The following is a 72,089-nucleotide window of genomic DNA, read 5'->3' on the forward strand; positions in this document are numbered from 1 at the left end:
CAATGACACCTTCACAATGCGCCTGGTCAGGCTAATGCAGGGAGGATTACACATAAGGCTCTCGGAGCAAGCTACTATTCTAGTGCAAAGATACGGAGCCTGGTTCATCCAGTTCCCAAGGTTCTCCTATATCCGAATAGCGGGCTTTGATGGTGCCCCTCTCCGACTTCCACGGTACCCAACCAACAAGATAGTTCTTATGGAGGTCGCAAGGCAATCGCGTTCGACCGGCAAGCAGGCTGGATTCGCGTTCCCCATGATTATAGCCAACCAGGATGTCCATCTGAAGACCCCCACCCTAGCAGAGGAATCCTTCGCAAAGCTGGCTTCCTATGGCCTACAAGAGCATTTTCCAAGGAAATGCTTTGATCACGACAATCTAGCAAAGAGAGCCTATGGCAGGCGATACAGAGCAAAGGAATCAGTTGAAGATTATCGGAAAAACTGCTCTGATGACTATGAGGTCCGAAGGCGTGAATATTCTAGGCTGAGTGTGCAACAGATGCGACTCTTTGAATACCGCTAGGTCCCAGATCAACTCGCAGATTCAGGGAATTGTCTGCAGGACCGGGAATTTGAGGCGGTGTTGTGACGTATTCACACATCGCCCCATTACAAATGGGGACCCTTGCTTTTTGCTTTCTAGTGTTTGTTTTCTAGGTCTTTTAGGGTTTTGTCTGTTAGCCTTTGCAAGATGAGTGCTGTCGAGGGGATCGTTGGATTGCAAGCTTTGCTTGAGCCAAGGTGAGTCCACAGGGCCCCAGAATTAGGGTTTCTTTGAGTCTTCCTTAGGGCCTGGTTTTGCTCTTGTTACTAATTGTGTCTTGCTTGGTAAGTGAGTATCATTCTTGAAGGTCCGAGCTAGGTCAAGTTAGTGAGTGATAAAGTCTGGAATGTCATCCTGATCTTTAAATGTCCTGAAATTTGGTTGTCTGGAATGCCCTAATCCTAAAATTTGACTGTCTGGAAAACTGAAGAATCCTCCAAAAACTAGATTTTGCAATATAACTCCTGGAGGTCCGAAACCACTCTCAAACATCCTGGAAGTATATATGGAATTCCTTATATCTTTCTTCTTTCTTATACTTAAATGTTATATTCCATAAAATAATCCTGACGAAGAGGCTAAACTGTCAAAATTTGCTCCTGACCCTTCCAAAGGGTCTAGAGCGAAAATCCTCCTAAGGCTCATCTCCTCCCTAGTTTGACCAAATTTTGAGTTGCAAGGCATCTTGAAGGGAAGTGTGGACATGTTTGGACTTTGGAAATGTTTGAAAGCCTTGAAAAAATGAAGGATTCTAGCCAAGAAGGTGAATTTCGCTCTTGACCCTTCCAAAGGGTCCAGAGCGAAATTCCTTACAAGCATATTTTTGACCTTTCTCAGGCTTAAAACCTTGTTCCTAGGGCAAAGGGAGATGATATTTTACCTTGCAATGAAGTTTCAAGTTGAAAGAATGATGATTTTAGCTCAAAACAAGATTTTCGCTCCTGACCCTTCCAAAGGGTCCAGAGCGAAATTCTTGGAAACTCATATTTTCTTCTTGGAGATGGTCAAATTCTTAAGTTTTATGGCATGGTTAGGTGGACTTTGATGTGTTCTTGCCTTTGAATATTGGATTGAGGTAATGGAGTAGCCAAAACAAGCTCAAAATAGGAAATTCGCTCCTGACCCTTCCAAAGGGTCCAGAGCAAAAATCTTAAAAACCATCTTTTCTTCCAAAATTTGAGCAAAGTCAAACCTAGACAAGGGTGAGAGAAGTCATTTGGATTGCCTTAGAGTGGATTTTAGTCACCAAGAATGCAAATTTTGAAGCCAAAATGAGAATTTCGCTCCTGACCCTTCCAAAGGGTCCAGAGCGAAATTCCTAGGATCACCCTTTTTTTCCTTGCAAATCAAGTCAATTTTTTGGTTTTTATGGCCTAGACAAGAGTGAGGCGATGTGTCCTTGGTCTTGAAGGTGGATTGGATTTGAAAAGATGAGGAAATAAGCCTAAAATAAGATTTTCGCTCCTGACCCTTCCAAAGGGTCCAGAGTGAAAATCCTAAAATTTACATATTCCTTTCAAATTTATGCTAAACCATGCCTAGGCCAAGGTGAAAGATGCCCTTGAGATTGCCCTTGACTTGATTGTTGTCTCTAGAAATGATGATTTTGGCCTAAAGAAAGAAATTCGCTCCTGACCCTCCCAAAGGGTCCAAGGCGAAAATTCTTCAATCACCTTTTTCTCCTTGCAAAATTAAGTCAAACTGAAGTTGGATGAGAGAAGAGAAGTATTTCCTTGCCTTGTGAAGTGATTTGAAGTTGAAATGATGGAGAAGTGAGCTACAAGCAAAAAATTCGCTCCTGACCCTTCCAAAGGGTCCAGAGCGAAAAACCCTAAAACCATCTTATCCTCCAAATTTTGTGCTAAGTCAGGCCTAGACTAGGGTGAGAAAAGCTATTTGGAATGCCTTGGAAAGATGTTTGACCTTCAAAAGTGTGAATTTTGAGCTAAAAGGTGAATTTCGCTCCTGACCCTTCCAAAGGGTCCAGAGCGAAATTCTTCATCTGCCTATTTCCTCCTTGTGTCAAGACTAGGAGTCCTAAGGCGTAGTTGAGGTTGAAATGATGTTACTTTGCCCTGCAAGATGAATTGAAGTGAAGGAGATGAGGAATTGAGACCTAAAGCTTGGATTTCGCTCTTGACCCTTCCAAAGGGTCCAGAGCGAAATTCCCAATATCACCTAAATTGCTCACAATGACGATCAAGAAATGGATTCCCAGGCCTTGGTGGAGAAAAGACTAGTGTATTCTTGCCTTGGAAGGTATTTTGGAATAAAGACATGATGGAATTTGTCCAAAAGTGCAAAATTTGCTCCAGACCCTTCCAAAGGGTCCAAGGTGAAATTCTTATAGGGCCTGTCCCTGGAAAGACTCTTGAACAAACTTAATTTTGATGTCTTCTTGTTGATGATTTAAGGTATAAAATGCTATGTTGAAATGAATTTATTATGTATCCTTAATCATCTTTTTGTTTGTCTGGCAGTTAAAAGGCGACCTTCTCCAGCCCAGCATCATCAAGGACGGCCTTCTCCGGTCCAGCATCATCAGGGACGACCTCTTCCAGTCCAGCATTTGAAGGAAAGGTACACCATCCATCCTGCACATCGAAGACAAAGGGAGTTAAAGCAAGGGTTCGTTGAAGAAGCAAATAGTTTCAAAAGAGTTAATTAAAGCTAGCTTCTCAGCAACATCAAATTGAATATCTACCAAGTTACAAGTGTCAGACAAGGTGGCATCCCAGTCATCACTCCTCCAGTCGGATTGGTCCACCTCAACGTGTCCAGATTCAATGTACCTGACTCATGAGAGATGGCACAAACTTCGATGTACCTACCCCGGTTCTCCATTGGTCGAATATTCCAAAGAAGACATGTCCAAATAATGCAATTATTTCATTGGCCAGAATTGAGTTTGTTGTAACAAACCCTAATTAGGGTTTTCATTGTAAAATCTCGACCATTGATCTCAAATTGATCCGAGCCATTGAATTGTATTGAGGGCGCTATATAAGCCCTGGCTCCTCATTTGTAAAGGCTAATAGTTAGTCAATAGTTGATAGTAGGTGAATAGTTAGCTAATAGTGAATAGTCAGTTGATAGAATAGCAATTAGAGTAGAATAGCAAGAGAAGGTAAAGATTGTTGCCAATATGTTGTTGTAAAAGACTTGTAAAACTTCATTGAAGAAATAGTGAAATCTATGGGTCGATTCAACAATTTGCATGGTCTTTATACTTCTCAGATTTGATTTCATGTTATTAGATGAGTGGAAGAAATGTGTTTGATTGATGGTGAAATTTGTATATCCATACTACTAGCAGTTTGTTGATTGCAGACTTGCCTTGTGTAGTCAACTGGAATCATTCAGCTTAAGTTTAACTTCAATTGTCGCTTCTTCATTGATATGCATCAGCCTGATGGTGTCTATGCCTGTAGCGATGATTTGAACATCATAAAGCTTTCCTCCAAAGATCGCACTAACCTTGTGGAGATGGTCCTGGGATGTCAAGACAAGACTTAGTTAGAATTTCATCAAAGGTCATTCATTGTTCCTACATTCTTAGTGTCAGAATTAGATCCTTCCCTCGCCCTCATCCTTTTTTCCCTTTTTTTAAAAAAATCTAGGCTAGTGAAATCCTGTGATTCCAGCAAATCAGACGTTTAGGTCATCAAGTGTAAGTCCCCTTGTGATTCCAGCAAAATCACATCATACCACAAAGAGCTTATCCACGAGTAGAGATCCTACATAATAGGAACCTTGAAGCTTCTCCCATTGATCCTTCTGCGATATCTTCAACATTCGGGAGCTTTATTCAAGAGAGGATAAGGTACCTTTAGGTATTTTATTTTGTGTTTGGTCATGTACAAAATACACATCAACAGGCGGTAAGGCATTTTTTGCCAGGCGTTGATTGGTCATAGGACCCGATCACTGATTTTGAGGCAGTCATGGCAGCTCCAGTAAGATATACAGACCAATGGTTGCATCAGCAGATTGAGCGACTAATTCATGAAGGAGTCCAATTCACCTACCACCTAATGGGTAGCCTCAATTCTCAGTCTTCCGAAGATGAGAGAACTTTCAATGCACCCAGAGAAGAAATTGAGAAACCTGAGAAGAGGAAGAAGGCTAAGGCTTGCAGAGGGACTCGGACGTCCAAGAGAACAAGAAGGGAAAAGATTCCCATTAGTAGGCCAGAGGTCACTTCATCGTCAAAGGACCCCAGTTCATCTGACGATGTAGTAGAATCAGATTATATACCTGCTCCTCCTTCCCAAAGTGACATCAATGCATTTGGAGTTGATGATCCTCCCGCACCCGACACGTTAGACACCGAGCTGAGAGCTATTGAATCAACCGAGCCGAGTAACCAAGTTGAGGAAGGAGAAATTCCATCCATTCAGGGGATCGAAGTGCATGAACCCACCCAACAGAGTCGCCATGAACTGCCGCTCCATAACACTGCCAAAGATGACTCTACCGTTGAAGGAGAGCAAAAGACAAAGGAGACCCGCGAGCTTGAAAAGACTGAAGAGCTACCATCACACGAAGGCATCAGACAATTGTTCAGCGAAGTAGGAGAAAACTCTGCTGCAAGCAAAGAGCTTCACACCTCCTCCACTCCTTCGGTAACGGAACAGCAGCAAATTTGTGGTGAGACGGCTGAAAACATCAAAGAACAGAGTGAAAATTTAACCATAGCATCAGCCTAGACAGTACCTCAAGAATGGTTAATTGCCAGAGCCCAACGCAAGGCCACCACCAAACCACCTATTGATTTGGAGGACATCTTCTCACGCATGGACCAAGCTAAAGCTAAGGGGAAGAAAAAGCCCAAGGTATATTCTAGAGTGACTAAAGATGATCAAAGGAACCGCACTCTTCACATTGCCACCCCGCCTGTAGACAAGCCAGCAGATCAGATTACACTGGCAGATTATAGCATCACGACCGTCCCCATCGGACGAGCCACTAAGGAACAGGAAAAGGAGGAATTCAAGGATTCAGTACAAAACATGCTCAGGCAACTTGAAGAGATAACAGCTGAAAAGGACATGTATCGAGCTCGTGCTGAGGAGGCCGAGGGATACATCGATCAACTCCTGAGACCATTACACAATGCTTCTGAATCCCACATTCCCCGACAGCATTGGCACAGAGGACCACAATAGAATTTGAAGGAGTACGGGACACTACAAGGGCCGTCAAGGAATGTATACAAAGCATCAAAGGGAGGGGAGAGCGAATCCTTGAAGAAGTAGAAAAGATGGCTCACCATCGAGAGACCACCCTGGTCCGGCTATTAGAGGTAAAAAGGGAATCCCTTAGAATGCATGAAGTGGCTGCCACTACCCTTCCCCTCATGAGAGCTCTCTTTTGGACCCATGCCCAAATTCCTACATTACCCACCATCCTAAATCCTCATAACATCAGCACTCTTAAGGAATGGTACTGGACTATCACCATGAAGAATGACACAAGATAAATTATTGATAAAGAACACGATGCGTGCGAGACAATTCTGAACACCATGCAAGAACTCGGCAAAATGATCCTCCGATCAATGGTCTCGGGATGGCAAAATGCCCTGTCTGATAAAGTGATGCGGCCAAACTAGGAAGAAAGACTAGGGACGGATAGGATCACCTATTCCGTTAAGGACCTAAGTTTTGCTGGTCAATTCCAGTCAAACATGTGCTTCAAGTGTAATCGTTCCAGCTGGAAGGATGGTTTGAAGCACGTGGACCAATATCTGGAGGGCATGCAATATAAAATTCGTCATCCTCCTATGCCTCCATTCAGTCTACTATTCCAATTATGCATCAGATTCTAGGAGTATGTTCGTGAGGAGCATGCGGCAGGTCGTGATCTTTGGCAGGAATATTTGCATAGTGAAGATGAGTTCTTGGAAAAGGAATCTACAAATAGAAAAGAGAAAGTGCTTTCCTAGAAAGTGTTTTTTCCTTTTAAATCTTGAAAATGCACTTTTTGGCCAAAAGGTCATGTTCGACTTCCAAGTCAACTAAAATGTAAAACTTTATGTATGCACCTTTTTGGATTATTTCTGGATATGTTCTAATTACCTTTTTGGGTAGCTATTACTCCCTTTGGGGTGGTTGTTGATATTTGCCTCCCATTTATGGGTATGGGCAGCCATGTTTTATGGATGAATTTGGGCCTTTAGTTTAGATTAGATCTTGGCCATTCATCCATTTTTGAAGCCTATTTAAGGGACTAGTTTTCCCTCATTTTGTAAGAAGTTCTTGGATTGTTGCAGAAGCTCTGGCGAAATTTACAATATTTAATGCAAAGTTAAGACTGTTTCAAATTTCCTTGTGAGTGCATGGTCTCCTTCATTAATTTAGAATTTTCCAGTTATGCTTCTTTTCTTTATATAGCATTTTTAAGTAAACATCTGATAGAATCCTTGCTGTTCATACCATTAGGGAATGGCTGACTGTCTTTCCTTCTGCATGGTTAATCTGAACCTTTCACGTGCTTAGTTCGATGGTTGAATGCTCACTGAATGAATGTCAAAAAATTATGATGTATTTAATAGCATGAAAATCCAATTTTCCCTTGAAGATCGCACTAGATTGATGCAAGTATTGTGCTTAAATGGCTAGTAATGCTTAATTTAGTTATTTGGAGGTGTCCATCTGTTTACTGAATCTGCTATCTTAGTTAAAATTAATATTTTTTGCATCCCTCTCGCTCTCTATCCCTCTTTTTTCCCCTTTTTTATCAAGAGAATCCGCAACCCTATTGAAAGCGGTATCAACCCAATTAAAACCATTTGATAAGCAAGACCGTTAAAGTTTTGGGGAACTCATCCAGCAATTACCTATCCTACCGTAAGTCCCCCTTGTGTTTCCAGCAAAAAACACATCAAACCACTGAGTAATCCCGCAGTCAAGACCTGACAAACGAAACCTTGAGGTTGTCCCCTTTGATCAAACGAAGAAAATAGCAATAGGGATTTCCTTATGTCAAGAGAGGATAGGATACTCAGCAAGTACATTCTGTTCTGCGTTGGCCGAATGAAGTTGCAAGTTCGACGATTTTAGACACGTCAACACGCAGTTGAGAGAGTATTGACGTGTGAAACAAAGTGAAGTGATGGAAAGTGAAGGATTTGAGCATAATAGCAAATTTCACTCCTGGCCCTTCCAAAGGGTCCAGAACAAAAAAAAATTTAAGCTCCTAACCCTTCCAAAGGGTCCAAAACGAAATCCTCCAAATGGCTTATTTCTTCACTATGGTCACTGAATGGTGGTCACAGATGGCAGAGAAAAGGATCAAAGGTCAAGTCTAAAGCAAAACTAAGTGAAAAAGGATGGAAATTGAGCCAAAAAGAGCAAATTCGCTCCTGACCCTTCCAAAAGGTCCAGAGCGAATTTCTCCATGAAGCATTATATCTTGCTCAAACCTTTGAACTAACTCATTCCCAAGCATTTTTGAAGGCAAAACACTTGTTTTGATGAGGAAAGGTTGAAAATGAAGTAATGATAAATTTGAGCCTAAAACAGCAATTTCGCTCCTGACCCTCCAAAGGGTCCAAAGTGAAATTATTTTTAAGCTCCTGACCCTTCCAAAGGGTCCAAAGCGAAATCCTTAGGATAGCCTAATTTCTTGTCAAAAACATTGAATAGACACCAAATTGAGAGCAAGTTGGCTTGAATATGATAGGATAAGGGGGAATGGGCAAGTCCAAGGCAAATTGGATGTGAATTGAGCCTAAAAATGCAAATTTCGCTCCTGACTCTTCCAAAGGGTCCAGAGAAAAATCCTTAGGAGGACTCCTTATTTCATCTAATGCACCCAAAAGATCTTGTTTTAGGCTAAATTGAGGGCGAATTCACTTGATGATGATAAAGGAAGATTTGAAAAAAAGAATGGTGTCAAAATGTAAATTTCGCTCTTGACCCTTCCAAAGGGTCCAGAGCGAACTTTTCCTAAAAACTATATTTTGCTCCTTGTTTGAGACCAAGATCTTTGTTCCTATGGCGTAGTTGAGGATAGATTGATGTATACTTGCCTTGTGAAGTGAATTGAAATGAGGGAAACAATTAATTTGAGGCTAAATGACAAAATTCGCTCCTGACCCTTCCAAAGGGTCTAGAGCGAATTTTCCCAAGACCCTCCTTTTTGCTTCAAATATGAACTAATTTCATGCCGTAGAACCTCAACTAGGATGTTATCATGCCTTGGAGACAATTGAAGTAAAGAAAAATGATGAGAAGGTGAAGAATTTGAGCTAAAATGCAAATTTCGCTCCTAACCCTTCCAAAGGGTCCAAAGCGAAATTCCTAGGAGGTCTAATGTTTTGCCTAGGTCCTTGAGAAAAACCTATTCCTAAGCAATTTTGAAGGCAAGTGACTTGATCTTGGTAAGGTAATGTTGAAAATGAGGTCTAATTGAGCAACTTTGCCAATTTTTGCTCCTGGCCCTTCCAGAGGGTCCAGAGCGAATTTCATTATAGGGCATGTCCTTCTAGAGGGTTGTAATGTCCCTCCTTGGGATATTCCCTAATTCAGTCCTGAGACAACAATTTCAAAAGGCTTCTTTCTATAAAAACTCGATTGCAAGAGACTACTATCCAATCAAAGACTCTAAAATCCTTCGTAAAACTTATATTGGCGATAACTGATACCACTTAGTATAAAAATGACATGATCTGCTATATAGCTATATTTGAACATACAATCGATGTCAATCTAATGTTCATGCATTATTAGATGTAATGAGTATCTTGATGTTTGAATCTGATCTGTGTGTTTACTCCAATCTGCAATTATGGAGTTAACTTTACTCTTCCTGATATGATAATACAAATTTTGCTGTAAGTTTCCGCACAACCGTTTATAGCTACCCTGATACAGCAATACCAATATGCTGTTAGTCTTTCACACTACTACTTATAGCGATGAAGATGGAGCTGCTGTTTCGGATTTTCTTTAAAATAAGCAATGGGGATGGTATTGTTCCTGAATGATAACTTTAGAAATATGCAACCATTTCGCCAATAAGGCTGCTGCTTAATTAGAGCGATACAAATCTGGATGAGAAAATAGAAAATGTCCGATCCCTTGGAATGATCGGTGGATGTCCCTATAATATTTCAAGAAGATGCATGAATGAAGGGTTGCAACCTAAGTCCATATCGCACCTTTTTTTCTAATATTAACTAATTATTTAGTTAGTTCCCGATCTAACTTAGTTCTTCCAGCCATAGATGACTTCCATTTGTTATGACTAATAATCGCTGATGATAACAGTGTCTTCACTATTTCTAATGGATTAATTCCGAACCCCATACGATCATGTCCATCTTCCTAATCGGCTTGTTCCTCGCATTCTAGTTTGTCACTCGTTGTCTTGAGGTCTTTGATTCAATTTGTCGTTAAAATATTATCACATTTGGTGGAGAGATGCATCCTTCGTTGGCGCTGTACTCTTTTACTCCATCAACGGAAGTAACAGAAGTTTATGTGCTTAGAAGGCTCGAAACATTAAGTCGCCTCAAAGTGTAGCATCCGAATCATATTACCATATGGAGATATTATTTTGGAAGATATAACATCGTCTGCATTAACACCAGATAATCCTCGTCTTCCTTTATCGCTGTCACATATAATCTTACTCATTCTAATCGCTATTCAAAGTCAATAGATGTTTTGACTTGTAAAGATTGTCTGGTCTTTTGTGAATCTTTTTTACAAATTCGTCTCCATGAGAGACTCCTCGAATTTGGACGATCTCCGAGGTAACACCTATGCTAGTCACTGTCCATTAAAACCTGATGGATTTTGCTATCGACCTAAGAAGCATTATAATCCTCCCACCGAAGCTTGGTTCATACACCGATATTGGCCAAGTCTTTACTCAAATGTTCTCATTAGATATTTATTTTATTACTATTCATTTATTTATATTACTTTTATTATTATTATTTAATAAATATGAAATTAATATTAATATTAAATATAAATTATATATTAAATCTTCTCTGTTGGTTAAATAAATATTTCATATCTTAATTGTATTATTATTTAATTTTTAAATTCTATTCTAGAGTGGCATCATCGTGTTTTGATTGTCTGGATGGGGACATCTCCCCTTCCCCTCCGAGAGTGTGATCAATGGTCTTCTTATATCTTTGATCGGTAACGGAGATATCATTGAGTATTATCTTTATTATTAGATGCTAAGGTCTGTCTTATGATACTTTGTACCTGGTCACTATTTAAATATTAGCATTTAATAATCTTACTCGATGTTGTTTACCTTGTGTAACAAGCAAAGGTTTCAATACAATCGTTGCTTTGAGCCAAGTGAGAATTAATTTTATTTTTATATTAATGAATGATTAATACTACTTTTACCATCAATAATTAATTACATAATGAATGATAATTTATTATTATGATGAAGAATCACAAAAACTAGTATTAATTACATCACCAGGATGTGGGGTTATGACAACCCTCTCACTTTAGAGGAAAATCGTGAAGTCTCATAAATGAGACGATTTTCCAATATTATTAAATGTTAATTAATAAATGTTTTAATTATCGTATTTATTTAATCACAATAATCCAATGTCCAAGGAAGGGTTATGACAAGGGTCCTGAGCGAAAATCTCATTATAGGTCTTGTCCCTGGAGAGGATCCAGAGCGCATTTTCTTATAGGTCCTGTCCTTGGAGAGGGTCCAAAGCGAGTTGATCTTAATGCTTTCTTGTTGATGATTTAAGGTGAGAAATATCATGTTAGAATGAATATATCATGTATTCTTAATCATCTTTTGTTTATTTTGCAGGTCAACAAAATTAAGATGGAGGAAGATTAGGCCAGGACAAGGGCGACCTATTCCAACTCCATCATCATTAAAGACACCTCAAATACATGGAGGACTCAAAGTGCTTCAAAGTTGGAAGACTTCAAGTGTTCAAAGAGTTGCACGTAATAGACCAAACTATCCTCAAGGACCTCATTCTACTACATGGAGAAATCACAAGATATCAAAAGAAGGATCTTGCAGACACTTCAAAGGGGAGATAAGATGACAGAAAAGGAGTTGCTTGACTAGGAAGGCGGTTTCATCAAACACAGGGGAGTCAAGAGGAGGTACATCTTTCATCTAGTACATCAAGGACAGAGGAGGACCAACCAAGGTCAGTGCAAAGGTACATTGAAGAACCAGATAGTTTCAAAAGAGTTAATCAAAGCTAGCTTCTCAGCATCACCAAATTGAGTATCAAAAGAGATACGAGCAAGTACTAGACAAGGTGGCATCCCAGTCACTGTTCCTCCAGTCAGATAGGTCCACATCAGCATGTCCAGATTCAATGTACCTGACTCACCAGTGATGGCACAAACTTCGAGACACCTACCCCTGCTTCCTATTGGTTCACAAATATTGAATGTAATTATTTCTTTGGCTAAAGGAGTTTGTTGTAACAAACCCTAATTAGGGTTTTTATCTTGTAATCCTAGCCATTGATTGTAAATCAATCTGAGCCATGGAGATGTAAAGAGCTCTTTATATAAAGCTCTGGCTCTTCATTTGTAAGGGTTAATAGTTAAGAGTTAGCTAATGATAGTTAGAGATTAGTCAATAGTTAATAGTCAATAAAAATAGAATAGCAATCAGAGTAGACTAGGAAGAGAAGGCAAGGAATTGTTGCCCTGATTGTAAATGAACTCCATTTTTTTTGAAGTTATGGTGAAATGTGTTGTTTCTTTGCAATATGCATGGTCTCTTGTTGAATCTTCATTTTAGATGGTAAATAATTAGATTGAATGAAGGAAGTTACAGAATGCACTCGCGTGGAATCCACCTAGTCCAAACCACTAGCCTCTTGTTGATTGTAAGGGCGCCCTATGTGGTCAATTGGCATTGAATGAGCTGAATCCCGAGTCGTTACGCATCTATTGTTCACGCATTAATGATCAATGTCAGATGATGTAACGATTTGAACATATTCGAAGCATCCCTTAGAAGATCACACTGAGCTGGTGTTGAATTGTTCAATTTGATGGTGAGACCCAACCTAGTAGGACTGCACCTAGTCGTTCATCTACCTTCTTACATTCTAGGTCTTAGAATAGATTCTTTAAACCCTATGCTTTTGATATTTCTTTATCTCCCAGTGAGTAGTTAGGACTCAAGTTCCAGCAAATCAAGCATTCAGGCATACAAACGTAAGTCCCCTTGTGATTCCAGCATAATCACATCACACCAACAGAGCTTATCCACACGTAGAGACCCTACATACCAGAACCTTGGATTTATTTCGATTGATCCTTAGGCAAATCTTCAGCATTCGAATAACTTTGTTCAAGAGAGGATAAGATACTTATGGTATTTTATTTTGTGTTCGCATGTGCATAAAAAACACATCAACAGTAATGAATGTTGGTTTCATATCTTGGTGAATGTTGATTTGATAGTATGGGTTGCTGATTGATTGTTTGCTTGATTTCATAATTGATGATTGCTTTTGTGAATCCACAAGTGATGAGTAATATTGAGTTAGTCATCCTTGAATTCTTGGGATGATCTTTCCTTTATACTTTATTAGTGGAAGAGTCACCACCTTTCATAGGAATTGAGGCACCACCTTTCATAAAAATTGAGTCACCACTTTTCATGCTATTTTTGAGAATAATATATTATTCCCCAAATTGATCTCCCTTCCATCTCTTCCTCGAATGAACCTTCTTCCTTTTATATCTTCCCATGAGAGGAAAAGGTCACATCTCTTCGTCATGTCTGCCCTTTGGCAAGAGACAACCTTTCACAATTTCCACCCTTTGAAATAGTACAACCATTCATGATTCTTGCACTTTGGAAGAGACACAACCTTTCACAATTAGCACCCTTTGAAAGAGTGCAATCCTTCATAATTTCTACCATTTGAAAGAGTCACTTCCTTATCTACTTCTATTCATTTCTTCTTCCATTAATCCTTCCTTGATTCACATGCTTCATTCATTTCTTTCCTCCTTCCCTTTTTAAATGATCTCTTCTCCCTCTTACATCTCATGTTTGAGAGAGTCAAAACTTTTCATTCCATGCCTTTTGACCATTCATTAACTTAATTACATTTTAATTATATTATATTATATTTTTATTATTTTATGTTTTAATTTATTATTATTATTTTTTATTAAATCCTATTTCAATATGGGGACATTACACATATCATGAACATAATTTAAAACTATTTTTGAAACTTGAAATATCTCTCTAGTGAGGTGTGCACCCATACCCCAAATGCACATCTAACAAAGGTTTTTGGTGATGTTTGCATTTTGAATTCACTCCTTTGTTGAGGTGTGCACTTCTCCTCTAAGCACATCTTTCAAAATATAAAACTTGAAGACTTTTGATCTCTACTATTAAGCGTGCACATAATGCTTTGCACTTGTACACTTCGATGTTTGAATTTTTATTTTTTATTTTCCTATGAGGTGTGCCATTTAGCTTCAAATGTGCATCAGATAACTATTCTTTCACCTTTGCATTTTATTTCCTTTATGAAATACACATTTACATACTATATAATAATTTTAAAATTTAAATTAAGTGCCCTTTGCTCAAGTGTGCACTTTTGAATGTAATTTAGATTTAACTTTCCCCCTCCTAGGTGCATGCACCTCATTCTTTAACATGCACTTGACAATAAAAACAAGAACTTTGGACTTTGCCTTTATTAGGTGAACCCCTCAACTCCAAGTGCGCAATTCAGCATCATCCTTAAGCAATTTTGGATGCAAAACCTCAAAGGCGCACCCTAACCTCATCCCTCAAATATTTTCTCTAAAATTTAAAAATGACTTCAATTTCCCCTCATAAAGGTGTGCAAACCAAAATGGAAACTCTATTCTTGAATTTATATGATCTTCCCTTCTCGGCATGCACTTATGAGTGCATTTTGAGACTTGACTTTGCCTTACTTGAGTTGTGCACCTTACAATTGATTCTACACTTTGATTTTGAATCAATGATGGTGTACCCTTCACTATTTAACTTTTATTTCAATCCACACCTTTCATAGCCGCAATCAAGTGCACATCTTGATATTATAATTTTTTAAAAAGTGATATTGAAGGACTTCTTATCAAATGTAGTGCACTTTTTAACATCTATTATGTTTGCTTCACAAAGGTCAGTTCTTGATAAGGAATTATCTTCTTTGATTGTGAAAATATAGTACCTTACTCCTATATCAAGTGCATGATTGGTCGTCAAACTTAGCAAAATCCTTCAATGACAACTTTCTTTCTCTACCTAGACGGATGACTTCAAGCCTAGTTTCAAGACTCGTGGACTCGCGAGTCCAGTGGCTCCATGAGTCTACTTGCTAAGGACTCGTGAGGCGAGTCCTGCGGAGTGTTTTTGAAAGACTCGTGAGTCTTTCTCATGGACTCGCGCAAGTCAATTAGACGGGCTCGCAAGTCTTTTGCAGGGACTCGCGTGACCCAATTATGATGCCCAGCAACGTTAAAAAGTGATGTTTTTTGCATTTTTTCATTCATTTGCCTTTCATTCTAGGTAAAAACAAGTTTGTAGGGTTTCAAGGAGGAGAGCAAAGAAGATTAAATCAGCAAAAGAGATCTAGGTAAGGATTTTTTCTCTCTTTTTTTTTTCATTTCCATGTTTTGAAAATCCAAAAAATCTCGAAAAACAAGGGGATATACTGCCAAAAAAAATTCTATTTTTCCCAAATGATTTATTATCATTTTTTTTTGTTGATTTTCCACAAAACCTTGCTGATTTTTTTATTTTTTCATGTTAAATCAGCAATGGCAAGTTCAACTCCAAGGGCAACCCCAAGGCCAAGAAGACAAAGAGATAAAGCATGGAAATATAGGATTCTTGGAAGCAAAAAGGGAGAAGTCACTTGCACCGAATGCACAAAATGGATGATGGGTGGAATCAATAGATTAAAATACCACCTTGCATAAATACGTGGATATGGTGTGGACATATGCCCCAAATCAACTCCCAATATTATTAGAGAGATGAAGGCCCTTCTTGCTGAGCATGATATGCAAAAGGAAGAAAGGCAAAAATCAAAAAGAAGCCATGGCAACTACAATGAATCCCATATTGTCCACTTTGGGTCCCATTGGTCACACTCGTGGTCGTCAGTCACTTTCATCTTTTGGTGACAATGAGGGTGAGGCTAGTGCCACTCCTATTAGAACAAACCCTAATTTTTTTGTACCACGCAATGTTCTAGGTGCACAACCTTCACTTGAAGGTACAGGATGGAATAGAGAGAAGCATGAACAAGCAAAGATAGCAGCATCAAACTTTTGGTTTTACAATAATATACCTTTCAATGCAGCAATCAATGTGTATTGGGAAGGTTTGGTTAATGCATTAACAGTTGTGGGTAACGGGTTTAAGGCCCCAACAGGTTATGACTTCAGTGTGCCATTGCTAGAGCAAGTTGTAAGAAATACACAAGTTGTGGTTGATGATCAGAAAAGATATTTGAGGAGAAAAGGATGCAACATTTTATTCGATGGATGGACAAATGGACGAAATAGGACTCTTCTCAACTTCTTGGTGGCTTCAAATGGTGCAATGGTATTCCTAAAGTCTGTTGATGCCTCAAATGAATTAAAAAAGTAGAGACTTCGTGTAATCTATTGGGTGGGGTGGTTCAGGAAGTTGGAGTTGAGAATGTTGTCCAAATTATCACGAACAACGCAGTTGCATATGTATCTGTAGGTAGAATGCTTATGGAGAGGCATCCTACGATTACATGGAGTCCTTGTGCTGCACATTGCTTGGACTTGATGCTAGAGGACATTGGGAAGAATACATGGGTGAAGAAGGTGGTTGAAGATGCAAGAAGTGTCACCAAATTCATCTACAATCATACTTGGGTGCTTGCTTTGATGAGGAAACACACAAATGGCAAGGACCTTGTGCGACCTGGAGTGACACGATTCACTAGCCACCTCATCACTTGGTAGAGCATTCTTAGTGCCATTCCTCATCTTAAGCAGATGTTAGTGTCTGATGCTTGGTTGGGGTCTACATACTCCATAAAACCTGAAGCAGAGAAGATTGTAAGCATTGTTTTTGATGAAGCATTCAACAAAGGTGAAGAGGAGTTGACTGTAGTAAGTAACAAACACAAAAGTAAACTTCATACAAGATAATCTATCTGCTGATTTTATTTTTCAAGGGTTAATTTTGTACTAATTTAAAATTTGTTTTCATTTCTTTAGGTGGCAGAACCTTTGGTAAGGGTTCTTCGTATGGAGGATGGAGAAGGCATGCCAATGGGTTTCATTTATGAGGCCATGGATAGGCCAAAGAGGCCATTTCACTTTACTATCGTGGAAACACAAGAAAATGTGAAATCCTTTGGCGCTTCATTGATCGTAGGTGGACAAACCAACTCCACCAACTGATACATACCTTCACCTACTTCTTGAACCCGAAGTTCTACTTCTCCGATTCATTTAGGGCTAATGAGGAGGTCATGGCAAGTGTTATTGCATGCATTGATAAGATGACACTTGATGCTGAGTTGAGAGACAAGGTTCTTGATGACTTGGAGGTGAGATTTGACATTTGCAATTGCTTTGTCTTTATTTATTAATCTAGAAATGTTCATTATTGAATTTGAGTTTGACACTTTGACTATCTATTTATGAATTTGGAAATGTTCATTGTTCAAGATCTACAAGAGTGCAGAGAGGAGACTCTTCTCATCACAACTAGCAATTGATAGGAGAGGAAAACAACAACCAGGTAAAAAATTAACTTAGTTCAATACTACAAGAAAAAAACTACAAACTTGATTGTTACATTTTTTCTCAATTCTAACATCTCTAAATGTTTTTGTAGATTTATGGTGGGAGAATTATGGTGTTGGCGTGCCTAATCTTCAAAAGATAGCCGTTTGTGTTTTGTCTCAGCCATGCAGTGCTTCTGGGTGTGAACGAAATTGGAGTGTATTTGAGAGCATTCACACAAAGAAGAGAAATAGATTGACACAAAAGCAGCTCAATGATCTTATCTTCATTTGGTACAACCTTCGCCTTCGAGTTACAAAGGTGAAGGGTGTTTCACATGAGGCCATTGACTTGGGTGAAATTGATCCATATGGTGATTGGACCGTGAATGAACAAAATGATGGTGATGATGTCCTCCTTACCGAAGAAAAAATTGCAAAAATAGAGAGAGGAGCATCACAAGAAGCAGTTTGAGCAAGATTGGAGGAAATGGAGGAGGCTGAAAATGAGGACTTTCATTTAGAAGAAGAAGCATCTTACCATTTAGATACCACAACACCCACTACTACTACTTCTAGCTTAAGGCCTGAAAAATTGAGCTATATTAGAAGTGCAAAGAGGAAGATGTAGTCTTCTCTTTGGTTTGTTTATTATTGTTTTTCACATTTGGAGTTGGACATATCATTATATGTAATTTGGTAAACATTTATACACTTACTCTGCTATTATACATTTTAGAGTTTGAAACTATGAGTAATGAGTATGATTCTATGAGTATGAACGATGAAATTTCAAATATTGAGTGTTTGGAGATCATATGACGTGTAATGTTTCAATTATGGCTCTTATGTTCTCTACATGCATTAATTTCTTTATGTTTTTTTTGTAAAACTACGGTTTTTTTTTTGCCGAGTCTTTCGCGAGTCTTTCACGAGTCCGAGTCCAATTCCAATTTTTTGGTTTACCGAGTCCATGGCGAGTACCAATTTTAAAACTTTGACTTCAAGAACCTTGTTCCATGATCTTATGAACATTCAAGAAAGAGCCACAAAGACAACAAGAAAAAGAAACTAAAAAAGAAATGACTATTACTTGCACTTGGGGAAACAATAGATGTTAGCTTAAAACTTGACATGATACAAAAATTTCATATGGCTACAACAATTCGTTTTTATCAAATACATTATATTTTGTCTCCATAGTATATTGGATTTTGTATAATGAAGAGATCTCTCAACACTATTTAATTACGTGCATATAGGATTCCACACAATGAGTGTGTTAATCATAAATAATAATTATGAGATAAAGAGAATAAGAAATTAAATAAGCATATCACTTTCATTTTTATAAAAACAACACATGCAAATAACATGATAAAACATTATATGAAAAATGTTGTCAACATTCTTCAGTTTTTGTTTTGTTGTAATAAAATAACTCTCATCATAAGCATTTAGTTCTTTTGCACTTTATTAAATAGATTCCTCACCTCTATATGTGACTTTTCTTCAAACTAATTTCATATTGTTCAAGATGCATCCTTAAACACTTTTGATTGTGTACTTTTTTTTATGAAGTGTATCATTAATAGTAGTCTATTGTATATATTTCAGGTCACGAATGTTGATGGAACTTGGAGGGTTGGCGGTCTTCTAGCTCTTTCACGTGCATTTGGTGATGTTTACTTGAAGAAGTAGGTCAATTCATTCTAGTATTTTTTCTTACAATTCCTAAATACCTATTAATCATTTTTGAATAATAAGCATTCATAGTTTATCAAATATTCATAGTTTTAAACCTCTAGCTTGGGAAAAACTTGGTGACACATAATTTTGACTAGGATTTGGGACTTGCAATAGACTTGGAAAAAAAAACTTGGCATATTAAAAAAATACAAAAATATATAAAATAAAATTAAATATGCAAATTATTGTTAAAAGGTATAAAAAATGAATTTAGAGAATGCATAAGTACATTTTCCGATGTTGCCCTTGAGCATACCTCCCAAGGGCCTAGACATCCATTTTGGGGACAAGGACAAGATGTCCTTCCCCCATACCCCCTTTTTTAAGAAAATTGAGGCATCCCCTAAAATGGAAATATCCATGGTAGTCTCATTATGTTTTATTAAAATTTGGGATGCCTTGGCATCCTAGGGATGTCAAGGCTTCCTCCCACTACTGCACCTTTTAAACAGCAAAAGAAAATGTGTAAGGATCTCGTGAACTTGTTGAGAAATCCAATTAATATCCCAAATTTAAAAAAGCTAAATTGATAGTGCTCACGGGCTGGAAATAATGACATGTGGTTTCAATCCATTCTTAAAGGTGCTAGGAAGATTTGCTCTTCAAACAAAACCCAATTTAACAAAAATGCATTCACAAACAAAATGATAAACATCAACTCCTTAGCATCCATTTGGCTATGCAAAAACAAAAATGTAGAGAGTAGGGCATTACTTATTTAAAGACAGGAATAAAACCCAGCCATAAATGAAGTTGGGACTTGTTTCAAATGGAAACTTGACAGAAAACTCATGGTGTTCAAAGTTTTAATTGAATTTCAGCTAAGAGCCTGTTGACGTGTATTTTGTACACAATCATACACAGAATAAAATACCCAAAGGTACCTTATCCTCTCTTGAATAAAATCTCTAACTGCTGAAGATAACGCAAGAAGGATCAGTTAGGGTGACTTCAATGTTCTTTTAAGTAGGGTCTCTACGTGTGGATAAGCACCAGGGGTCGTTGTGATTACTGTTTCATCAAGGGGTCTTACGCCAAATCCGAACTGTAGGAACAGGATTTCCTAATGCTAACAAGTTCTCAAAAAAGATCAAAAGAGTAGGGCTTGCAAGAGATAAAGTCTAATCTAATCCTAAGAATGACTCAATGTGGACGAGACTTGGCAAGATTCTACCAACTCCAATATTGCCATAAAATAACAACTCAATTGAAATTGATGCGATCTTCTAAGGTAACAAATGATTTCTTCAATTCCTCAAGGATCATAGACACTACCATAAAGGTACATATCCAAGATACAACAACGATTGAAGGTTTAAGTGATTCAAGTTTCTCCAGTTGACCACGCAAGGCGTTCCTACAATCAGCAAGAAGCTAGTGGTTTGGAAAGTGAATCTCACCGACGATCAAGTCCAACACTTTGTCCTCCAAATTAAAACACTACTTTGATTGAGAATGATTCAAGAAAACGAACAACCATGAAGATAACCACAAGAATTGCAATAAAACACCATAACTTCAATATTTTATTGATCTCAAAGCCATCATGAACAACAATTGTTTGAAATTCCTTCTTCAAAGCTCAATCTTGCTACAAAATACTTGCTTCTATCAAATTGCTAATCTCTAATCACTAATGCTGATATCTAATCTCTAGTTTCTAGTTTCTCTATATGCAAAATGAAAAGAAATGAGGGTATATATAGCATCCTCAATTACAATGAACGGTCCAGATCAAAAAAGAAGATCAATGGCCAAGATTATGACACCTAAACCCTAATTAGGGTTTATTACAAATAGTCCCCTTTTTACTGAACAATATTAAATGCATAGCCAAATATTAAATTTTGGCACAAAAATCTAGGAGACATAGACCAATGACAATTAAGGTGCCATGTCATCTATAACAACCTTTCTTCTAGAATCTTATTCCCTTTCCAATGCTCCTTTTTAGCATATGCAATGAATCTGGATACGATTCCTTCGATCTCAGCAATTGGAATCTCAGGAAGATTCCTCATTCGTTCTTCCAAGTGGATGACCTGATCGAAAGCCTTGAGGAGAGTAGCGTCCCATTCAGGTTCAAGTTCTTTGGTCTTCTCAATCAGGAGCATGGTAGCAAACATCTGATCCCGTTGCTCATCTGTAATAACATTTTCATCTTTGCAAAAGATGACCTTGACTCTTTCTTCTAATTCCTGCAAATCCACATCTGTCTCAACTTCGATCCTCCTGCCAAGAATAGTACGTAGTACCTCAAACACTCTATCCTGGATCGGGTGGATAACCTCCTCAACATGATTGCATCTGGTACTAATGTCCTCGAAGAGAACTTCCTTCATCTGGAGTAAGGTTGACCACTGAAGTAAACCATGAGGTCCTCCATCCATTATCTTTTCCTGTACTAGGACCTTCCTTGATGTTTGTCTGATTACTTGCAAGACAGGAATGATAACATCTTTAGTATGAGCAAAGGCGGCTACCGTTATCATCAAGTTGTGGATGATCTCGAGAACCTGGATAGCTTGGTGAATAGTCTGCATCATCCTTGTTGCAAATTCCATGGCAACTGTATGAGACTTGTCAATCCAAGAGCTCATAAGTTGGACCAAACTCTTGACCCTCTCTGCCTCACCAATTGATTGAAGGGGAAGTGCCTGTACGGGTGATCTTGCTGGATCCTGACGTCCCAAAGGCTGATTGAGATGGCTGAAATATGTTCTCCATGCACCGACCTCTCTCTCAAGCTTTCTATTTTTCTCCATTTCTTCCCTAAGCTTGTCTTTCAATGTTTCAAATGAATCGGTGGCCTCATCCAGTGTCTGTTCGGCTGTGAGTGGACCGAGCTCAAATGTCTCTACATCATATTCTTCTGCGAGGATCTCACCTTCATACTTGTCTACTGCTGGTGTAGCTATCTGTAATTTCCTGGATCCTGTCTCATCTCTGATCATCTTGGACATTTTAGTGGCCTTCCTCCTTTCTGTCATTTCCTGAGAATTTCCGACAAGGCTCTCTAAATCAATCACATTATCTTCGTCCTCAATTACAATCACCCTTGTCAGTCTCTCCTTTAACCAATCTGGAATGGTGGATCTTGTTTCTCTGACTTGTATCTCCTTAAGCAATGTTTCTTCTTCTCTGAGAGGAGATGTCACTTCGTTATCATTCTTGTCTTCATGTAGCTCATTGACTTGGAGAGATTGGTTTGATGAGCGTTGAGTTGCCTGTCCTTCTTCTTGTTTATTGTTCTGTACCATTGATTCCATAGACTCCTCCATTTCAAGTGTCCTCTTCTCTTGTCGAGAAGATGTGTCGGATGAACGATCTCGGTTGGCCTCTTGCTTCTTCTTGGAGGATTCTCTTTTCTCAGGCCTCTCTTTTCTCTTTGAGCCTCTAGGATGGGGATTGCCTTCACTTACACTTCGGAGGTTGCCTTCACTTGCGCTTCTGGTATTAAGATTACCTTCACTTACACTTGCTCCACCTTCAGCTGGTCTTTCCTCCAAAGTAAAAGTCATAGATATGCCTTGTTCTCTCAACTTCTGATGCTGCACATCAACCCATCTGCGAGTACAAGACAAAATTGGAGCCATCAAAGCATCTAGATCCACAATCTCGGGTTCATTCCAATCTAGCCTCATTGATTTGCTTTCTCGATCATAAGATGATTGGAGATGTCTGCCACTGTCCTGAGCTTGGTCGGCCACTCTGTAAATTTTGCATTTCCTGATAAAGTCCAAAGGTAGTCTGGAATGCATCTTTCTTTTCACTTCAAGATCATCTGAGAGATTCATCATAAAGTCCTCTATCTGAAACTCATGCTTGTACTTTCTTCCGACTGTCTCCTCTATATGCCCATAAGGATCAAAACTCTCTCTCAAAGCAAAGAATGAAAATGAATATAAAGCTAACTCCTTCTCTGCATCATCCATGGCTAGAGCATTAGGGCATACCTCAACTGAATTTCCTAGTATGATAGGCACAGGAACTCCATTTCCATGTCTGTGTCTGAATGCCTTCACATAAGCTGCCAACTGTCTTGTTACCTCAAGTAACACTATTCTGTCTGTCGGATATCTCGGCAACATGTATGGAGGTGAAGGACATCCATGAACTCTAATATAAGTAAATTTCGGAAATTGGATGAACCAAGCACCGTACCTCTTTACTAGCTCTTGTGCATCCTATGATAGCCTATTGTGAATTCCACCTTGCAACGTCCTGGTGATGTTCATCATGAAGGTATCATTAACTAACTTGTAGTTACTTCCTGGCGGATGATGCAAGTGAACATAGGAATCACAGACTCTGACCTCGCCGGGTCCTCTTCCAATCACTCCTTTGTGAGGTAGTCCTGCATATTCGAAACTCCTGACCAAGGCATATATGATGTATGAACTCATATGGAAGGACTTGGTAGCCTTCAGTCTCCTTAACTGTACGTCCAAGCAATGGCTAATCATTCTAGCCCAATGAATTGTTCCTTTTCCCTGAACTATCACTTGGATGAAGTAGAACATCCACTTCTCAAAATAGAAGGCTTGAGGGGCTCCTGTGACTCGGTTGAGCAGTGTTATCAAATCTCTGTACTCCTCCTGGAAATCGATCCTATGAGGTGTATTCGGAATCTTGCTCAGGCGAGGACGACTCTTGAGTAACCAGTTCTTATTGATGATGCTTAGGCAAGTGTCTGGATCATCTTCGTACATGGACCTGGCTCCTTCTATGCTTTTGTAGATCATATCTTTGTGCTCTGGCAGATGGAAAGCCTCACTTATAGCCTCCTCTGAAAGGTAAGCCAAAGTGTTTCCTTCCTTGGACACGATCGATCTGGACTGTGGATCATAATGGCGAGCACACTCGATCATCAAGTCATGGCACTGGATTGCTGGAGGGAAGCCGGCCGCCTTAATGATGCCACTTTCAATTATCCTCCTGGCGACAGGTGATGGCTTGCCAATGTAAGGGACCTCTCAAAACTTCTTCGTACTGAAGTTCCCCAAGTTAGTATCTCCAATGTTGCTCCACTTCGACACGATCTTGGTCTCCACTTCTTCGTTCTTTTGATCTTCCTTCATGAGAGCTGGACGACTGGTGGATGCTCCCGCCTTCGGGGTCGCCATCGTAACACCTACACAACATTTCATAATAAGTAATAGATTTTGCAATGTATAAACATAGATTAGAGATTAGAGATTGAATTTAGGAAACTTCATGATAAGTCTTTGAGTTATCATTTCCTAAATTCGATTGAGCTACAGGAAATTCAAAATTTCAAAATTCAAAATTCAAAATTTAAGACCAATATTCAAAATTCAAGACAAGGGAAGACTTCGCCATACCTCACTTGAGAGCTAACTCTAAAAATGCAAAATAAGGAAATCGCCTAGGCAAAAATCAAAATTTGAAGTATCAATGCGATCCTCCTCTAGCAAAGCCGCCTTCCTTGTCAACTTCGCCAACTTTTGGGGTCTTCAATGTCTTGATGGCAAATTCGCTCCACTCGAACACAAACCAAGTTCGCACTCCCCTTTGAATGGAAATTTTGCACCTCTCCTTGATGAAATTCGCACCTTGTAATTGTCTTCTCCAAATCGCATGCAAAGGATGATTGAATGATGTTTTAAAATGCCATATCACACCCCCTTTATATAAGCACTTACCTCCTTAATTACCTTTAGGCCGACTTTTGGAAATAAGGCAAAATAAAAACAAATTTTAAATAAAAATAGGGGCCGACTTTGTAAAATATGAAAAATAAAACCCAAGCGCTCCAATTAATTAATTAAAATGCCTTTATAATTAATTATTTCGATTTTTTTAAAAGGCAAAATTAAAATTAAATGCCTTGTGCGCACCCATTAAATGCTAATTTTAATTAAAAAATACCAAGATTTATCGAAATTTAGCATTTAATGCAATTTGAAAATGATGTTAGCGCCAAAACATGGGAGATGTAAGGGATGCAAACCATATCGCTCTGGTCCCTGGGAGAGGGACAGGAGCGATTTAGCATTTTGCTCTTGCATTTCTCGCCTTTTACGTTTAAAATCACTTCCTCTACGTTGAAACTGGCATCTACATTGGGAATCTCGAGCTTGATCTATTCAATTTTGTAGATGAATGCCTCTTAAGATCATTATCGCCCTGGTCCCTTAGTGAGGGACAGGAGCGAACTTTGCATTTACTCCTTGGTCTTCGCCTCTTTAATCACTAATTTATATCACAAGGCAAATAACAACTTTATTCTTTCATTCCACGCATGCTTACTTGTCTTTTACAAGGCAAATTTGATATTTGAGTGTTTATCGCCCTGGTCCTTGACTGGGGGATAGGAGCGAACTTTGAATTCTAGCTCAAATTTGTCATCTTTTAACCTTAACTCCTTGTTCATCACCTTTCAAATGACATTTTCAACCTTGTGTAACTTTGCTTTGATATGATCTTTGGAAGAAAATGATTGATTTTATGAATATCGCCCTGGTCCTTGACTGAAGGACAAGAGCGAACTTGCCTCTTTGCTCAAGTTGGTCACCTTTTGACATTTGGTTCTTTGCTTATCATCTTCTCAAAAACATTTTTGACCTTGTGCGACCTCGCCTTGACGTGGCTTTTTGGAAGGAAATGACTAGTTTAATGAATATCGCCCTGGTCCTTGACTGGAGGACAGGAGCGAACTTTAGTCTATGGTGCAAATCCTCCATCTTATTGATATCAAATTGTCTTCAAGGCGTAAAATGATGCCCTTTATTCCTTCTTGAATGTATGAAACGGACGTGGCCATCAAAGTTTAAGCATATTTGACTATTTCGCTCTGGTCCCTTGGAGAGGGACAGGAGCGAACTTGGGCAGTTTCATCACATTTTGCGGTCTTTGCAACTTCATTTCTCTTCGAGGCGTTCCAAACATCATTGCCCCCTTGTACCTTGGCTTGGAGTGGTTTAAACTTGGAGGAGAATATTAGATATCCTTGATTTCGCCCTGGTCCCTGACTGAGGGACAGGAGCGAACTATCACTTATAAGCTCATTCGTGCTTTGCCAACATTTAAAACTATCTTCAATGGATCCGTCATGCTTCCCTTCACTCATCCTTGACATGGAATTTGCTTCATCTTGGTGAGAAATTTGTCTAAGGAAGAAATCGCTCTGGTCCCTGGGAGAGGGACAGGAGCGCCTAGGCAAATATAGGCTTCACTTGGCGTCTTGCAATCTTCAAATTATCTTCAATGGATTCATTACGCCTCCTTTGCTTGCCTCAAACTTAACACTCACTTGATCTTTCCCCAAAACTTGTCTTATAAGGAAAATCGCTCTGGTCCCTGGGAGAGGGACGGGAGCTATCACTAAAATTCGCCCTGGTCCCTGGCAGAGGGACAGGAGCGATTTTGCTTCTAGGGCCAATTTTCCTCATGATGGCACTTTCAAGTTATATTCAACTGATAAAATGTACTTCCTTTGTTCTTCTCAAATCGCGAAATCATTCAAATCTTTCAAGGACAAGGCAATTTTGGATTTCAAGCTTCGGTCCTTCAATGAGGGACAGGAGCGATTTTTGTTCCTGGCACATTTCCTTGTTTGCAAATTTCTTCAAATTATATTCAATGGACAGAACATGCCTCCCTTTATCTCTTCCAATCCAAAAATCGTCTTGGTCCTGCAAGGACAGTGAAATTTTGAGAAACAAGCTCTGGTCCTTCAGTGAGGGACAGGAGCGATTTTTGTCCTTGAGGGCAAATGTTCAACTTTTCATTGCAAACGACTCAATCCTGGCGCTCTATCATGTTGATTTCACCTTCCATTACGTCCTTGACGCCTCAATTTGATCAAAATGAGGTCAAAATGGTCCAAGTGAGTCATTTCGCCCTGGTCCTTGACTGAAGGACAAGAGCGATTTGGCCTCAAACTTCAAAATTTGCCATTTGTAAAACTCAAAATCTTCAAAACTTTCAATTCACGCTCAACTGCATCTCCTGGCGACCCTGCACAAGACAAATGAAACAAATTAATAACCAGGATGCATAAAATATTCTTTTCGCCCTGGTCCCTGGCTGAGGGACAGGAGCGAACTTGTTTCCACAGGCCAAAATATCAAGATTTTAGGACCTTAGTCACTTCACAAGGCAAAATTAAGCTATTTCCAATGCCTGGGATCAATTATCAAAATTTCCAAAATTTGGTCGAAATCACCTGGACAAAAAAAATCACAATTCCATCATTAACACTTAGGCAAAATCTAGACTATCTTACAAGATTCTGACTGAACCTAGACAAACTCACTTGACCCCTGACAATTCACCCTATTTCAAAATTGCATCCTGCGGGAGGAAGCTCAATAATCTCTCAAAATCGGACTGGACTCTGGCTTAAAATCATCAAAACGGAAACCCTAAGGCTTAACCCTAATCCAGACTACTCAAAAACCCTAAAAGCAGAGAGAGAAACAGGCAAAACCGAGCAGAAAGAGGGGGTCCCCATTTTAATGGGGCGATGTGTGAAATGGTCACAACAGAGCCTTGTTTTAGATGGAGGTCAAGTCAAAATTAAATTAGCAAAGCATGGAAGGTTACTTCCAAGAAGAGATTCGTTGTCGTGGCTAAAGTCGCATCACTGCAACTCTATCCGGCCAACGCAAAATAGAATGATCTCACCAAGTATCCTATCCTCTCTTGTATAAGGAAGCCATAATGTTGTTTGGTTTGATCATGTGGGGACAACCTCAAGGTTCCAAATGTCAGTTCTTGACTACGGGAAAACTCAACGGTCGATGCGTTTTTTGCTAGGAGCACAAGGGCTGTTACGTTTTGCAACAAGCTGGTATGTATTTGATTCTCGAACTGGGAAATAAAAGCAAAAGAGAAGGGTTTAAGAGACCTAAAATTAACAAGACTGGTATGCGGGTAGACGGATTCAACATAACCAATCCCTACTTGGCCAGAATAACTCACAACCTCGTAGGAACGGTGCAATCTTCAAGGAGACTTGGAAGAAATTCAAACTACAAATGCATGGCTAAGCAGCCAATTCTGGCGCAGCTCAGACAGACACCTGCAATTGAACTAAACACAATTAAAGGCTTAGGCTAACCATACACAAGGACACACAATCAGTATATCCTCAATGGTATGAGCCTGAATCCATCAAATACCTACACACCCAAAGAAAGATCTATCTAAAATACTGAAAGAAACCATGCACATGGACTAAAACCAAGATGATAAACACCAAATCAATGTCCATTACATTGATTCTAGTTGCCTATTACAACAATTTCTGCAGCATCTCTATGCTATTCCTAAAATCTAATTGTCTACAAAACTCTAACCTATTCTAACTGCCTAAAAATCTAACAATAATCTAACTCTTTACAATGAGAGGCATCCTGCCTTTTATAGAATTTACATATTGAATCAGAGGCCAGGATGGACTGCATCCAAGGGCCCTAGTCTGCCTTCTAGAAGCTGGCAGCTTTAACCCATGCCCACTCAATTTTCAGTTATCTACCCAACCACTATCTCAACTGCCTACAACTGCTTGGCATTAATTCGGTCGTCCTGGTGGTTGGGAATAGTTGTCCACAACTGACCTGTTTTCCCTTTGTTTCAAAATATCTTGAGTGGGGCCCACAGGCAATTTTACATTAAACAATTTCAGTTTTTAGGAACTGAACTTTTGGAATTAAATCCAGCTATGCATTTCTGAGAATGCATACATTTGTAGCATTCAGAGTATTCTTTGTCTTCAATCTCGTTGGTGAACTTCAACTTGTTGTCTGGTGGAGGTGCGTTTCTCCGTGCTTCGTCTTGCGCTCTATGGTGAGCACCTGTATTTCCTCTTCCAACGTTGGTCATGATCAAGGCTCCTTTACATTTCAGGCTTTCTCTTGGTTCTTCCCGACGATGTTTTCTTGTGAACAATCAATTTCACCTTTAATCAATCAATTTGAAAAATTAATTAAATTAATTTGACAAATATTAAATTTTATTTAACATTTGGCTTCATCTCGGTGAAGTTCGGGCTTGAGAAGCTCTTTGTGAAATGTATCTTTTAAATGTCTCTCTTTAAACGTGAAATCTGATCTTTCGTCTTGATTCGCTCTCCAACTTAGACGAAATTCAGGCCTGAGAGGTGAACTGCGAGATGTTAAGTTTAAGTTTATAAAATGTCTTTGCCTTCACTTTTGGCCGACTCTAACATCTTGAGAGACTTGATTTCATGTTTCACTTGCTCTCAAAGTTGAATTTCGGGCCTCTCAACATTTTTGGGAGAAATTTTAGAGCGCCTAGCTCCTTTGAGTTTTCAGATTTTTTCAAGCGGGTTTAGAGGAGAGACTTTATTTAAATACCCCCACTTTAGCAAACTTCGGCTAATTGCATCCTTTTGCTAGGCTTTACCTTGAGTTAAAACGCTTTGTTTTACAAACTTCGGGTCACTTGAACAAAATGAGAGATTTCATTTAAATGCTTAAGTTGGAAAACTTTCATTGGCAAGTTTCGGGCTAAATGAAGTGTTTGTGCAAACTTAGACTCTTTGTTTATTTTCTATCAAACTCGGGCCTATGGATGAATCAATATTTTCGAGGCCTTTGAGATTTTTGGCTAAAGAAGACCATTTTGAGAGTTTGACGTTTTACCTTTCAGCTCATAAGTTTTTTTTGAAGATGTTTTATGAGCTTAACGCTTTTAGTCTTTTCATCTTCTTCGGGCGAATGTCTTCTTTCTGTGATTTTCGGCTTAATAGCCGATATTGTGCGATCTTGAAGCTTTTGTTCATTTTCAGGCTTGAAGGAGATTTTGTGAACTTGGACATTTTCAGATTAATGAACCATTTTGTGCGATTTGAAAGCTTTTTTTTCGCCCAACTTAATGATTTTCCGGCTCTCTGAGGATTTAGCGCGATTTCGACTTCCTAGTATTTTCGGCTAATTTGGTGAGATTGCGCAATTTGGAATACACAACTTACCTCTTACCCTAAACGTCCTTCCCTTCTGATACAAAGAAATTTATACTTTCAAGCTTCAACACGCGAATTTAGTTTTCATTTTCTAAATTTTGGGCATTTCAAATGAAACACGCTACCTCAAATTTATACATTCACCCCTTTCACGCGATTTCGAGCAAGTGAGACGTTTTGCGCGATTTATGCCTTGAATATTTTCGCCTGACTTCATTTCTATAGTCATTTTCAGCCTGAAAGGTTAAAATTTGTGACTTTGTTTTTAGCCAATTTCGGCCTGGAAGTCGATTTTGCAAGGCTTTGTGTATTTCGGCCTACGAAATGATTTTGGGTGAATTAAGACTTTTCGGCCTTTGAGGTGAAAGTGTCAAAAGACAATTAGAATTTTGGAAAGCCTCCATTCTCTTAATTCGGTCTCCCTTGGTTCAGTTTCAGGCCTTTTGGCCAATAAGGGGGAAATGTGCGATTTATCTTTGTCTTCTACAAATTGCAACTTATCGTTTGGAAGATTTTGGGGCAAAGAAGATTGTTTGTACGATTTTCTTAGCTCGCAATTTTAGTGTGGAATGAGGGATTTTTATTCTCTCCTTTTCACCTTATGAGGTGACTTTGTGAAACTCGCGAATTTCAAGAGTTTTGAAAGCCTTTCATTTTCGGGCCCTTTGATACAAATGCAAGATTTTCTGAAGGTGTTTTCTGTGCGATTTGTCTTCTTAGTTTCCTCTGGCAAGTGACGTGTTTGCAAAGTCGATATGGAGTGATAACAAAGGTCTCAAGAACACCGAGATTTTCCCTACCTCGCGATTTTTGTTTTGCCTACCCATTTGACTCAAAACGAATTTCAGGTGATGGGGACTCTGGGCGAATTTCGTTAGGTTTCTCTCTTCTACACGGGCAAAGAGGGGGTCTCCGTCAAGGACGGAGTGGGGTGTGCAATATGCACAACAAGATCATGTCTTATGCTTTCTAGAGGAAACGTATTAAACCATTCAAACTTTTTTCTTTTTACATGATGTTTTTAATGTGTTTATGATATTTGTTTCAGGTTAGCATTGACCCAAACTCATATATGGTTGCTCTATTTCAAATGCAAAGATGTTTCAAGAGTTTAAATATTTTGTGTGGGCTTTATGTTATATTTTTTAGAAGATATATATTAAATGTGCACATTTTTTAAATTTCAATTTATTTCATTTGTTTAAGTCATTTTTAGGTACTGTTAATTAATTTATATTTTGAAATTCAAATATTACATTTTATATATTATTTTACCAGCTTCCTCATCATCCCACCATCAACAAAATGTGGTAACTTTCACTTCCCTTGAAAAGTCACTCCCTTGTCCCTCAAACTCAAATAAATAATAATATTCTCTATTAGTTTTAGACTAAAATGGAGTACAATAGTCATCATAATTGTTGTGGATAGAAACTATAGTGCTGAAACCATAAGTTGTCAAGGATATGAATTATAATTCATATAGTGAACATTCACATCAGAGTATAGAAAGTGATGCTTTGTTTTAAAAGTAGTGTTAATACAATGCAAGTTGTACATGTATGACCTATCATAAAATGAACATCTTTACACTATAGTAGAAGTTCTAATTGTAGGACCAATGGTTGCCAATCAAGATACAATTATTGGTCTAAGTGTTTACACCACCTATAACTGGAACTACCTTAACCAAAAATGATAACAAAACTAAGTTGGTACATGTATTAACATAACTTAATAATGTCTACATCATCGATGAATACTCACAAAAAACTCAGCAATTTTTTCATTTTCCCAAAAGCTCGGCGAGTTTATGAAAAGAATTCACCCATGAAAAATTAAAAGGTCTGTTGCCAGCAAGGCAAATTTCATTTTATTTCTTTGCATTTTGTTTTCTCCTCTAGCCAAAAAAACCCTTGGGACCTTCTAGCAGCTATTTTGCACCAAAGATTGAAGATTTGAAGAGGTTTTTGGGTGAATTTCAATAAGAAATTGGATTTCCAGGTAGATTTCTGATTTTCTTTTTTTTTCAACATTTTCCTTTTTTTGCTGCTTCTAGGTTTAATAAAAAGCATCAATGCCATTAGCTAAGTAATCTAAATCAGATTTAGATTGCAAAGAACATGATTTTTCACCATTTTTTCTGATTTTTTTCAAACCCTACCATTTTTTTTTAATTTGAATCCTTTTTTTTGAAGAAAATGTTTAGAATCTTAGACTAGATTATCCATATTTATTTAAACTACTTTAGTTTGTTTGTTAATTTTTTTATTAAAATATTAACAATTTGTGCTTTCACTTTGTATGTATAGGTTAATTTATAATGGCACGTAGAGAAGGTTTTGTATCTGGTTCAACTTCAAGGTCTACCCCATCAGCGTTGGTGCCTCCATCATCATTTGTACGCACTCGTCCTAAAGGAGATAGAGACCCTTCTTGGAAGCATTCTTATTAAGGACCGGAATTTGGGTTAGGTTTTTGCATTAAATGTAAAAAGTATTCCATGGAGGCATAAACCACCTCAAATACCACCTTGTAGGCAACACTAAGCATGATTCTAGGGGTTGTCCTAGGACCACTGAGGAAATAAAAAGAGAAATGAATGCCATACTTTAAGTCGTAGAAGAGAAAAAATTGCAAAGGGAGAGAGCAAGGCTAGCCATGGCAACATCCATAGTTGCTTCTCAAGGTGCTCCAGTCAACCTTGAAGCAGGTGAAGATGCACTTCAGAGCATAGCAGGCTCTCTTTGCGGTCCATGTATCCACAAATCCACCACCACGGGCACCACTTCAACTTCTTGTAGTAGAGCATCAGCGTCGTTGCCTATATATAATTATTGTGTGCCCAAAAATAGACCTGGAGCACAACCATCATTGGAGGCAAGTGGGTGGAATAGGGAGGTGCATGAGCATGCAAACATTGCATGTGCTGATTTTTGGTACTTCGATAGCATCCCTTTCAATGTTAGAGGCAAACCAAGAAAAAAAGATAACTCACCAAGCATTGACATCTCAAATTCCTTTTGCGTGTTAGAGCTAAAGTCTTTGCACATTTCCTCCCTGTCTCCTCCAAAAATGATGTCATCCACATAGATGACAACAATCAACAAATTATCTCCTTCATTCTTGATATACAAATTGTTGTCCGCAATTCCTCTTTTGAAGCTTTGCTCTTGAAGATACCTGTTTAGCCTTAAGTACCAAGCCCTCGAAGCGTGCTTTAGACCATAAAGGGCCTAGCAAGGGCTAAGAACATCCCTATGGCTTCCATACATGCAATAGGAGCAAATGTTTCTTCAAAGTCAACTCCTTCGACTTTAGCATATCCTTTGCATACCAACCTTGCCATATTCCTTACAACTTGGTCATCCTCATTTAGTTTGTTTCTAAAAACCCACTTAGTGCCAATCACATTTTTGTCCTTATGTTTTGGGATAAATTCCAAAGTTTCATTTTTCTCAATTTGATCCAACTCCTCCCATAGCCTTGATCCAATGCTTGTCTTTTCACTTGCTTTTGAAATTTTCTTTGGTTTAATTTTGGAAAGCAAACACAAGTTTGCATGTTTTGATGTGTCGTCAACTGTTCTTCTTGTCTAATTTTTTGTGCCTTTGTCTCTAATAATCAAACCTTCAGAATGTTTCTTTTGAACAAATCTAGATGGTGTCATGGGTGGTACCTCTGATGGTGTCCTTGGATTTCTTTGCTCAACTTCTCGATTTTCAATTTCTTCTTCTTTACAACTTTCTTCCTTTTGATAATCAATTTCTTGTACTATTTTTTTCGTATATTTCTTCATCAACTTTCACATTTGCACTTTCAACAACTTTGTGCAATCTTTTGTTATAGCATTTGTAAGCTTCGTTCCTTGTAGAATATCCAAGAAAAATACCTTCATCACTCCTAAAATAAAATTTCCCCAAATATTCATCATCTCTTCTTATGTAGCACCTTCTTCCAAATATCTTTAAGTACTTTACAAATGCAGGCCTTCCCTTCCAAAGTTAATATGGAGTTTTGTTGTTATTCACCTTGATCAGTGCTTTGTTTGAAATGTAGACAATTGTATGAATCTCTCTCCAAAATGTGTAAAATATATTAGATTCATTTAGCATTTCTCATTCCATTTATTGAATAGTTCTATTCTTCCTCTCAACTACTTCATTTTTGGTGGAGTTCTTGCAGCTGAATATTGTGGCTTTGTCCCATACCGTTCACAATATTCTTCAATTTCATTTGAGGTAAATTCTCCTTCTCTATCAAATCTAAGACATTTGATCTTCAACCCTGTTTCATTCTCTACTAAGGCTTTGAATGCATTAAAATTTTCAATTGCTTCAATTTTTTCTTTAAGAAAAGCTACTCAAGTCATCCTAGAATAATCATCAATCAACAAAATAAAATAACTCGCCTTGGGAGCTTTTTGTTCTTGTTGGTCCACACAAATCAATGTAAACAAGTGCCAAAGTCTTTTATGTAGAATACTCCTTAGATGTGAAGCTTGTCCTTGTTTATTTGCCATATCAACACTATTTGCAAATAATGTTTGAAGACTTTTCTATCTTCAGCATGTCCCTCATAGCTTGTTTTTTGTTGATCTTCACAATGTTATCAAAGTTTAGGTGTTTAATCCTTTTGTACCACTGCCAACTCTCATCTTCTTGCCCCATATAGCATTTTTCACTTTTGATTTCATTAAGAGCGTAGAGATTACCATCTATTGTATAAGCATCCACTATCAATTTTCCATTTTTCATGATTTTACATCCTCCAAAATGAAAAGTGAAAGTGTGCCCTTGGTCATGTATCTAACTCACACTTAGGAGATTATGCTTCAATCCTTCAACATATAAGACTTCCTTAGTTTTAGTTCTTCCATTATCTAGACTGAGTGTGCTTTTACCTTTTATGCTAGTTGTAGCATTGTCCCAAAATTTTACCATTCCTTCATTCACTTTCTTTAGGGAGAAAACTTTGCTTTTGTCACCAATCATGTGGGTTGAGCAACCACTATCAACATACCATTGGTCTTTCTCATCTTGAGCATGTAGTGCAACTTGTACAAGAATGGATCTTTCCTTCATTTCTTGCTCTTTTTTCCAGACCTTGTTTGATTCATTATTTTTCTTGTTGGAAACATCCTCCTTATTGTGTCTCAAAGGCTCAAAAAAATTACTTTTGCAAAAAATTTCTATATGCCCAAAATTGTTACACTTACAGCATATGACGTTTTAATCCATAAGAAGAGCGAATGAATTAATTATAGTTCCTCTTCGTGAAATCAAAATCATTCCTTGTGCGAACTCTACAATTTACTACTTTATGCCCAAATTGATTACGTGAAAAGCAATAACCATGGAAAGAATATCTAAACCTGGTCGTGCGTGGTGGTTGTCTTTGAGGAAATGACCATTTGTAGTTGTCCTTGTTTGCCTTTGGAGTTGGTATTTTTCTGTGGGACTTTGTATTCTTTTTCATTTTTCTCCTTCTTGTTCTCTTCCTTTTTGAGAGTCTCGGCATAGCTTTTTGGCTTGTCTTTATCCGTCTTTTTTGGTAGATCCGCAACATTAGAACTTCCAGCATCCTTTGTCTTCTTTTGATTTTCATCAAATCCAAGACCAATTTTGATGAATGGTGATCTTTGCACATTGATAAGATCATCCAACATTTTAGTACTTATATCAAACTTCATTCTTCAATTTAATTGTTCTTTTGTCTTCTCCAATTCCTTCCTTAAGGAAACAATTTCAAGTTCTAACTTCTCATAGTCCGATTCCTTTAATTTCAGCTGATTTCTTAAGAAATTTTCAATTCATTTAGCCTTCTCAATTTGTGTCTTTAGATCCACAATCATCTTCTCTAATTCCTCAAGTAGCTTTGTCTTTGATTCGTTATCTTGTTGAATTTGAGTCTTTAGCTTTGGATTCTGCTTCTTGAGTCTTTTGATTTCATCTATGGCAACAATAAGTTCTTCCTCGAGATACGTTATGGCTACCTCCTCTCCTTCAAGCTCCTTTTCCTCCATTTCTTTGTCTTTTCCTTCTAGTGCATCATCTTTTGTTTTTATGGCTGTAATCAAAATTATTCTTTATCACTTTCGGAGAAGCTTTCTTCACTTTCCTCGGATAAACTATTGCTTTCTTGAACATATAGGCTCTTCTTATATCTTTGGGAGTTCTTTTTTTCATGCTTCCCTCAATTGTGCATTTTCTTGTTATATTGATGCTTCTTTCCTTATCCCTTGTTGTAATATTCTTCCTCTTCGATGCTATTACTTACAAGCTATGGACATTTGGAAGCAAAGAGACTCATATTACTGCAATTAAAACATTTAAGAGTATACTTACCTTTGCACTTGATAGATTTTCTTGAACTTCTTTACAAAGTTAGCCTCTTCCTCATTACTTGAACTTTCAATTGATATGATTCCTTTGTTCTTCATCTTTCTTGATGCTTTGAAGGCGGCTTCTAGTTCTGATGATGTTTCTTTCTTAGTCCTCATTTTGTAAGCAGTGAGGATGGCATGCAACTCATCCATCTTCAAGGTAGATCCTTCATTTCTTCAATGGTGGAGACTTTTGCATCAAATCTCATAGGAAAGCTCTCAATACCTTTTGTCCAATTACTTCATCCTCAATCTTTTATTAAAGACCACAGATAGTATTTATGATCTCATCCACATGGAGGAAAAAGGCAGCAACATTATCTTCATCGTTCATCTTCAAGCTTGCAAATTGTTTCTTGTCTGTTTGGAGCTTTCCCCTTTTCACTTTGTCATCTCATTCATACATTCTTCGAAGCTTATCCCACATTTCTTTTACCGATGTGCAATGCATGACTTTGACAAATTCTGATTCATTTAAACCACTTAGAATTGCTTTCATTTCTTTAGCATTGTTCTCACCCTCTTTTTGTCTTGATCTGTTGGTGGGTAGATGGTGCCACATAGCCGTCCACAACTGATTGCCATATATCAAATCCATGAGCCATCAAATAAATGTGCATACTTACACTCCAAAATGCATAGTTGTTCCCATCAAACAGTAGAGCTCGTTTTGACGAGAACCCTTCTTGACTTGCCATGTGTGTTCTTAATATCTTTCCTTCAAGCAGTTTGTCTTTTCAAAGGAACCCAATTTGATACCAATTGAAGAAACACACACACTTATACAGGCAAAGGGACGGGAGAGGGTGGGTGGGGGTGGGGTGGGGTGGGGAGGATCCATATAATACAAATTTTCACTTATTATTAAAACTTAAGCAATCACAAAGCAATAATCAAAAGTAAGATCTCACAATAGAGAACACAAGATGCACACATGATTTTACATGGAAACCCTTGCGAGAGAAAATTACTGTAAAATATTGTTTATATTTGAATCTTCTTACAATTTTGTAAGCACCAACCCACACACCAATCCCATCCACTCAGCACCAACTTGGCAAGAGACACCAATCTCTTTGAGTGAGAGGCACCAACCTCCGGAATCACAAAATAGAAGGCACCAAATATCAAAATGCAATGTGATAATGATATTTCTGGATCTGCCCTAATTCTCCTTCAAAAACTGCTCACAACTTCAATAAAATCTGGCTTAGAACTTTGCTCTCAAATCTGCAATATGATCTTGAATGATTGCTCTCAAACTGAAATATATCTTCACAAAATTTGCATTGTCTGCTCCAAATGTGTCTGATTTCTACTCATAAATCTGCTCTTTTCTGCTGTAGATCTGCTCTAAAAGAAGGAAAGATATTCAATGATTTCTATATTCTAAGCCTCCAATAAACCTCTTATTTATACACCTCCAAGTGGCTCTTCACCCAAACGGTCATGTCCTTCCAAGGAGGTCGGCCTAGCAGCAAGTAAAATATATTTTTATTGTTCAAATTCCCTTTGCCATGGAGGTCATCCCTGTTAGGGACCCAAACAAATATTAATTTCTCTAAAGGGGGTTGTCCCAAATAAGGTATTATTTTTTATATTTTTATTTAACTTTTTCTCCTTGGGAGCTAGACATGGGTTGGCCCTATAGGTATTAAATACTTTTTCTGTGCCACAAAATCTCAATGGGGTGCCATAAATTTGGCACACGTTAAAACCATAAATGCCATTGAATTGCCCTTTGACGTCAATGAAAAAGGGTCAGGGACATGAAAAATAATAGTGAAACGCTCCCCTTGAGCAAATGCTTGCTTATGAACGGAACTAGAGAGTAGAAGCCAAAACCCTGTGTAATATCCCCTGCTCATTAATGACTGAATATGCAAGGAATATCGTCAAACACTTAGTTGGCAACCTGCTGATCTAGGACTCAGATGTATAACCTGCGTGTTATGCGGCTTCTAGACTGCAGGAGTGTGTTATGCTGTTCATGGCTCGAGAAATATTGTCAAACAATTCATTTGCGAACTTCTAGCTTACTGGTTGTTTAACAGTCTGATAATACTGTGTTGAAGGGTGTTTGAGTGCTGCAATTGATGTTAGATCTGCTTCTAGAGATTGCGAGATTGATAATAGCAATGATATACCGACTGATTTCAACCCTTACATGCATATAAGTGACTGAGAATTAATAGCTACAGCTACTATACGTAATATCAAACATTTTGCATAATCTACAAGTGACTGAAAACACTTCAAAGAATGACTATAGGCTATTGGCATTCAAACAAACAGTTCAAATGCAATCTTCTTTTGCCTATAATCACCTACAGCTGCAAGGCATTTCAACAAACAATTGACATGCAAGAATTTTTTAATAACCTTTCATTTTGCTGGTGTAAAATGGACTTGTTACAACTTCTGATTAATATGCTCAACCAGCATTACAATGACTGATTACAATGCAATGAGATATCAAACTCCTGGGTATGCAACCACTGAATTTCTGAGTACAATGGCAAACATGAATGATTTGTTCAACAATCTGAAATGGATTCAAAACAAAATGCCAAACCTGGTGGGACTAATCACCTATGCTGGAAGATTGGAAAGTAACCAAGTGTCACCTCAAAGTCACCCTCAGCAAGCCAAATCGAACTCTTTCTTCTACCGCCCCTGTGTGAAGTATTTTTCTGATGATAAATAATCTGCAGCCTCTAAGTCTCTTTTCAATCATCTAAAACCAAAGACGCCACCTCAAAAGTAGAGTGCCCCAGTAAAAGGTAAAGTCGATGCAATAATGGGCCTCCATGAAAAAAAATTGTGGTCTCCTTGGGCTGTTATACTGAGATACGACTGCAGTATATTTAATTTGCAAATCAGTTTCCTAGGAAGCCAAAAAGATGAGGATTCCAAGCACAAAATGAACCCCCAATGATCTTATCAAAATCTGAAGTATCTCCAATGTAGATCAGAATAAATTGCAGTCTTGATTTTGCTTCAAAACCCTCAATTTCACCCTGGAAATGAAGCGCCCTAGTCAGGTAATGAAATCGATGCAAGTGATGGCTAATAGAGCCAAATTGTGACTGTCCCAAAACTGATATAAATCTGAAAAGTTACTGAGTTAAGAGCTCAGTGAGTGTAATGCAATCAGCTCCACAATGGCAACACTGTTGAAGACACTTGATGCCACAAATATCTCCAATAAGATCCCAAGTAGAAATTGGCCCTTGGCCACCAATGTAGTACAAATGAGATGATTGAAGTATCACCTCCTCAATGCAATCTATGGGAGTTTTTGTTCCCAAAGATGAAGATCTGCAGAAACCCCTCAGTTCTACAAAAACCCAATCAATATTCAATTCAACAACCAAGCTACCTTGAAGCTTCATCTTGATCTCCTTAAATACCTTTTAACCCCAACATCCAAAAGCTTCTAGAAGTGACTTTATGAAATAATATTTAATTAGTCACTATATTAAATTAATTAAATATAAAGTCATCTTTTTTTTTTTTTTAAATTATTTGACAACTTTATAAATAATTAACTTAATATTATTAATTAAAATAATTAATCAAGCTATCCATAAAAAATATCAATAATCTGGACAACTTAATTAATTATTCCTTCTTCAAAATTGGGGACATTACACCCTGAGCTTTTGTGTATGCCAAATCCAACTTTCATCAACTTGCCCTAACAAACAACTTTTATCGTTTACCTCTTTAAGATCATAGACATAGCTTTTTGTTATTTTCCCTTCAACAATTAACCTTCCTAATTTATTTTTTCTAATTTCACATTCTTGAGCATTAAAGATTCCATTGTCACACATTTGACTGACACTTAACAAATTATATTTCAATCCTTAAACGCATAGTTGAAAAACTCGGACTCGCCACGGACCTGGCAAACCAAAAATTTGGACTCAGACTCGGACTCGTGAAAGACTCGGCAAGGACTCGGCAAAAAAAAAACCGTAGTTTTACAAAAAAAACATAAAGAAATTAATGCATTTAGAGAACATAAGAGCCATAATTGAAACATTACACATGTCACATACTCATAGTTTCAAACTTTCAAACTTTCAACTCTAAAATGTATAATACCAAGATTTCTTCAATGCTAATTATGCTTTTATATGGAGCCTAATCAGACTCAGAGGTTAAATTTTCCCTACTTCCATCGGCACAATTTCCCCCTATATTTTTTGACGGGGGTTTGGGGGCAACGCCCAAGTTGGGGTCAAGGGGCATTGCCGAAGGATCCTAAAATTTGACTAAGTCTGGAAAATTGAAGAATCCTCCAAAAACTAGATTTTGCATTATAACTCCTGGAGGTCCGAAACCACTCTCAAACATCCTGACAGTATATATGGAATATAACTTAAAGTATAATCACTTATACTTAAATGTTATATTCCATATATGAATCCTGACGGAGAGACCAAATTTTTTCACATGTTAAACTCAATTTTAAAGCTTGCATGACTTTTTTTCTGGGTCCTGCGAGTCCATCTGAAAGACTCGCGAGTCTTTCAGATGGACTCGCCAGGACTCACCTCGCGAGTCCTTGGCGAGTCGACTCGTGGCTCCCATGGACTCGCGAGTCCGTGGCGAGTCCACGAGTTTTAAAACTACGCTTAAACGTACCAAATATTATGCGTTTCTAAAGTGTCATTAATGCTCAAAGTACCTTTACCACAAATCTTGACTCATGATTTATCTCCAAATTTCACTGAGCCACCATTCCAATCAGTGAACTTGATAAACTTACTCTTATCAACAGTCATGTGATTAGAGCAGCCATTTTCTATTATCCATAAATTTTGTTTCTTAGAATGACAAGTAGTCTAAACAGTCATGGATTTTTCAAACTTCTTTCCTTCTTTTTCCACACTCTATTTCTTTCTTGAGATTGTCGGGATCACTTAAGGACTTATTTTCCTTCTTCATCTATTCTACAAAATTCATGTTATCAACAATTTGACAATTATAACAAATTATATTGAAATCCTTTAAAAAATAAAAAGAAATTCTACTAACAAATTTAGTTCTCCTTCTTGATATAACTCTACAATCAACTGCATCATGATAAAATTATTTCAGAAGTTGCAATAACCATAAAAATGGGGATAAAACCTATTAACTACAACTCTTCTTGTAGGAGGAAACCATTGTGGATACCTTTTTTGCCTTTGAACTTTGACAAAACCATTATCATTAACATTCTTGTTGAAAGAATTACTTGTGCCAGAGCTTTGACCTTTGTAAAAACCCAAACCAGATTTGTTTTTGTCTACCCTTTAACAAGCTAACATTTCATCAAACATATTAGAACTCTTCACAAATTTCAATCTTCTTTCAGAATCACTTTTGAATTGTTCAAGATCATTTGGTAAAGCCACTACTTTATTTTCTAATATCAAGCATTCTTCAAATTTCAACAAAAATTCAAACTTTATTACCTCTTCTCTTTTCTTGGCCTCTTCAACTTCAGTTGTCAAAGCAATAATCATTTGATTACTTTCTTCAAGGTCTTCCTACAATGCTTCATTTCCTTTCAATGCAAAGGTCTTTTGCCTGTTGTTCTCCTCCTTCAATCTTTTGATTTCATCTAAAGCACATAACAATTCACCTTCAAGGTCTATCTCTCCTCCTTAAACATCATGTGAAATGTCACTACTTTGACCTTCAGTAATTGACCCAACAGCCATGAATAATGTTTCATATTCTTCAACATCAGATATACACTCATTGTTGTCTTCTAAATTGGTGATGTCTTCTTCTTTGATATACAAGCTTTTCTTGTTCTTTGAATAATTTATTTGCTTGTGACAAAACTGATTTTTGTTTTTCTTCATAAAGTGTTCTTTATCATCTTTGTCATTTCTACCATGAGAACATTTAGCAGCAAAATGCCCAATCTTTCCAAAATTGAAGCACTTCAAAGGCAGCTTCCCTTTATACCAAAACCCTTTTTAATTTTTTCTAATAAGATTTACTTTTTCTTCATCAGTATCACAATTTGATTCAGAACTTTTCTCCTTTGCTTTCCTTGCAGCCTTAAACGCAGCTTCTCTTTCGAATGTATCTTCACCAACTGTTCTCATCTCAAATACCGTAAAAATGATATATGTGAATAATCAATCATAATTTTATCAAGATCTCTGACTTCTTCAATTGCAGAAATCTAAGAATCATACCTCGAAAGTAAAGATCTCAAAACCTTTTGAACAATTATAGAATCTTTCATGTTTTCTTCAAGGTCTTTAATGGCATTCACTGTCTCATCAACCCTAAGGCGATAATCACCAATCTGCTCTTTTTCTTTCATCTTTAACCTTTCAAAATTTGCCTTGTATGTTTGTAACTTTGCTTGTTTCACTTTGGCATCACCTTCATAGATACTCTTCAGTTTATCCCCAATGGCTTTAGCTATTTGAAAATGCATCACTTTAACAAACTCAGTATTAGATAAACCACAAATAATTGCATTCTTCGCCCTAGCATTATTTTCATACTCTCTCTTTTCAATAGGATTAGTTAAAGGAGTTGTAGGCATTGTATAACCATTTACAATAGGCATCCATGCATCAAACCCCAAAGAAGACAAATAACTTTCCAATTTAATGCTCCAAAAAGCATAATTAGTACCATCAAATAAAGGTGTTTTATTTTCATACTCTCTCTTTTCAATAGGATTAGTTAAAGGAGTTGTAGGCATTGTTTAACCATTTACAATAGGCATCCATACATCAAACCCCAAAGAAGACAAAATACTCTCCAATTTAATACTCCAAAAAGCATAATTAGTACCATCAAATAAAGGTGTTTTAATACTCCAAAAAAAATATGAAGCCTAATAATATTCTTATGCATAATTTAGTACTAATATTAATATAAGCTGCAATTGTATTGTTAATGTAGATTAGATTTCTTAGTAGATAAAATAGAGGTATCTTTTAATTTTATTATCTCACAATTGATGATCTTACTAACCTATGAATCTTGCAGGTTGTTGCTAGTATGAAGGGAGATAGTATATACACAAAGTATATTGATTTCCTAAGTTTTAATAATGCTTCAAGTGCTGCTGATTATATCACAACTATCGTTGTGTTTAGAATAAGATCGATCTTTTAAGATTTGCACTAATTGATTTTGGTACACTCCTCATTGATCTGTTTGTGAATCATATATATTAAATGGGGAGGCACATCGATGGATAGACATGTCTCCACACGTGTGGAGGCATGTCTCTCCATCAATATGTCTGTCCATTTAATATAACCAATACCGATTCATAATCTGTGGCATTAGCAAACCGTTTATTATTATAAACTAATACTGATTCATAATCGGTGGCATTAACAATCCGTTTGCCATTGCAAACAATTAAATAGATATCGATTTATAATCAGTGGTTAACTATTCAGTTAACACAACCGATTCATGATCAATATGTTAAACTGAAAAATCAGTTAATCGATATACATAATTGATTTGGATAAATCGATACACATTATTGATTTATGGTGGATCGAAGAGGATAGCCGATACACTTTATCGACAGGAAGTGGATCATACATGATCACCGATTTTATACTAGGGAGATGACAATCGATATATGATCAACCATTAGATCATTTAATTTATTTATGAAAAGAATATGTATGTATATTAATATACATAGTAATAATAAACTCAATGATTATTACTATGTATATTGGTATACATATATGAAGTATTCTGATGATGTAAGTCTTATTCATGATCATATTTATCTAACCAAAGCTATCATCTTTAACATGTATGACAGTCATACTTAATTTCAGAAACATTCATAGTACATGAAAGACTATTACATATAACCCAATCCTTAGACTATTGCTAATGCCTATGGAGGATGGGCTAAATTTTGAAAAATTGATTGCTCAAAATAATCGGATGAATTAATAACAAATATACAAGCGTATATAAAGGAATTACAAGATGGTGTTCTAAAAAGAACAGACCGTTAAACTAAAGCTTAAAATGCTAAATAAATCTAAAAAGCTTAAAACTAAAAAGCAAACTATGTGTTCTTATAAAAGAAGCAATAGTTACACTTAAAGACTAAACAAACTAAATAAGTCAACAACTAAGATGACCACTAAGAATAGAAGATGACCATTATAGAATAGATATTAATATTATTCTAATACCCTCCCTAATTGTCATCGTATTCAATACCCTACAGAAGACACTGCAGGTCTTTTGATCACAAATGCGAAGAACACTCTACTGCTACGAAGAGTATCCCAAGAATTGCAGAATGCAAATGACCAAGAGTACCAAAAGCTATCCAAGCTGATGTTATTCTCACACACAAATTATTGAAGCCTGAAACCATGATTTTGAGGAAAAATCGGCAAACCCCTTTGCAAAAGAGTACTGAGCACTGTTTGCTCCAGCAAATCCAAAACAGATTGCAAGATACCATGGTTGCAGATGTTCGCCCTAGCAATGCGACCCAAAACTAACTGCAACAAAGCACGATTTTTGTTGAAAAAATCATCAAACCCTGAGAACTTCACAAATCACAAAATCCCACACGAACTTCACGTATTACAGATGATTTTTTACGAAAAAATGTGAAAACCTAGAAAATTGGATTTTACAAATCATTTTTTTTGGAAAAAACGGTAAAAAGCCAAAGATAGGAACACCCATCATAAATCCAGATACCCAAAATCCCACGTGAAATTCACGAATTACAAATGATAATTTTTAGGGAAAATTATAAACCCTATGAACAATTTTTGAGGAAAAAATCATGAAAACCCTCAAAACATCACGCGGCTAAACACCAAACATCACGTGGTAAAACCCTGATTTTGAGGAAAAAATCAAGTAAAACCCTCCCATGATTTTTTGTGGAAAAAATTACAAAACCAACAAACAATTTTTCAGGAAAAAATCGTGAAAACCCTGGGACTTGTAGGATGAGAGGCCTTGCCCAGAAAAAAAATAATAATTTTTGTGGAAAAAAATTAATAAAACCCAAAAATTATTTTTTAAAGGGAAAAATCATAAAAAACCACCAAATAATTTGTTGTGGATAAAAATTATAAAACCCACCAAATAATTTTTCAGGACAAAAATTATAAAAACCACGAGGCAATATTTTTTTTTTCATCCACCCAAACGCTGCTGTGAGAAAACAAAATCCTTTGTAGATAGTTGCGAAAGAACCCCCACACAACCGACCGAAAATGGCAAAAAAAAAAGGCATGTCGTAAACGCACCGCCAAAACCCACAAAAATAAAATGTAGCAAAAACAATCACGCCCAAAAATCTCCCATTGACGCATTGCAACTAGATAGTCAGATGCATAAAAACCCGGGATCTGAGAACCCAAAAATCTGTAGAAAATAACCCTAGCCGTTTTCCACAAAATCGCGAAAAAACTGAATCGCATCGGAAAAACTTTGCAGTGGTTGTCGCCGAAAAACACAAGAAATCACTCTACCAATGGGTTAAAATCACTCAAAACGTGAAATTAAATTTGTGCAGTCTGGGCTTTGAAAATCCGAAAACCCTAGCCGTCGCCAATAAAACAAAATTCGATTTCAGAAATAGCCATTGCAAAAAAAACAAGAACCAAAATAAATGCGATTTCCTGAAGTCGCGGCTCAGGCTCCACACAACCACGAAATTCAAAACACAAAAAGCCAACAGAAAACATGATTCAGGCCTGCAAATCCATGAAAAATCCGCGAATTTCAGAAACCATTAGGCCCTTGAAAATTTCTAGCAAACCTAAGCGAAAAAAAAAATCCGAACCCATGGAAACCAACGGGAAAAATAGATGCTCAGAAAATCCCGACTTGGGTTGGGCTCAAAAAACGCAGAGAGGCCGCCAGGAAGGTTGCATGAAAAAGAAAATGCAACTCAGAAACAAACGACTACAAACCCTCCAGATCTGAAAAAATTTCAGTAAATCCACAAACTAAAAAAATGGCCCAAAAAAGACCTCAAATTTTTTTCATAAAAAAAAAATCAAACAAAAGATTTCTGGAAATTATTTCCAAGTAGGCTTACGAATTTTTTATTTAAAAAATTCACTAAACTCTAAAAAATCCCATCAACTCGCTCTGATACCATGAAAAATTGATTACTCAAAATAATCGAATGAATTAATAACGAATATACAAGCTTATATAAAGAAATTACAAGATGGTGTTCTAAAAAGAACGAACCGTTAAACTAAAGCTTAAAATGCTAAATAAAGCTAAAAAACTTAAAACTAAAAAGCAAACTATACGTTCTTATAAAAGAAGCAATAGTTACACTTAATGACTAAACAAACTAAATAAGTCAACATAAAAGCTAAATAAGTCGACAACTAAGATGACCACTAAGAATAGACGATGACCATCATAGAATAGATATTAATATTATTTTAATAGATTTTTGTTCAAGGAGAGGCGATCTAATTCCAACCAATTAGGTAGTCCCGAGATAGGGTAAGGATCAAATTCCGTAAACCTTGAGGGTATAATCCCAAGATGGGGTAGGGGTCTGGATCCGTGAACCTTGAGGTAGCCCGTTGTAGTTTGGTTTCTCAACGTCCTGACAACATAATCACCCCTTCCTCCCTTAGGGTTTGGTAGTAACAAGGTTAGATCATAATATAGAAAGCTATGAATTTTGAAATGTAGAATTAATTGCAAAAAAGCATAATAACCTAGTAATGCATCCAGTAATGTATAATAATTGTTGGAAATATAACAGCTTCCAAATAGGGGACATTACAATGAAGAACTTAATTTATCATGCTCACACCAAGCACACTGAGGTACATTATTATTACATCCGGTGGTTGGTTGACATGAATGATATTTCTCTCCAATATTACATTATTCTAATTTATTTATTGTACTTCTTGGTACTATTATTTTTGTCAACTAATGGAACAAAGTTGGGAGTCGTTTCTAGCTTAGTTATTGTAATCAACAGAATATTATGTTATACCATCACATTCTTATGTGAAACAGTTAACTTATAATGTAAGTTACAAATGTAGTTTCTCCATTCAATAATAAATACAAGTATCCACACATTGAAGTGTGTACTATGCAATTCTTTCAAACTCTAAACATTCGTTCTTTCAACATTTAGCATCAAAGCCAACATAGGAGCCCCAAGCAAAAGAGTGTATTCCAAAGTGGGGTGTGTTGTGCGTATTGCACATCCATCCCCGTCCTAGACTAGGACCCCCATTTTTGGTCTAAGTCTGCCCACGTAGTAGGAGAATGAGGACCTTCCAAGCGCCCTGCAAAGTGCTAAGCAATAATGAAAATCACTAACGAAATTAAATCGGCTTCGTGAGAAAGAGTGTGAGCAAAAGCCAAATTCGGCCTCTAAGGCCAAAATGCGAATTCAAAAATCACAAATAGGCTTTCTGAGCCGAAAATTCCTAAAGCTAACTCCAAAGAGCTTCCATCGCGCAATATAACCTAGATGTCCGAAAATCATTCAAACTCGCAAAATAGGCTAAAAATCCGAAAATAGGAAAAGGTTCTGAATTCGCTCAAAGTAGATAAGAAGCCCAAAAATGAAGGAAGATGGTGTCTAACTTCAAAATCGGCCAAACTACATATTTTTGCGAAAATGGAGGAGAATGAAAGTTGCGCGAAATGGCTCTTTGAGCCGAAATTATTTCAAAGGCAAAATTCTCACAAAATGGTTTCATTAGCCAAAAAGAGGGAAGGGCATTGAGTTTGCGTTTTAACCTGAGAGACCAAAATACAACTTAAAACTTCAAAATCGGCTTCTAAGACTGAAAACTATCCAAGGCTCCCAAAATCGGCTCATAAGCCAAAAATTGTAGAAAGCCAAAAATCGTGCATTCTCCTCAAATAAGCCGAAAAACTCCAAGAGGGTCTGATTCACGCCAAACATTGTGGTAGGCCGAAAACAAGAAATGTGGAAAGGAGTTCTAAATCGCACAAAGGGTCTATTCAGGCTGAAATTAATTTAAAACCTTACAAAGGCTTGCAAAGTCGATGTTTAGAACGAAATAATAAGAATAGATTAAAATCGGCCTCCAAAGACCAAAGACTCACAAATCGTGCCTTAGATGCCGGAAATAGGAGAAGACAAATTCACGTTTTCGCCTCATATGCCGCAAAATCATAAAGTTCGCTCATTCCTATCGAAATGGCTGAAATTTAACTAAGGTGTCCAACATAAACGAAAATTGCGTAAGATGACCAAATTGCGCGACAATCATAGCATAACAAAATCGCACATTTTGAGCTTGTTGGCCGAGAATGATAGGAAACGTCAAAATCGCGAATTTTTGTTCATTTAGCTGAAAAGCTTTAGAAGATGACTCAAAACATGAAGCTTCAAAATCGTGTTTCAACTCGAAGAAGGCAAACAAGGAAATAACAAGTCTAAATCATGCATTTCTCCCATGTAGGCCGAAAATGGCTCATCAAGCTTGCCAAAAGGCTTAATTCGCCCAAAAATGACTCCATGTCAAATTCGCACAAAGTGTCGAAGTTTGGGAAAACATACAAACTCACAAATTCAGTTCATATGCTGAAATGATAAGTTCCCAAGTTCGTGTTTTAGGCTAAATAGCCTAAAATTGCCATGAAAGGGGGATTTTAACTTAAAATCGTGCAATTTTAGCTATTGAGGCGAAAATCATCATTTAGCCGAAAACTTCAAAGAGTTCAAATCATGCAAAATGTATAAGGCTGACTTTGCCAAAACACATAAAAAACCGAGTTTGCAAAATAGCGCTAAGCACCGAAAATCTAGGAGAAGGTCTTTTAAAGACGTCTCATGTATTAATCAAGAAGGTCGAACTTTGTAAGTATCACGCCCTTGTAGCTCAATCTAAAGTCCGAGTTTGCCAATACCATTTCCTGAACCAAAAAACTGAAGGAGGTGAAAGTACAGGCATCCTAACTTCAAATTCAGCTAAGGATCTAATGAAGGCATTTGAAATTCGCTCAAAGGATGCACAACATCTCTCAACTCGCCTAAAGGTCCCGAAATCCGAAAGAGAAGGCGAAAACATTTAAACTTAACATCTTATAGTTCACTTCTCAAGCCTGAATTTTGAGAGCGAATCAAGACTAAGGATCAGAGTTCACGTATGAAGAGAGGCATTTAAAAGATACATCTCACAAAGAGCTTCTCAAGCCCGAACCCCACAGGACAAAGCCCAATGTCGCTTTAAAAATTTAATGTTTGTTAAATTAATTTAATTAACTTTTCAAATTGATTGATTAAAGGTGAAATTGATTGTTTGCAGGAAGGCATCATCGAGAGGAACCAGGAGAAAGCTTGAAACATCAAGGAGTCGTGATCGTGATCGACACCAAGAAGAGGAAATGCAGGATCGCACCATAGAGCGCAAAACCAAGCATTGGGAAGCGCATCACCTGAACCACAAGATGAAGTGCACCACTGATACCAAAGACCGAAGAACACAAAATGTTGCCAAATTATGCATTCTCAGAAGGATACACAGCTAGATTTAATTCCAAAAATTCAGTTTTGAAAACTGAAATTATTTTAATGTAAAATTGCCTGTGGGTGCCACTCGAGATATTTTGAAACAAAGTGGAACACAGGTCAGTTATGTCCAACTACCGGATTGACCAATTTGAAGCCAAATAGTGGTAGGTAGTTGAGATAGTAGTTGGACAGATAACTGAAAATTGAGTGGGCATGGGTTAAAGCTGCCAACTTTTGGAAGGCAGATTGCAGCCCTTGGATGCAGTCAATCCTGGCCACCGGTTTGACATGTAAAATCTATAAAGGGCAGGATGCCTCTCATTGTAAAAGGTTAGAGTTTTGTAGTGGGATTTTAGAGTTAGAATAGGTTAGATTTTAGGAATAGCATAGAGATGCTGCAGAAATTGTTGTAATGGCAGCAGAAGCAAATATATGAACATTGAATATGGTGTTTATTGTCTTTGTTTTCATTATGTTTGCATGGTTTCTTTCAACTAGTTAATTTTAGAGTGCAAGGGTTTTAATGGTGAAGTGTAGAGGGGTATTTGATGCATTTTTGGTTCATACCATTGGGGGGTCTACTGATTGTAGGTCACCGTGCATGGTTAGTCTGAACCCAAACTGTGCTTAGTTCAACTGCAGGTGTTCGTCGTAGGCTACGCCAGAATTGGGTGCCTAAAACGTGTGTCTTCGGTCTGAAAATCCTTCATCCCTTGGAGCTTGCACCGTTTTTGTCTAGTTGTGAGGGTGTCTCTGGTGAAACAAGAACTGGTTTATCAAAATTTGTCTACCCATTGCATCAACTGTTATCATCCTTGTCCTTAGGCTTCCTGAACCCTTCTCTTTTGCTTTTATTTCCCAGTCTGAAAATCGCGGCAAACCAGCTTGTTGCAAAACGTAAGTCCCCTTATGCTCCCAGCAAAACACATCGACCGTTGAGCTATCCCGTAGTCAAGAACTGACATTTGGAGCCTTGAGGTTGTCCCCTTTGATCAACCAAAACAGCATTAGGGCTTCCTTATACAAGAGAGGATAGGATACTCGGCGAGATCATTCTATTCTGCATTGGCCAGATAGAGTCATAGCAATTCGATTTTAGCCATGTCAATAGGGTGTTGGATAATAAACCACACACAAACCATAATAAGGAGCTTACCAAAAGTCCCGATTACAATGAGAACCAATAGCTCAATGGTAGAAAAGCTTTGCATGCATATGAGAGGTCTTAGGTTCAAGTCCTAGCTTAGCTGGTCCATGGAAAATAACACCAATAATGGGCATGGCCTAAGTGATCCTCATGGTGAAGGCATATGTACTCCATAGAAGAAGAATAGGTTCAAATTCAAAGAGCTAGGATATGTATACCTCCTTGAAGAATCTATTAGGCAAAATAAAAAAGTGTTGTTCTCATATACCAAATCAATGTCTCTCTTGGTGGAATATAAAAAAGGACCTTTACCTTCACCTTCATGATGATGGTCTCATTTTTTTCTCATTTTTAAATATTTAATTACCTGCCTGGTCCTAGATTAGTTTGATGTATTTTTTCCTTCACAAGAGCATTTCTCCTACAATAACTCAATCCCTTAGTCATTCATACATCTACTTGAGTAAAATCTTGGTACACAACATAGTTTCTCTATTGTTCTACGTGTCAATTTGATTATCAAACTAAATGGAAAAGAATACCCTTAGTCAAATCCTATCCTTTGGACCTTATTCAATCATCTCCTCCTGAATTGGCTTTGAGTTTATCATGTTGGAGTTCTATTTATATTTAAACAGATGAAGATAAAACACAATACATTAAAAAGTCAAATCACTTAGGTATGGGCATTATACTAAATTCCCATTATAGGGATTGCCTTCCATTCTATCACCCCGTAAAGTTGGGTTTTTATGATGTAATCAATATCAATCTTCTCAAGCCATTTGAAAGTCCCACCTTAGAGATAATAGTCATATGCCTAATATTGAGAGCCAGAAGCACCACAAACTCAGGAAGCCTTTTTTAGCCACATTCTCAAATTTGGTGCCAAAACTCAATGCAAACTTAGCAAAACTCAATAAATTGAAAAATAGTAAATTCTAAGGTAAAACCTAATTATCTTGCATCTTATTTTAATATAACTTCAAATTGTATGTCTCCTATCCGATTAACATAATTAATGTATTTCGAAATACTAAAATTGATTGAGAGACTAATCATGAAGCTAGTCATTGATATTCTTCAATTTATTAGTTATTAACAAGTGCTTATTTATTTTCCTCATTAGGTGATTAATTTCATTATTCATAGTTCTTAATATAGTTATCAACCCCTGCTACTACTTCAGTTTTAAGGGAGAAGGGTCTATGTATGTTACCAAAGCGCTTAGAGACCAAATACAATAGGTTCCCTCAAAGTTTACAGATCCAAGCCCTTACCTATCTTGGGTCTATACTTTCAAGGCTTATGGGTCACTGATCTCCACCCTATCTTGGGATTTAACCTATTGCTTGGATTTAGACTGCCCCTCTTTGGAACATCTCATCTCCATCTTCTTAAATACTGATAATACTAGCAGGAATGAATAGAGTCCATTCTAATTTTTCAATCTAATATTGTTATTTTTCTGATCAAGACATTATTTATATATAAATATATAATTTGTCTCATATTGGTCATGTATGAATTAAAGAATAAATGAAATTGCTTATGCTGTAGATCACATACGGGCCTGATATTCTTATAGAATTTAACATGAATTCATTGTAAATTAATATTAAGTTTTATAGGGTGAGATACAGCATACCAATCTGCTGTTGCAATTAATGATTGCAATGTAAATATTATGCTCACATGATCGACTTGTTCACTCACTTGATTGCAGTTGATATTTCCTATCACACTGCCTTTTTTTCTACTTGTTCGCTGCCCTTTGGACTGACTATTGATCCCTTATTAATATCTTATGGGAACGAAGGGTTGTATCCTTTGATTGGGAATGCACATACCTTTCCCTAAATTATATCTCTTCCTTTATTCTTAATCGCATCCTTTGATAAAGATTAATTAATCCTTTAGTCATCACCTCTTAACTAATCATTTGCTGATTGTGATACTCTTTTTTTTGAACAGTGATTATGTAAAAGATTACTTTCTCATTACTAATCACTACTTATTATTAACTGCTACTAACTATTAACCTTTTGATTGCAGCAAAGGCAGACAGATCTAACATGCGTCAGATCTGGTCTGCAATAGCTGTTTATTGTTTTATGATTTAATTAATCCGATTTACCTTTCAAATGGGTTGATTTAAATATTAAACACTATGATTGTTTGTCAATAATGCAGGGACGGACAACTTAAGAATTCTGTAATTTAATAAATGGGAGTTTTATTCATTTAGTTTATTAATATGAAATCAGGGGGCATGACACAAATACACAAACTAATCAATGAGTTCTACCATACACATGTTTAGACAACAAAATGAGTAAAATAATGCACCGAACTTTATACTTGAATGCTAATACAAAAAGAAAATCTATTTTGATATAGATAAAAAAGTTAAAACAATAGGAAATCGAGTTACATGGTACTAGTAAATAGATACGTAGAAAAATCAAACTAAGGTTGAGGGGAACCAGTCCTCTCAACATTAGCTCCAAACCACTAGAACCAGCATCTTTTTGAGCATGTCAAAGAAGCAGCTCTAGCCATTCTATCTGTAGAAGAGGTAGCAGCATTCTCCTGGACAATTTGTTTTTCGCTAGCTGCATGGGCTCGAACCTCTCCCCTATGGCTACAAACTCTGCCTCACAATTAGTATGATCAACCCATGCATGAAGATTTTCAATTTGACTGGATGCTTGAATTTGGAAATTAGAAATATGGAGCTCAAATCCAAGACCCTATATCAACTCATGCTTGGCTCAAATCCAAAATCAATCAAACCCTATCAGCTCCTTGCACAAGAATGTTGAGCTCCTTTCAAGATAAAATGATATGTAAGTAGAGTGAAAACAGTTTGAAAGAAAATAGGCAAGTGAAAATGGTTAAAATCACAAATGAAATGTATTTTAATGTCTTCAGAGGCCTTTTAGTTTTACTTAATGTGATTTTTTCGTTTGTTTTTAAATTAAATGTTAAATTCTAGGCACCAACCGTACTTGCAAGCCTCTGAACCATGAGTCTAGGCACAGGACTCGGCGGATTCATGAATCTGCTCCACAGATTCGTTAAGTTTACCTCAGCTCTGAACTCACAAGTCTAGGCAAGGACCCAGCAAGTCTGAATACTATGGTCATATGACCACATGGTACAGAAGACATTCAGCTTGGTATGGTTTTAGGGCATTCCATTTTTCATCTAAGGACATTTTCTTCATCAGACATAGTGGGCTTCTCGTGGTCAAGCAAAAACAGTTTTCTCATCGCTAATTACAGGCATTGAATTCTAATGCTTCTATTGGTCAAAGCAAAGACATTTCTCACTTATTATAAGCATTGAATTCTACTGCTTCTATTAGGGTACACTAGTCTTGTCCTGCATTATCTTTATTCTTTACAGGAAGAAACTTGAAGAAAATTTGTGTTCCTTTTGGCATATAACTTACTGAATTAAAATTGATTATATCAATAAGATGTACTGTAAATGTCTAATAATTTTTTAGTGTAATACATATTGAATTCCTCATTAAAAAAAAATTATTTTTCTAAAATAAAATCTTCAGAGTCTTGTGTTTGTTCATATTCTTTGTTGGCCTTGTTACTACATTAGTGCACCTGTATATGGTTTTATCAACACGTACGGCACAGACTGATTATTGCCAGCCTTAGTTAGTATTGGCTTTTTACAATCAGTCAATCGAGTGAATCTATAAATTTCCTTATAATATATTTTGATGTCGTTGGAACTCGTTATAACATGTGCTCCTCATTTTGGGTGGACATTAATAATGACTGGTTCAATTAAATCTAAAGGAGGAAAAGTAAACTTTGTAGATAATTGTTTGCATTATTTTGAATATAAACTAGTGAAATCATAAACACAAATACTGCTTACATTATTTATTGATCAGAGGATCTATTTCTGGAAGGATAGAAATCTATTTTCGGTACTACGGAACGTTACCCCACTTTGGAAAATGTACATATCCAGTATTTATAGAAGTTTGTTGGCTTCATACAAACTCATGGTATGTATAATTTTGTATTATTGAAGCTGGTCAGATGGGAGGATCGATGGGGCACAGGGTGGATATGGACTTATTGTAGATCCTGATGTAACAATTGAAACTATATCCTCTGGTAGTGAACTGATTTCTAACGTCTGAGTTCAATAATATGCCATATCTCTCTCCTCTATGGTTCTAAGTAGTTTTCAATTTTGCAGAGGATGATTTTGTTGTTTTGGGAACTGATGGACTATGGGAAAAGATAGAAAACCAAGAAGTGATCGATATGTGCTTATCAATTGGGTAAGTATCATTCACTAAGTAGTACATTTTATAACTTCAATTATTCATCATATGGATGGTTCAATTCGCTAACTAGTTTATTTGAATGGATTTGCCACATTATCCTCTAGATCTAATATGTAACGAATTGCAGATCGAAGAAACCACTGGAGGATGTTGCTAAGCACCTTGTGAAAGTTGCACAAGATCGAGGGACAACTGATGACATTTCAGTTATTGTATTACGACTACCAAAAGCAACAAATCCAGAGTCAAATCAAAATTAGTGAGATTTCACAATGCTTACCCAATAATGATTTCCGTTTCTTCTGATCCTACTATGAAACTGAGTTGGTTTAAAAGATAGGTTCCAAAGATGTTGTCAATATCTTAACTTTTATTTATCACATTCATGAGCATCGTTAGTTAAATTCTCACAAAAGTACTCATTTAATGTTGCAGGCCACTGTATTTCATTTTCTAGAGGCAATGAAAGCCAAAACCAATGAACTTTTACTGAGCTTTCTTTCTATCAAGATTCTTAGTCAATAGAATGGAGGTGCATGTGTTCCTTATTTCTACTGGCAATAAGAATGGACAGATGTATATTAACTTTTTGATCTTAATAAGATCAATTTAGGAAACGTCTAGCATTAAAGAATGCAATCTCCCGATAGAAGAATGGGAATGATCCAGTTTCATCTTGCATAGACTAATTCAAGAGAAATTTCTCTCATTTATTTTTCTATAAATGGAAACAATGTTTCATTCTCCTTCAACAGAAATTTCTCTCCTTTTTTTTTTCTATTGGCGTAATTGATGATCAGTTCTTAAAGAAGAATGAAAATATGTTCATTGATGGTCAGTCTTAAACTACACACTAAGCAATGTATCAAGCCTAGAGAATGTCAGTCAACTCTGAGTGTTTAACACTTTCAAACTTAGAAGTCAAAGCTTAGTGTGTGTGATATAAACCGTTCATTCATTGATATGATCAAAATTGATGTTCTCCACAAGGAACGTGAGATTAATGCCAAAAAAAATCGAATGAATGTATCAAGCCTATAACCCATATCATGTTTACATATTATCACTTTATCTGTAAAATTTAACGTGATTCATCCAATCTATAATCAATTTCTTTCATCTTCAGTTTTAAGGTTGATATGAAATTGTAGAGGAAGAAAAACCCTTCTAAAATAATTTTAGGCCAATTAAATAAATGTATTCAGCTAAACAAATTAATTTAGATGATAGAAGTTAGAATTAATCAAATAAAATTGCAATGAAATATTGTCATTTATATTAATACTCTAAAGTTTTTTAAAATTTACTATATCACATAAAAAGGTAGTAGGAAGTTACACCCTATAGTCTATGCAAAACATAGTATGGAATAGTGTATGAAAAGTAAAAACATAACAATAAAGCTAATAAGCAATAAGAGTTATTGAACCAATAGCGGAGTTAGGTCAAGGTCATCCAGTTTCATACATCAGGGCTCTCTTAACCATTTGGTATGGACTCCTAGCTTGTAAGAGTGCCAACATTAGTATGCTCATGTTATACATCCCTGAGAGCCTTATTGGTAGCCCTAGCAAGAGAAATGGTCAATGCAAAATGAGGAAGCTTCCCAGTATCTAGCCAACTTGAAGCACCTAACTAAGAGGAAGTTGAAAGTTGTCAAGAAACCAAATACCATCCATGGGCACTATGACCATGAGATTTGTGTTGAGAAGTATGAGAATCATGGTTAAAAGCATTAGAATTTTACTATAACACTTTTTGGAATGGGATTGGCCATTGTTAGAAGGAAAGGTCAATTAAACTTTGGCAACTATAGAAGGTGCATTACCCAAGTGATCAAGAAGCACATGTAGATGGACAACTTCAAGTGCAATTTCTTTCAGTTATACTTGTATTTGCATTAACATATTCAAATAAATCATATATTGAGTATACATGTAAAAAATAGTGTTAATAGTACATCCAAAAAAGAGCAAAAATCTTCTTTCAAAATGTTAGGTAGTATTTCCACTCTGAAAGCATTTGATCATAGTTGTGTGGACTTAGCCAAAATTATGGGTCAATCTCCTAGAAGCATCATGTGTTAGGAAAAATATTAGGTAGAAAAGGTTTGAAAAAATTGAGGATTCAATTCCATGCTATTGTGAATCTAGAACAAATTCAATAGATGTGTTTGATAGTTTATTGATGCCCATAAAAAAGGGCAATGAGGATTGGTAAATCCCAATTTAATTAATTTGAAAACAAAAGGAAAACACAATATAAAACGCACTAGGCAAAGTGAGAAAGCTTCAATCTACGACCAAATAGTCTAGAAACTATTTTTCCATAATCTAGTGGAAGATTGAAGAGCATATATATCATCAAGATTTTGTACCCATATACAAGTGTAACAAGAGCCAAGCATACCCTTTGAAAGGCTTATAATTATGAAACCGTGTACTAAGATAACCATTTCCAATATTTTTGCCATGGCTCGAAACTCCTTACCCAATTTATGAAGCATCTCCACAGGAATAGAGTGAACAATCATTTTAGAGGATTACAAATCCTAATTTGTGAGTTTGTATTCCACTCTAGATTTTGGCCAAGAAATAAAATTCTTGTTGGTTCTTGAAAAAAGATCTAAAAGGATCTTAATACCTTTGTTGAAAGGTTTCAAAGGATGAACTTGTAGACACTAAAAAATTTCGAACTTTGACAATACTTTTCACTAACTTTTAGTCTAAAACTAATTAAATAATTTTATTATTTTATTAGTACTAGTATTCTTCTTCTAATTCCCTAGAATTAAATAATTTTTAATTATTTAATTTAATTATTGTTCTTCTAAATCGGTAATTAAATCATCTTCATTATTTTATTAATGTTCATCATTATCTCTTTCTCGTCAATCAATCTTGTTCTTAATCACCTAATCCTAACTATTCCTCTCCAATTAGAGAATTCTCTTAATTATTAATCCTTATTCTAAACTAATCATTCTTCCAACGTTAAATAATTATATTTTAATTATTTAATTCCTTTCTCTAAATTCTTCTAATTAAATAAATTTTAAATTTATTTAATTATCGCATATGTGGGTAAAATAAATTATTTATTTATGACCCCACTTAACTCCCTAACTTTCTAATCTCAATCTCCCCTCAACTCTTACATTTCTATTTCCTTGCCCACTTAACTCTTCCACTTTCCAAATCTTTCACTCTAACATGTCAATTTCACTCCCACTTATCTCTTCGACTTGGTAATTTCCGTCCCACTTAACTCTTCCATTTTATATTTTCTTTCCCACTTGACTCTTACATTCTCTCCACTTACCTCTTACACTTTCCTATCTCCTCTATTTCTCTCTTCACTTAACTAACCCTCGCAATCAATCATATCCATCTATTTCCCAAAATCTAAATCAATCCTAGCCATCTGTCAATCCTCAAGTCTCTATAAATTACGAATCACTTCTCATTTCAATCAAACCATGTCTTCGAAATCTTCCTGCTATCATATCATCATGCTTTCAATTTGTCTTGCGCACACAAAATTTATGAGAGCATACTTGCAAGGAGATTAGAAAAACAATGGAGGTCATGAATTTGATGTTTGGTAAAACTTGTTTTAATGCATTGTGAATTCATCTTCCATTGGTTGTTTAGGTTATTTTTGCATAGAACTTGGTTTCATGGTTGGTAATCGTTCTTTGCAGCTTTTTCCCACTTTACCTACAACAAAACCCAAGGAACCTTAGCTAGAGGTCTATCTTGGAAAATAATCACAAGAGACCACCAAATACATTGATCGTTAATAAATAAGCCAACATGGAATTCATTCCCATTCCAAATAAGTCATGGTGTGATACTATGGATTTGAACAAGCTTCTTTATGATAAGGATTGAACAAAGACCAAGATCTCTCCAAAATTTATACCCATGAGGCACTCCGATAGTAAAATGATGTCAACCAAAGTTTTCCGAGCTTAATTAACATTGAGGACTCTAATTATCCATTTAGCACATAAGGTTGTACCTTGTCATTGTAAGTAAATGAGACCAATCCCTCTAGAATTATAAGAAGGCAATAAAATTCCCAAACAACTCTACAAAATCATGTCTCTTGTTCTAAACAATCCCATAAAAAATCTTTGAGAAGGTTTTTTAGATTTTGATAAGAAGCTCTAGAAAGCACCGAACATGACAAATAATAAACACTGGTAATAACTAGAACCTTATAAGGACCTTGGAACTTTTTTCAAGGGATAATGACTTAGTAATCCATTAAGCTAATATCTTGCTATGATATCGAAGGAGAAGATTGAAAGGCAAAAGGAATGCCTAGGAGTCTAAAAACCTCTCCATAATCAATCTATTTGCAACCAAAAGTATTGAGCTAAGTTGGTTTAGGCAAGAAGGATTCTCTACATTAGGTTTTTTGTCATTGAATGCTTGAACCATAGACTAATCAAAAAATATCTAAGCATTGAAGACCTTGATTGACATTATTTTCATTTTCCATGAGTGAAAGAAGAATCATCAACAAATTGACCATTGACAAGTTGTTCAATATAACTAGAAAGAGTGATACCTTTGACCAAGTTCTTTGGCATAGCATGACCAAAAAGATAACCAAATCATTCAATGTCCATCTCATTTAAAGAAATAACAAGCGTGCATCCTTGTCATATAGATCAAAATGGCCAAAAGATGAAGATTGAGAAGCATAAATGGTGATACAAGCAAAAGCATCAACAAAAAGGATTTCAAGAAATCTTAGGAATTTAGAACCAAAACCTAAATCATGAAGCATTGCAAGTATGAAGTGTCATTCTATGTGATAATATGCTTTGGCAAAGTCAATTTTGACAAAGATGACTTGCTATTGAGAAAATCTATACCACTATATTCCTTCGCCATAACAATGAAATTATCAAAATTATATTTTAATTTAATGAACCCAATTTGCTCAAAATGAAAAATCAAAGGAAGAAGATGGTGTAGTTGAGAGAAAGGTCTTTAGAAAATATCTTATAAGATATACTAAGCGAAGTGATTGGCCACTGGGTGCAAATATCCTCTAGATATTCAACCTCGTGTATGAACTTGATATTTTCTTTATTAGTAATGTTTCCAAAGTATTTTGAATTATAAGCTTCCAATAAATATCATAAAGATTAATACCAATAAATAAAATCATTATATGGGTACTTAGCCCTAATTTCAATATTGAAGGCTTTATTCAAGTGGCATGAATTCATTCACAAATGCTTTGAATTTGTTAGTATTTATATGTTTCCCTTAAAATTCAATTATATATTGTTTGATATCAAAGATATCACAATAGAAGTAGAATCCACTAATTCAAGCCTAATTTTATATGATATAGTGATCACGCAATTTGAGAGAATGATCTAGCACTTGATACAATGTTAAATATCACTCATCTCAATCTTGATATATGAATTGATGTAACGGTCGATAATGTTTATATACACCTTTGGGGAATCTATTAGATTGCAAGGCTCATGTTCTCCTGGATCCATCCCAGGGATAGAGCAACTTTGTTGCTCTAAGGAAAACGATTGAGGACAATAGAGAAGCATGAAATGGTCCTAGAATGATGTCACAAGTAGACAATCCAAACATAGATTCTCCTTTTAGGTGTTGGATCTAGATGATTGTTGATATGTGGCGACTAATCAGAAAAGTATTGTACACTCAGCACATATTCTCGCCGACTTTGTTTGTTGCCTTAAAAATGCATGTTATAAGCGGCTGGGATGCTTAAGGCATTGTAAGGTTTATGTATTGTTTTTGTTGGATAATAAGAAAGATAGGATGATTGTGTATGGTGGATGTAACCCATTCTGGGTGAACCACGTTAAATCTTTGTGTTATTTGTGTCCTGTTTTATTTCTTTATCTTTTGCATTTAAATCTGCATATAATTGTTAGTTCATATTTGCTTCGGATCTACTTGAAACCCTAACAATTGGTATCAGAGCGAGGTTTTCTGTAAATTGGCAGGACTCTCAGATTTGAGTGGGAGCAATGGAGGATTCCAAATTCAAGGTCGAAAAGTTTAACAGCCAAAATTATCAGTTATGGAAAATGCAGATGGAGGATTACCTGTATCAAAAGGATTTGTGGCGGTCGTTGGAAGGAAAGGCAAAGAAAGTGACCACAATGTCAGATGAAGAGTGGGACATTTTAGATAGAAAGGCACTGGGATCCATTCGATTGTGCCTTGCACCATATGTAGCTTTCAATATAACAGAAGCAAAAACGACTGTAGATTTGATGGCGACATTGGCTAAGTTGTATGAGAAACCCTCGACTTCGAATAAGGGATTTCTTATGAAGCGTTTGTTTAATTTGAAAATGAGTGAGGGAGGATCTGTAGCAGAGCACTTAAATGAATTTAATACAATTACCAGTCAATTGTCTTCGGTAAAAATTACTTTTGCAGAAGAGGTTAGGGCTCTCTTGATTTTATGTTCTTTGCCAGAAAGCTGGAATAGCTTGGTTGTGGTTGTAAGTAACTCTGCCTTTGGTATTTGATGATATTGTTGGTGTTATCCTAAGCGAGGAAATGCGAAGGAAAAGCACAGGTGAGACTCCAACATCATCAAGTAGTGTTTTGAATGTGGAGAACAGAGGAAGATCAAAGGAAAGAGGAAAAGGCCCTTGGAATGAGAAGTCACGAGGGAAGTCAAAGAAAGGACGCTCTCAATCTAGAGGAAAGAAAGATTGCTGGTGTTGCGGAAAGTTTGGTCATCTAAAGAAAGACTGTTGGTCTCGGAAAAACAAAGAAAGAGACAAAAATGAAAATGATAGTAAGGAAGCTAATATTGCAAGTAATACTTTACAAGATGCTTTAATCTTATGTTTGGATAATGTTAATGATTCCTGGGTAATAGATTCTGGGGCTTCATTTCATGCTACACCCCATAGAAAATATTTTCTAGATTATGTTCAAGGTGATTTTGGACAGGAATATTTGGGTGATGATGAGCCCTGTCAAATTGTTGGAAAATGAAAGATAAAGATCAAGTTGCAGAATGGAAATGACTGGTTTCTGCAAGAGGTAAGACATGTTCCTAATTTAAGAAGAAATTTAATTTCTGCAGGGCAACTAGGTAGTGAAGGTTGCATAGTTACCTTCTCAGATAGTATCTGGAAGGTCACTAAAGGATCATTACTAGTAGTTAAAGGTGCAAAGGTAGGCACATTATATTTGTGTACTGGTAACACTTACTCTACCCTAGCTGCTATAGATAAAGTTATTGCAGGGACAACAACAATAGATGTTGCAAGAACATATTCGATAATGTGGCACCATAGGCTTGGGCACATGAGTGAGAAAGGGATGAAAATCTTTCACTCCAAAAATCTATTGCCAGGACTAAAGAAGATTGAGTTAGAGTTCTGTGAAAACTGTGTTTATGGTAAACAGAAAAGGGTCAGATTTCTCAAGGTTGGGGAAGAGAAGAAGAGTGAGAAGTTAGAGCTTGTGCATTCAGATGTATGGGGACCGGCTCAAGTATCATCTCTTGGTGGCTCTTGTTATTATGTTATTTGTATTGATGACTCAACCAGAAAAACATGGGTATATTTCCTAAAACAAAAATCAGATGTTTTTGAAACTTTTAAGAAATGGAAAGCTTTGGTTGAGAATGAGACAGAAAAAAAGTTGAAGTGTCTCAGATCGGATAATGGAGGTGAGTATTGCAACAAAGCATTTGAAGATTACTGCTCCTTAAATAGGATTCGAAAGCAGAAGACAATTCCAGGATCTCCACAGGAAAATGGTGTGTTAGAGATAATGAATAGGACTATCATGGAACGTGTGAGGAGCATGAGATTGCATGTTGGATTGCCCTTACATTTTTGGGCAGATGGTTTACATACTGTTGTCTATTCGATAAATAGAGGACCTTCAACCCCTTTGGATGGTGGTATTCTAGAGGAGGCATGGACTGGTAAAAATGTAAATTATTCTTTTCTAAAAACCTTTGGTTGTGAAGCTTTTGTCCATGTTGATAAAGAAAACAGAACCAAGCTTGATGCTAAATCTCAGAAATGTACCTTCATTGGATATGGGATAGATGAATATGGCTATCGGTTATGGGATTTTGAAAATAAGAAAATAATTAGAAGTAGAGATTTTATATTCAATGAGAAGGTTATGTATAAAGATCAGGTGTAGGAAAAGAAGTATGAACAAAACAAACAAGAATATGTGGTGTTGGATGAGATTCCTGAAAATGAAATGCCACAGGTACTTGATGCTCAGCAACAACAGATTGTCCCACAAACTCCTGCAAGTGTTAGACGTTCTACGAGGTCAAGTAGACCCCCTGAAAGATTTTCTCCTTCTTTGTATTCTATATTATTAACTGATTCTGGTGAACTAGAAGAATATGAAGAAGCAATGCAGGTGGATGTCAAACAACAATGGGATCTAGGCATGAAAGAGGAGATGGACTCCTTGATGAAAAATAAGACTTGGGACTTAGTCCCTTTACCTGCAGAAAAAAGACCCTTGCCTAACAAATGGGTTTATCGGCTGAAGGAGGAGGAAGGAGGTCAAAAAAGATATAAGGCCAGACTTGTGGTAAAAGGTTTTGCACAGAAAAAGGGTATAGATTATGATGAAATATTTTCTCCACTTGTAAAAATGACTTCAATTAGAACTGTACTTAGTCTTGTGGCTGCAAATGATTTACATCTTGAACAATTAGATGTCAAAACAGCTTTTCTCCATGGAGATTTGGAGGAGGAAATTTACGTGTTGCAACCACAAGGATATGAGGTCAAAGGTAAGGAGAACTTGGTGTGCAGGTTGAAAAAAAGTTTGTATGGCCTAAAGCAAGCACCCCGACAATGGTATTTAAAATTTGATAGTTTCATGGTTGAACAAGGTTATCATAGATGTCATTCTGATCATTGTGTATATTTTAAGAGATTGGATAATGGCAATTATATTATCCTGTTGCTTTATGTTGATGACATGCTTGTTGTTGGGTCTAACATGCAACATATAAATGATCTTAAACAGAAATTAGCTAGGTCATTTTCTATGAAGGATTTGGGTGCAGCTAAGCAAATTCTTGGTATGAGGATTACATGGGACAAGAAAAATAGAACCTTGAATTTGTCCCAAAGCGAGTATATAAAGAAGGTGTTGAAAATATTTAACATGCAGGATGCAAAAGCAACTAGTACACTTTTGGCTAGTCATTTCAAATTGACTAAGGAGATGTGCCCAAAGGCACAGGAAGAGGTAAATAAAATGTCTAACATCCCATATATGCACAAGGCCAGATATTGCACATGCAGTGGGAGTTGTGAGTGGGTCTATGAGTAATCCGGGTATGGAACATTGGAATGCTATGAAATGGATTCTTCGGTATTTGAAAGGAACTACTACGAAGGCATTATGTTTCAAAGGATCTAATGCTGCTCTGAGTGGATTTGTTGACTCTGACCTAGCAGGTGATATTGATTCACGGAGGAGTACTACGGGGTATATTTTTACTATAGGGGGAACTGCAGTTAGTTGGATTTCTAAGCTGCAAAAGGTTGTTGCACTTTCAACCACTGAAGCTGAGTATGTTGCTGCTACAGAAGCCAGCAAGGAGATGATTTGGTTACAATGTTTTCTGGAGGAATTGGGTCAGACACAAGAGGATCGCCCATTGTATACGGATAGCCAGAGTGCCATTCATCTTGCGAAGAACTTTGCTTTTCATTCAAGGAAAAAGCACAATCAGCTCAAGTACCACTTCATCCGGACTGTTTTGGAGGAGGGTCAGTTACGGCTTGAGAAGATTCACACAAGTGAGAATCCTGTCGATATGTTCACGAAGGTAGTTCCACAGGAGAAGCTGATTTCTTCATCAGTTTCTATTGGTCTTCTTGATTGATAATTGTGGAATTTATACCAGTCGAGTCCCAGTGTTTTATCCAGCGAATGCTGCAAGTACAGTGGTGTCGTCTAGTATCAGTCTCCAAGTGGGAGATTGTTTGGTGTGGAGCCTGATCAGTCTCCAAGTGGGAGATTGTTGATATGTGGCGACTGATCAGAAAAGTATTGTACACTCAGCACGTATTCTCGCTGACTTTGTTTGTTGCCCTAAAAATGCATGTTATAAGCAGCTGAGATGCTTAAGGCATTGTAAGGTTTATGTACTATTTTTTATGGATAATAAGAAAGATAGGACGACTGTGTATGGTGGACGTAACCCATTCTGGGTGAACCACGTTAAATCTCTGTGTTATTTGTGTCCTGTTTTATTTCTTTATCTTTTGTATTTAAATCTGCATATAATTGTTAGTTCATATTTGCTTCGCATCTGCTTGAAACCCTAACAGTTCTTATATTCCAACATCATTTCAAATGAGTGAATAAGTGTCCTTAATTACAACCAAGCACACAAACCAACACAACATGCAAAAAGTCAACTCATAATAACTAGTTGAATGGTCAACAACAAATAAGTTTGAATTGTGTATAATTGTGTGTGAAATTAGTTCATGATAAAACATATCTCAATATATTCCAAGGTGCCAAATAATGGGTTTAGGGATCAAAAATGGAATATATTGAGATATTTTATATCATGAATTGATTTCACACACAATTATACAACTTGTAAAATAATTATTACATTTACAATACTCCAATAAAAGTGTGACCAAAACATAAAGAAAAAATGGTATGGACATGCAATTTTCACCACTATAAATATATTTGATTTACCTTTATCATTTTATTTAATATGAGTAAATTTGCACTGCAATATTAATGAAAATATAAATGACCTCTTTAATATCTTAACTATTATTCACATTGATATAATCTTAGATTTGTTTGATTTGTTTGTTTATTATTAGTCTTGTATTAGATGAATTTGATTGATAGTAAATAATAGATAAAGAAAAATTAATAATTATTATTATAAATTAAAATTAATTTAAAAAATAATTATAGAAGATCGTTCTTTAAATCTAAATTTTAAAAGTAGAGCTTTAAATAATAAAATGTGTTTCATATTCTAAATTATAAAAGCATAACTTAGATGAGGATGAGGTTGATCATACAAATAGAAATAAATAAAAAGGATTTAAAAAGGGATTAGTTGTTTTTAGCAATCAATGAAGATTCTAATAGTTTTTGGAGTAAAAGGAATGAATCTAAATAATCTCATATAAATATAAAATAGTAAAATAACATATCATAAATCATAAATTGGGAGAGAGAATCATACCTATACATCATGATAACATCACGAGGAAATAATACTCATGAAACCACTAGAATCCCAAATAAAAATATCATCTACAAAATGGATCAGTATATCATCCTAGGAAGGCATCTCTCACTATAAATCCCCTTAAGATTATTCTATGATAATCATTCTATCAAATACTTCTGGAATCAATGAATTGTAGTTATTGAATTGCAAAATTCGGACGAGGTCAAAGAAGAGGGTTTTTCACGACGACTTTGGGAGGAGAATCGAGGGCCTTTCTATCAACCTCTCGGAGGAAGTATAAATTGACAGGGAATTAATGAAAAACGGGCCAATATCTGTAGGCTTGTTGGCAAGAGAAGAACCAGGGTCGCCATCAGACGGTGGATTGAATGTAAATGGAAGGTGGATTGCATTATCAATTTTTTGCCTAAGAAATTTTTCACTTTTGTATTCGCCCTGGAAGAGGATAGAAACAAAGTGTTGCAAGGAGGTGTGTGTATGATCGATGACTCTCCCCTGTACGTTCAATTATGGACACCGAATTTTAATCCTTTAGTGTGTACACCTTATGAATCCCCAATTTGGATCAGATTATATAATCTGCCCATCGAATTCTGGAATGAGGAATGTTTAGACAAAATAGGGTGCTCATTAGGCACTTTGATGGAGGTAGATGAAGATATATCCGATGGGGATTTGTACGTTTATGCTAGAATGAAGATTGCAGTGGTTAGGAAAGTGCCAAGGAAGATTTGTTTGTATGTTAATGGACGTCCATGGATGCAAGTTTTAGAAGTCGAGGAGAATAAACCGTTTTGTCTCAAATGCAGACGTAGAGATCACTATGAGAAAGACTGTAAATCAAGGTTTAGGAATAATATGCTCTGGACTCCCAAAAGGAATGTTGAGTTGAACAAGATCGACACAAGCCCGACAATTAATTCGGTTATGGAAGTTATTAGAGTGCCCAAAGAAGTCGATGTTGCAGGATCGGCTAAAAGCAACTATCCCAAGGAGAATGTTGATGTTGGTCGAAAAGACCCTCCTGACCCTACTTCAGCGGAGATTGGCAAGAAGAATGCAGATTTTTTAACAGTGGATGGTTCAAAATCGGGAGTTTCTCTTGTTCCTCCTATATCCTCTCAAAATGCAGGGGTACCTAGGTCTAGTGATTTGAAAGGGTTAGAGAATCGAGAGATTTCTGGAGATTCTGATTCGGAGGGAACATGGTTCTCGGAAGGAGATGATGCAGGGGAGGACGTCTTAGATATCATTGATAGAAGATGCTTAAGCCAATCTGTGGCTTCTCATATTGGAATTTCCAAAAAAGGAGGGGAAGGAGACAATAAGCAAAAAAGGGAGGAGAGAGGTTTTTTGAGTATATATGATTTCCTTAAATTATCCAACGGAGTCAAGAACTCCCTTGGGGGGAAATGAGAATCTTGTCATGGAGTGTCAAGGGTCTTTCGGCCTCTGACAAGAGACTGGTTAAACGATGTTTGACGAAGGAGTTTCCGAAGATCATCCTTACTCAAGAAACGAAGTTTAGCCAAGACAGTAATGAGGGCTTTGTGAAATATTGCAGCCTATGGGAGGGTGTTTTTCAGGAAGCATGTGGTCAATCTGGAGGGTTGGGGATAATGTGGAACCCCAATTCAGTTCAGTTTTTCCATCAAAGGGAAAGGTAAACACTGGATTGCAGGTGAGGGCAGACACATTAATTCAAATCTTTCATTCATACTGATTAATGTATATGGTCCCTCAAAACCAGAGAAGGCCGAATTGTGGAGAATTCTATTAAATTTTTTGAGGAATTCTAGATTCAAGGAGATGATAGTAGGGGGGATTTCAACACGATCCGTAATCTTAAGGAAAAGTCAAGTGGCTTGATTAGGAGTTGTAAAGCTATGGTCGATTTTGGTCAATTTGTGCAAGCCTCACAGCTATGTGACATTGAGCCTAATAATGGCAAATATGCCTGGACCAATAAGAGGGAAGGGTTCACCAACATCTCAGAGAGGTTCGATCGCTTCCTCATATTCAAAGCCTGGGTGGAGAGCGATCTTACTTTCTCCTCTTCGATTTTCCCTTACTCTGCATCAGATCACTTTCCAATTTTGCTGAAGATAGACCTTCCTGATCAGAAATTAAAAGGATATTTCAAATTCCAAACAATGTGGTGGCATGATGTCTCTTTGGTGGCCAAATTGGAGTGCTGGTGGAAGGAGAGTAATCATTTTAATGGAACTCTCAGTTATCGTTTTCAATACAGATTAAACTACATTAAGCAGAAATTGAAGGAGTGGAACGCCACTCAATTCAAAATTGTTTTCATAGAAAAGGCACGGGTTGAGACGGAGTTGGAGAGGCTCAATGAAAAAATTATTTCCTTTGGGATGAGGGCTTCTGAATTCAAAGAAGAGAAGTCTCTCAAAATAGAATTAACGGAACTCCTGGCAAGGGAAGAGATATATTGGAAGGACAAAACACATGAAACATGGCTCAAGGAAGGTGATTTGAACATCGGGTTCTTTCATGCCTCGGTAAAAGCTAGAAGAAGCTTCAACAGGATCAAAAAGATTAAAAACAACAAAAGCGAGTGGTGCACGGAGTCGGAATTGATTGAGGAAGAGGCAGTAAGATTCTTCAAGTCGGTGTTGTGCAATGAAGTGTCGTGCGACCGTTCTTGTATGAATGGTGTTCTCGAAGGGATACCCAAACTGGTTTCAAGCATGGACAATGAAATGTTAAATGGCATGTTCTCACGGGAGGAGATTAAAGAAGTTGTATTCCAATTGCATCTGAATAAAGTGTTGGGCCCAGACAGGTTCCCTGCCAGTTTCTTCCAACGATGTTGGGAGTTCATGGGAGAAGACATCTTCGTATTGATGGAGGACATTCGAACACACAAAAAATTTGTCAGGAATATGAACGATGCAGTAGTGGTATTGATTCCTAAGAAGATAGAATGCAAGTACGTGTTAGACTTCAAACCGATCTCTCTATGTAATTCAATTTTCAAAAAAAATTCAATAGTGTTGGCCAATAGACTTAAAAAGATTCTTCCCACTATTGTTGCTGAAGAACGGAATGGTTTCACTCCTAGAAGGGACATAGCAGATAGCATAATTCTCACCTCAGAGGTATGTCATTCTGCTAAAATTAGCAAGGCAAGAGGTATGGTGATTAAATTGGATGTGTGGAAGGCCTACGATAGAGTCTCTTGGGCTTTCTTGTTTGAAGTCCTTGATAGATTTAGGTTTTCTAAGGATTGTATTAAAACTATGCAAACTTGTATTTCAAATCCTAGATTCTCTATTATTCAATGGATCTCTTTATGGTTTTTTTTAAGTCACATAATGGTCTCCAACAAGGAGACCCCTGTCCCCTTTCCTGTTTGTGCTAATGGCAGAAGCGATCAGCTGGTTGATTAAGGTGAGCAGGACTAGAAATTGGAAAGGTGTTGAGATTCATGAGGGTTTGGAGCCAGTCACCCACGCTCAATTTACAGATGACACCATGCTCTTTCGTGAAGCATCTATTCGGGAGGCTCGGGTTATCAGAAAAACATTGGATGTATATTCTAAGGCTTCAGGTCAATCGATGAATAAAGACAAGTCTGAAATATTCTTTTTCAATACTAACAAAGGTTTGCAAAAGAAAATTGGGTCGATCTTGGGATTCAAAGTTGGATCATTTCCCACCAAATATTTGGGAGTTCCTCTTTTCGAAGGGAGTGGAAGATGCAGATACTGGGAAGAGCTGGTAGAGAAATGCCAAAATAAAGCTGGCAGCTGGAAGAATAGTTGGCTATCTCGAGCAGGGAGGATAGTGATGCTAAAAGTCGTGCTATCCACTATACCTATTTATAAAATGTCATATTTCAAGATCAACAGTGACACGACTCACAAGATTGAAAGAATATTTAAAAGATTCATGTGGTCATGATCTAAGGAGTTAAAGAAGATTATGTTGGTTAATTGGGAGATGGTTTGCCTAGATAAAGCGGAAGGAGGAGTGGGTATTAGAAGTTTGAATCTTCATAACTCTTTACTAGGGGCCAAACTCACGTAGAATATGTTCAAGCACCCAGAGAAACTGTGGTGCAGAATCACGAGATTCAAGTATCTCAACGTGGATGACCTGACGAGAATTCTTACGATTGCCAACTCTCACGATGGATCCCCAGTTTGGATATTCTTGTGGGACTACAGAGGGATCATAACAGATCACTTATCGTGGAAGGTTGGTAATGGGAGGAAAGCAGCGTTTTGGCGTGACTCCTGGAATGGTGGGGACTCCTAGAATGGTGGGGTGGCGTTGGAGGAGATCATAGAGAACAAGGATGTGATCCTGATCCTTGAGAATAGGATCGGTAAGGTTGTGGTGGACTATTTCCAGGTCAACGCTAAGGCAAGGGATACGGTCAAGTGGCTTACTAACGATGAGGGTTTGATCTATGAATCAGACCGAGACAAAATCTTTTCAGAACTCCGAGATAGAAGGTTAGTGGTGGGTGAGCAGGATGACGAGATTATCTGGTGTGCGGACACTTCTGAAGAATATAGTGTTAAACTCGGATACGAGCTTATGAAGAGGAGATCAGAAGCGATTTGGCTTGTAGGTTTATGTTGGAACAAAAAGGTAGCACCAAAGGCCGGAGCATTTTTGTGGATGGCCTTACATGACAGAGTCTTAACGGGAGAAAGACTCAAAAAGATTGGTATAGCGGGTCCAAGCGTATGCCTTTTATGTATTAATGCAGAGGATAATACCAACCATTTGTTGTTTGAGTGTCAATATGCATCTTTGTGTTGAGTTTGGTTCTTAGAATCGGTTGGATGGTAGACCGTCAAGCCACAGAATTTGTTTGATTTCCTCAACGAATGGCCATCACTGGGAAAAAAATTCGCTTTGGGGAGATATTTGGATAGTGGACCCATCTATGATAGACTGGAAGATTTGGAAAGAGAGAAACAATCGAGTCTTATAGAAAAGGCTTGTTCGGTTCAACATGTTATTGACGATATGAAGAGAAGTATATGTGAAGTAGCGGTGGCGATAGTCTGGTGCAAAAAAGTTAAATTCATTTCAAAATGGGATGAGCGGATTCAAAGAGCATGGGAATATCTTCAAATCCTAGTTGGTTTTTCGCTTGTGAAAAAGCAAGAGAGGAAGGATGTGAGATGGTCGAAACCTAGAGAAGGATGGCTGAAGCTCAACTTTGACGGTGTGGCCAAAGGCAATCCGGGAGAGTTTGAATCGGGAGCATGATTAGAGACAAGAAAGGTAACTGTTTATGGGCAACTTATGGATATTTGGGGTTGTCAATTAATAATTATGTAGAAATGGAGGTGTTGTTGAAGGGAATTAAGCTTTGCATTTCTAAAGGTTTTTTGAGGGTGAAGATTGAAGGAGATTCTTAGGTATGCATCAA

The 72,089-nt window shown here is 36.9% G+C and overlaps 2 protein-coding genes across 2 annotated transcripts; both read left to right on the plus strand.

The window, feature by feature from the left end:
* Positions 1-16,929: 16,929 nt before the first annotated feature.
* Positions 16,930-17,920, plus strand: LOC131068774 (uncharacterized). Its single transcript, XM_058004037.2, has 3 exons — positions 16,930-17,135; positions 17,257-17,329; positions 17,426-17,920. The coding sequence occupies exons 1-3, from the start codon at positions 17,058-17,060 to the stop codon at positions 17,785-17,787; spliced, it is 513 nt and encodes a 170-aa protein (XP_057860020.2). The 5' UTR covers positions 16,930-17,057; the 3' UTR covers positions 17,788-17,920.
* A 967-nt stretch (positions 17,921-18,887) lies between these two features.
* LOC131068767 (probable protein phosphatase 2C 32) lies at positions 18,888-56,147 on the plus strand. The gene is made up of 5 exons (XM_058004027.1): positions 18,888-19,009; positions 55,141-55,226; positions 55,312-55,396; positions 55,530-55,661; positions 55,838-56,147. Coding segments are annotated over exons 1-5 (426 nt in total). The 3' UTR covers positions 55,839-56,147.
* The last annotated feature ends 15,942 nt before the right edge of the window (positions 56,148-72,089 follow it).

The sequence above is a fragment of the Cryptomeria japonica genome, chromosome 11, assembly GCF_030272615.1.
Source record: "Cryptomeria japonica chromosome 11, Sugi_1.0, whole genome shotgun sequence".
Classification (NCBI taxonomy): Eukaryota; Viridiplantae; Streptophyta; class Pinopsida; order Cupressales; family Cupressaceae; genus Cryptomeria; species Cryptomeria japonica.

What these genes read in the sequence shown, in the direction of transcription:
- LOC131068767 (XM_058004027.1), top strand. Translation starts at nt 18,888, where the DNA reads ATGAAGTGTATCATTAATAGTAGTCTATTGTATATATTTCAGGTCACG. An exon ending in AATTGAAACTATATCCTCTG is followed by an intron (nt 55,227 to 55,311) that starts GTAGTGAACTGA and finishes TCAATTTTGCAG; the next exon opens with AGGATGATTTTGTTGTTTTG. An exon ending in GATATGTGCTTATCAATTGG is followed by an intron (nt 55,397 to 55,529) that starts GTAAGTATCATT and finishes AACGAATTGCAG; the next exon opens with ATCGAAGAAACCACTGGAGG.
- LOC131068774 (XM_058004037.2), top strand. Translation starts at nt 17,058, where the DNA reads ATGGCAAGTGTTATTGCATGCATTGATAAGATGACACTTGATGCTGAG. An exon ending in AGGTTCTTGATGACTTGGAG is followed by an intron (nt 17,136 to 17,256) that starts GTGAGATTTGAC and finishes TCATTGTTCAAG; the next exon opens with ATCTACAAGAGTGCAGAGAG. An exon ending in GAGAGGAAAACAACAACCAG is followed by an intron (nt 17,330 to 17,425) that starts GTAAAAAATTAA and finishes ATGTTTTTGTAG; the next exon opens with ATTTATGGTGGGAGAATTAT.